The sequence below is a fragment of the Camellia sinensis genome, chromosome 12, assembly GCF_055761805.1.
Source record: "Camellia sinensis isolate YWXY chromosome 12, ASM5576180v1, whole genome shotgun sequence".
In the NCBI taxonomy this organism is placed as follows: domain Eukaryota; kingdom Viridiplantae; phylum Streptophyta; class Magnoliopsida; order Ericales; family Theaceae; genus Camellia; species Camellia sinensis.
In genome coordinates, this window is record NC_138972.1 from 56,675,718 (window position 1) to 56,736,665 (window position 60,948).

At 36.0% G+C, this 60,948-nt stretch overlaps 3 protein-coding genes across 3 annotated transcripts; all 3 read left to right on the forward strand.

The window, feature by feature from the left end:
• Nucleotides 1–15,800: 15,800 nt before the first annotated feature.
• On the forward strand, nucleotides 15,801–19,392 carry LOC145803584 (uncharacterized). Its single transcript, XM_082896892.1, has 5 exons — nucleotides 15,801–17,349; nucleotides 17,918–18,260; nucleotides 18,475–18,595; nucleotides 18,811–18,918; nucleotides 19,018–19,392. Exons 1-5 carry the CDS (start codon nucleotides 15,801–15,803, stop codon nucleotides 19,390–19,392), a joined length of 2,496 nt encoding a protein of 831 aa, XP_082753018.1.
• Nucleotides 19,393–31,614: 12,222 nt separating this feature from the next.
• On the forward strand, nucleotides 31,615–35,206 carry LOC145803585 (uncharacterized). Its single transcript, XM_082896893.1, has 5 exons — nucleotides 31,615–33,163; nucleotides 33,732–34,074; nucleotides 34,289–34,409; nucleotides 34,625–34,732; nucleotides 34,832–35,206. The coding sequence occupies exons 1-5, from the start codon at nucleotides 31,615–31,617 to the stop codon at nucleotides 35,204–35,206; spliced, it is 2,496 nt and encodes an 831-aa protein (XP_082753019.1).
• A 1,696-nt stretch (nucleotides 35,207–36,902) lies between these two features.
• On the forward strand, nucleotides 36,903–39,190 carry LOC114302897 (putative ribonuclease H protein At1g65750). The gene is made up of 2 exons (XM_082896895.1): nucleotides 36,903–37,465; nucleotides 39,079–39,190. Exons 1-2 carry the CDS (start codon nucleotides 36,903–36,905, stop codon nucleotides 39,188–39,190), a joined length of 675 nt encoding a protein of 224 aa, XP_082753021.1.
• The last annotated feature ends 21,758 nt before the right edge of the window (nucleotides 39,191–60,948 follow it).

The following is a 60,948-nucleotide window of genomic DNA, read 5'->3' on the forward strand; positions in this document are numbered from 1 at the left end:
CAAATCTGGTTGTTCAGTCTCCAAGTCTTGACCTACAACACAAACATTTACAGCACAATTTCTCAATACACATTTGAGTCATTCAGTTGATTCTTAACCTTATTCGGTTATCCATTACTTGTTCGTTCAGTTACTTCTATTCTTCTTTTAATTTCTTTCATACTTAGGAGATGCTTATGGATGTAAATTACTCATGAAAACCAAATGAGTGAAGGCCCGGAAGTCAGAAAAACGGAAAGGAAACAAAATCGAAAAAATTGCCTTGTTGGATAGCATGTGCGGTGGCCTTGGCCGCTTTTGCGGTGGCCTTGGCCGCATGAGCGGTGGTGAAACTGTCGGAACAATTTTCTGTGTAAATAAAAAAACTTGAAATAATTCAAACAAAATAAAATAAAACTTACAGAATTTATTTTGTTGAATCTAATAAATAATTCAAAGACCAAGTCGAGTGTGTGACACTCTGTCCTTAAGACAGATTCGCCCCGTTACGGTGCTTACGGTTATGTGGCGTCTATCTCCCAGGATACAATGATCTTCACAAATATGTAGTAGCACTTCAAACAAATTTGTCTAGCGAACTAGAACCTTGTGTTCTATAACTCTCTGAAATTTTTCCTAAAATAATATGACAAATAAAGGACGCAAGAGAGCAAAATGAAGGCAAGGAAAAATGAATTTTCGGAATCAATCAAAATTGGAATGGGGATACCTTTATATAGGCTTTGTTGGCACCTATTCAATTTGAATAGAAAAGGTATGAAGAAGGGACATAACCCTTCCTTTAAAATAAAGAGACACCATGAAAGGTTTGCACAATTTTATTCAAATTGAAGTCTATTTCAATTCACAACTACCTCTTTATAAATTTTCCAACAATCCCCCACATGAATGAAATTGACAGAGAGAAAATGCAACAACATGATGTAAATACAGAGAGTACAGAAATTGGTAATATTCTGCAAAGGATAGGTAGCTTTTGGCTTTGAACCTTCCCTTGTGAGACACTATCGGATTTATTAGCTCACCAGTGAACATGATGTCTTGAACTGTTTAGCCGTTTGTATAAACCAAGACAATAGAACTCACACAGTATATTCCCAGACACAGTTTATTTCTCACTATTGTGTTCATTTTGGCCCTGAACAACCTGGTCTTTCATGAGTGCTCTAGAGAATTGTAGCCCTTCACAAATCTCATAGAACCGGCCCAGTTCACACTCACATAGGTGATTCTTATGAAGAGTATCCTGCTATACTCCACTAGGTATACCTAGATATAAGAATTATTAAAAGTATTACTTGACCTAAAAACTCTGTAGTCATCACTATTTCATCATAGAAATGTGTAGGAGTTTAACTCCCCAGTGATCCTTCTAAGTCATTCACAACTCGGTTGTCCCTTTGAACCTAGATCTTGGGATCTCTAGTCAACTAGGTTGGGTTGCCATTGTGGTAACTCTTATTTAATAGGCTTAAGTCCCATTCCCCTCGATGAATTCTCAACTAACTCTCTTGCTAACCCTTTGATTAGTGGATCCGCTATGTTGTTTTTAGACTTAACATATTCTATGGAAATAATTCCATTAGAGAGTAGTTGTTTCACGGTGTTATGTCGACGACGAATGTGTCGTGACTTACCGTTATACATATAACTCTGTGCTCTACCTATAGCTGATTGACTATCACAATATATGCATATAGCAGGCACCGATTTAGGCCATATTGGAATATCTTCAAAGAAGTGGCGAAGCCATTCTGCCTCTTCCCCTGCTTTGTCTAAAGCTATGAATTCAGATTCCATAGTAGACCTAGCAATGCAAGTCTGTTTGGAAGATTTCCAAGATACAGCCGCCCCACCAAGAGTAAAGACATACCCACTGGTGGACTTCGAGTCTCTAGTATCTGATATCCAATTTGCATCACAGTATCCTTCAAATACTGCTGGATATCTAGTATAATTAAGACCAATGTTATGAGTAAATCGGAGATATCTTAGAACCCTTATAATTGCTTTCCAGTGTTCTACTCTCAGATTACTCGCATATCTACTTAATTTACTTAATGCATAAGCTATATCCGGGCGAGTGCAGTTCATCAAGTACATTAAGCTTCCAATAATTTGGGCATACTCTAATTGAGAAATACTTTCTTGTACATTCTTAGAAAGATACAAATTAACATCTACAGGTGTTCTAGCAAGATGATCATCATCTTTGCTGAATTTGTCAAGTATTTTCCCAATGTAATGAGATTGTGACAAAGCATAACCTTCTGATGTTTTGGTAATTTTCATACCAAGAATTACGTTCAGCAATGCACATGTCCTTCATGTCGAAATGTTTATTCAACATTTTCTTGGTAGTTTTAATCATATCATTATTACTACCTATGATGAGCATATCATCCACATAAAGACATACAATGACATAACATTTGTCTGTGTTTTTAATATAAACACATTTGTCACACTTATTAATTTTAAATCCATTTGACATCATTGCTTTGTCAAATTTCTCATGCCATTGCTTTGGCGCTTGTTTTAAACCATATAATGATTTAACCAATTTACACACTTTCTTTTCTTTCCCTGGAACAGAAAACCATTATGGTTGTTCCATGTAAATTTCTTCCTCTAACTCACCATTTAAGAAAGCGATTTTAATATCCATTTGATGAATTTCTAGATTGTATAGAGATGCAATGGCAATTAGCTTCTTTCCATAAAGGAGCTACAGGACTGGACATAGCCTCTTTAAAAGTTAAAGGCTCATTTTCTAACAAATATGTTAGAAAATCTAGACCAAAAGATTTTGAGGTTCTAGCACGTTTACTACGCCTAAGTTCCTCTTCCTCATTTTGATCTAACTGTTGTTCTTGATCATGTTCTTGATCCTGACTAGTAATAGCATCATGAGATCTCTTATTGTTACTAGTCTCTTGTCTAGCCTTATTTGGAAATATATGTTCAAAGAAAGATGTATTCCGAGATTCAATAACAGTATTTACATGCATTTCAGAATGTTCTGCTTTATGAATCAAAAACCGATATGCACTACTATTCTTGGCATAACCAATGAAAATGCAATCAATGGTCTTAGGACCTATCTTAGTCTTTTTGGGACTAGGAATAGCCACCTTAGCCAAACACCCCCACACTTTTAAGTATTTTTAGGATGGTACTCTTCCATGTCACAATTCATAAGGTGTTTGATTCACTTTCTTTCGGGGTACTTTATTTAAAATATAATTAGCAGAAAGTATTGCTTCCCCCCCACAAATTCTGAGGTAATCCAGAACTGATTAACATGGCATTCATCATTTCTTTTAAAGTCTTATTTTTCCTTTCAGCAATTCTATTTTGCTGAGGTGAGTAAGGAGCGGTGGTTTAATGAATAATTCCATGTTCTTTACAAAATTCACCAAAAGGTGATTCATATTCTCTGTCTCTATCACTTCTAAGTTTCTTGATTTTCTTACTAAGTTGATTTTCAACTTCATTCTTATATTGAATGAAAGTTTCCAAAGCTTCATCATTGGTTCGAATTAAGTAAACATAACTATATCTAGTATAGTCATCTATAAAAGTGATAAAATACTTTTTCCCACCTCTAGTTTGAATTGATTTAAAATCACAAATGTCACTATGAATTAATTCAAGTGGTTCCGTACTTCTTTCAATTGAATGAAAAGGAGTTTTAGATAATTTTGCCTCAACACAAATTTCACATTTATGATTTGAATCAATGTCAAATTTAGGTAAACATTCCATATTAATTAATCTACATAAAGATCCGAAATTAACATGTCCTAGTCTACCATGCCATAAATTTGAAGACTCAAGCAAGTAAGAAGAAGTTGTATTATTATTAATAACTGAGGGTACAACGGTCATTACATTTAACTTGAAAAGGCCATCAGACATGTAACCTTTTCCTACATACATCTCATTCTTAGTAAGTACAAATTTATCACTCTCAAATACTAGCCTAAACCCATTCTTACTCAACAAAGATCCGGAAACAAGATTCTTGCGAATGTTCGGTACATACAACACATTGTTGAGAGTGAGTTCCTTTCCTGATGTCATCTTGAGAACAATCTTCCCTTGTCCTTCAACTTTGGAAGTTGAGGAGTTGCTTATAAAAAGTTGTTTACCATTGTCCACTGTAGAATAAGATGTGAACATCTTTTTGTCGGCACAAATATGGCGAGTAGCACCAGTGTCCACCCACTATTCTTTAGGATTTCCGACAAGATTTGCCTCGGAAACAACTGCAGAAAGATTGATGTCATCGACACCATTGGAAATATTGTCCACTTCGGTCATATGGGCTTGAGCAGGCTTCTTGCTTGTTCTCCTTTTGCTATTGCCTTTGCTACGGCAATCTTTGGCCCAATGTCCCTCTTTGTCACAGATGTAACGTTTGCCATTAAACTTGTACTTTTTATTTCCCCCCCCCTTTAGAGCCTTGTGATGAACTTTCTCTAGAAGACTTTCGTTTCTTGGTTTTTGAAGCATGTTCCACCACATTTGCCTTAGACTCCATAGGATGCTTACCAGCCCGCTTTTCAGAATTGCGGTTGTCCTCCTCAATCTTTAAACGCACAATTAACTCATCCATAGAAATTTCTTTGCACTTGTGTTTGAGGTAGTTCTTGAATTCCTTCTAGCCTTTTGGTAATTTTTCAATTAAGGCTGCAACTTGAAAGGATTCACTGAGAGACATGCCTTCTGCGTGAATGTCCTGCAGAATAAGTTGAAAATCTTGAGCTTGGCTGATCACAGTTTTTGAATCAACCATTACAAAATCCAAGAATTTGTCAACCACAAATTTCTTTGAGCCGGCATCTTCCGTTTTGTACTTTTTCTCCAACGATTCCCAAAGTTCCTTTGCTGTCTTGATTGGACTGTAGACGTTATATAATGTGTTGTCAAGTCCGTTAAGATGTAATTTCGGCAAAGGAAATCGGCATGTTTCCAAGCATCAACCGCAGCAACCACTTGCCGGTCGGTTTCATCCTCTTTCAGGATAGGAGCATCTTCACGGAGGAAACGAGCCAGGTTCAGAGTTGTAAGATAGAATAACATTTTCTGTTGCCATCTTTTAAAGTCAGTTCCTGAGAACTTCTCTGGCTTCTCTCCATAATTTATTGGTACTGTCACCACAGGAGAGGGGGTTGGTGCAATTGCAGCCACCACAGTAGTACTTGTTTGGGCATTTGTTTCAGTAGCCATCAATTCTAATTTATAAAACAAAATTATAATTAGAATTTACACTACACAGAAAATTAAACCAAATGCATAGAATTAAATTCTGTAAAAAATAAAAGAAATAAGAATGTAACTTTTATTTTTCAATTAATTTGGAAATAAAACAAAATTTTAGTCAACCAAATTAATTTCACACAGGAAATTAAATTCTGTAAAATAAAAGAAATAAGAATATAACTTTTATTTTTCAATTAATTTGGAAATAAAATAAAATTTTATTCAACCAAATTAATTCCACACAGAAAATTTAAATTCTGTAAAATAAAAGAAATAAGAATATAACTTTTATTTTTCAATTAATTTGGAAATAAAATAAAATTTTATTCAACCAAAGTAATTCCACACAGAAAAATTAAATTCTGTAAAATAAAAGAAATAAGAAAATAACTTTTATTTTTCAATTAATTTGAAAATAAAATAAAATTTTATTCAACCAAATTAATTCCACACCGAAAATTAATTTCAGTAACACTTCAATAATTAAAATACTAAAACAGAATTTTAATTAATGAAAACTCAGAAAATAATTTCTCAAAACCAAATTAATTTTCTGACAAAATTCTACAAAAATATATTCTGAATTGTTAATGACACCAGTATCGTACTACTAGTTGTCAAAGAAAATAGACAGTATATTACTACTATCTGTCAAATAGCATATAATCACTATTTGTTTTTCCAACCAGAATATTATTTTGTAAATCCACAGAAAATAATTTTCTTAAAAGAAGAAAGAGAAAAGGAAATAAACGAAAAAATTCTGTAAACAAAATAAATTCTAATATGTCGTAAGATTGTTGGGACAATCTTCTGTGTAAATAAAAAAACTTGAAATAATTCAAACAAAATAAAATAAAACTTACAGAATTTATTTTGTTGAATCGAATAAATAATTCAAAGACCAAGTCGAGTGTGTGACACTCTGTCCTTAAGACAGATTCGCCCCACTACGGTGCTTACGGTTATGTGGCGTCTATCTCCCAGGATACAATGATCTTCACAAATTTGTAGTAGCACTTCAAACAAATTTGTCCGGCGAACTAGAACCTTGTGTTCTATAACTCTCTGAAATTTTTCCTAAAATAATATGATGAATAAAGGACGCAAGAGAGAAAAATGAAGGCAAGGAAAAATGAATTTTCAGAATCAATCAAAATTGGAATGGAGCTGCCTTTATATAGGCTTTGTTGGCACCTATTCAATTTGAATAAAAAAGGTATGAAGAAGGGATATAACCCTTCCTTTAAAATAAAGAGACACCATGAAAGATTTGCACCCTTTCATTCAAATTGAAGTCTATTTCAATTCACAACTATCTCTTTATAAATTTTCCAACAGAAACAGTGTGCAATTTGAGCCAAAACAGGTCCGGCTGCTCAAGCGATAGCCCAGGCCGCTTGAGCGGTATGGGTGTAAAACCAGTCTGAAAATCTGTTTTTTCCTTGGAACCCTCCTATTTCAAATCCAACTTCAATTTATACATATTAAGGCCCAAAACCCTTTAAAAACATGTCAAATTTAATATGTCTAACTTCATATACAAATCATATATCCAAAACAAAACTCAATTTGTACTTAAAAAAGAACAAAAACTTGACAATATGCATTTGAGGGTTCCAAGCTCAACTTTTATTGAAATTCTTGGCAAAACTCAAAAGCTATGCATGAAAAACAAGTTGCAACAAATTGCTTCATGAATTGATGCCATGTATGCAAAGATTAAACATTTTCTTAGAAATATACATACAAAGCTTCTATATAATCCATAAATCCACCTCTATATCACATGATCTTCAAGATTTAAGAATTAGATTCTTACCAATAACACTTGTTCTTGCTCAATCTAGACAAATCCAATCCAAATATTGAGTTTTCTCTTTCTCTTCTTCCTTTCTTCTCTTCTTCTCTCAAACTCTCTAGAGTTTTCTATCTCTCCCTCTCTCTCAGATTTTCTCTTTAAAGGATAAGTTTGAGCTAAAAAATGGGCTTTAAGTCCTCTATATATATTTAGCTCTACGCTTAATACAATAATGAGAGCCAAACATAACTTAACGAATTAGACAGAATCAATTTTTAATTAAACGTCCCAAATGACTCTAAAAATTCCCATTAGCATATTCATGTACTCAATTTCGATTTCTAAACTCATTAAGGTCATCGATTTCATTTCCGAAGTCGTAGCCCCAACAAATATTTTCCCAATTTAGACAGATATTTTGCAATTAAATCATATTAATTCATAATTACATAACGATCATCATGACACGCATTTTGGGGCCCTTACATGATTAGATGGTCGGTCCTACAGAATAATGGTCGGTCGGCCACTGTTTCTGAGGAAAACCCTACTGCAACAGAACTGGAACAGAGCAAGACAGAATGTTTCTAAAAGATGTTCATCCTTCCTGCTCTCTCTTGCCATGAAGATTTTCAAGGAGGGAATATGTTTGCTTCCCAAATCACCAACCAGCACAAGTTTGTTGCATGATGATCTTAAAAGCAATAGGAGAAGACTTAGCTAAACACACACGCACACATACAAAAAAAAAAAAAAAAAAAAAAAAAAAAAAGAAGAAAAAAGAAAAAAAAAAAAAAAAAGAAGCTATTTTCATTACCTCATTTCTATCATGAATTTATTCAAGGAAGAGATAGACATACTTCGCAAATCATCAAATCACATGATAGTATGTGATGATCATAGAGCAACTAAAATGAAAAAATACTAACTCAAAAATTGTTGTCAACTCCTCTCTTTACTCAAGGAATAAGGATGAAACATCCATTTTCATGCTTCAAAGTGGACCTAGGAGAGAGGTTTCAACACTTCTCATTAAAGAGCTCTCTAGAAGCAACAAAGCAAGTAAAGGGAAAAAAAAAATCAAGAAGCAAGCTATCTATCAAAGCTTAAACACATAACTCACCAAAGTTGTTGACAACTCCTCTTTTATTCATGGAACAAGGATGAGACATATGTTTCCATGTTTCGAAAATAATTGATAAGAGAGTTTTTCAAGACTTTGAACACGGAAGCTACTACTTAGCTTTAAGGTGGCCAACAATAATATGAAAGCAAGAAATTTATCGCTAGGTAATCAAACTTGTGATGGGGTGGCTAAGCCTAAGATCTAATCCTCCCATGACCACAAGGTTCTAAGATACATAAGGAAAGCTATAACAAAGTAAAACAATCAACTTAAGCGAATTGACTGCTATGTCCTGAACACGCCAAATCCGGGAGGACTTACAACAATACAAATATGATATTCAAAGCATAGAAAGTAAGAGCACTTGTAGTGGGGAGGACAAGAACCCTTTTATAAGCCCATATTGAATTCATATCATACAAAACCAATCTAAAACAATGCTAAAAATGCTGAAATTTAACCAAATAAAGTGAAAAGAAAGTGGAAAAAAATGAAAGAAAACAAAGGGTGCACAACTAGTGAGCTAGCCAATAAAAGGGTGGCTAGCTCTCTCACTTTTAATAAAGTTTTAATCACATTTTAAGCTTAAAATAACTCTGAAATCAATATGTAAAGACAAGAAAAAGAGAGAAAATGTGATAAAAAAAGGTTCAAAGCTCACCTCTTGAAAGAGAGGAAAATATTCTTAGTTGACAAACCTCACTCTAAACACTCTAAAGTATCTGAAATTGTGTTAAAAAACCTCAGCAAAAAGTTTTAAGTTTAAGCTTATATGGTGTATCTATTGTGTATCTATATTAAAAAGGGTAGAGAAGTATGTTGGACAAGCTTTAGGCTTTTGGCAATTTTTTCTAACCCCAAATCATGAGTGCGGTGCAATATTTATAGAATTTCAGCTTCTCACGTCGGAAATATCTCCAAAAAAGATAGCTGGTCCAATCCCGTGCATGGGAGTAGTTTGTTGCTGCAAAATATCTGCTACGCTAAATATGGCTGACTGGCCAAGATGATGTATAGTCGACCCAATAAAAATGGCCTGCTAGCCATCTGTTGGCCAGCTATTTTCTGAGTAGTCAGGTTGACAAAAATAAGGTTTTGGTCAAAATGAGATGCAAGGTTTATGTTTTAAAGTTTGACATCGAATTCTTTTACTGAAGATTCAAAAGATTGTACAATGTAACATTTCATCATTGAGTGTTCAGAGTGAAGTGCAAAGTCTTAAGGGTGGTCAAATGGGTGTCTACAGGTATTTAGTAGCACTTTTATTTTTTATTTTTTTTATCAATAATATAAAAGTGGAAGATTTATTAAGAAATCATTTTTTAAGAACTTGTATCCTAATTAATACATAACATATTCTTATATTCTAATAAGTTTTATTATTTAGATATTTAACCTATCAAATCTTAATTTTCATATTTAAGATATCTTATAGACAATTTTAACCTTAAAAATATTTTTTTAAATGTTTAGCAATTTAGTGATATGAACATTCATATTTTATAGTATGAATATTCACATTGATGTGAAAATATTTACATTACTGAACATTTATACTGTTAATGTGAATATTATTATTATGGGTTTTTTAGTAAGTATGTTACCCATAAGACCTATTGAATTATAAAAAATAATTTGAATAAAGTAAAATATAAGTAAATAAAAAAATTATAAATAAATGGTCAAAAAAAATATATAGTGCATATGAGTTTCAATGTATATTTTCAAACTCTAAAAGGAAGTAGTGTAATTTATTTATTTTTATTTTTATATTTTTTTCTCACTTGTATTAGTACATGTTTTAATTATGTGTATATCCTAAATTGCATGCCACGTAGTGCATATAGAATATTAGGGTGTCTTAAATAAGTGTACTTTTTATCTTTTTGAATTAAAAAGTTGAAGAAAAAAATATAGATGTTTGGGTTAATTTTTTATCTTTTTATGAAAAATATGTAATAAAAAATTGTATTAATAAAGTGTGTAGTGGAAGATTTAAGATTGATTGTACGGCTGCCCGGCTGCCTATACAGAAAAATAATCAATTCTTTCGGGGCAAATAACTTTTGAACAGTGATGGTGGGTCCGTGGAGGCCACCATGGGTCTCATTTTAATAATCTGAACCGTTTAATATGTACAACTCATCGATTATTATATGTTTATAAAAAATCACATTAATTGGATATCGATAGCTATATGATCGGATTAGTTTTTTCCAACAGTTAACTATCACACCATCGGTTTTGTTTATACAAAACTGATTTGATCATATAGTTAACGATATCCGATCAACGTGATTTTTTACAGGAATATATTACTTGACGAGTTTTACATATTGCACGGTTCGGATTATCAAAACGGAACCCTTAGTGAGCCACCAAGGGCCCAATATTACCATCAAACTAATCAACTTCATATGTGGAATTTTTTTTTTCCCCAAAAAAAGTGAAACTTTTCCCCGTCAATGGCTGTCACGTTGCTCAGTGCATTTGAAGTATAAATATATATAAAATATTTTTTAATATTTTTTATTTATGAATAATAATATCTTTTTTATTTTTTGTGTAATTTTTTAATTTTTTGAATATTTTTAAAGATGTCAAACTGACCTAAATTATTTGTCAGAGTGGAGTATGCGTGTTGTAGTACTATTTGGTGTAATTAAAATATTTTTTTATATAAAAAATATTTTAATAATATTATAAATATTAACTAGCACACTAATAAATATTTTAGTAATTATTCATGTCTGGTATCTTAATTGGTAATATTTGTCAGCAAGGTGGCTTCGTTTGGCTAAGTTGATTGGGATTAAAAAAACGATAAAAAATAAAATAAAATTAACTAAATAAATTAATAATAAGATAAAATATTATATTCAAATTATAATTATTTTAATTTTTTCTCACAAAAATAAAAATAATTAAAAAAAATTTGGCAAACAAATTTTTTAATTCCAAGATAAAAAAAATTTAAATCTAAAAAAGTAAATTTTTTTTTTGTCAAATAGAGAGTATATAAGTTAGCGTTTCTAACTTTAATTAAAAAATTACATTATGAAAAATAATTATTATACATGTATATATATATATATATATATATGTATATATGATGTGAACGTTGATTAATCTAATATATTATCATAATGATGATTCTAATCCTTCTAAAAAAAATAATTCTAATTAAAATTGTAAGTTTATTTTTAGGATAATTACAATCGCCTGTCTTGAATTTAAAAAAAATAAAATATAATTATTCTTATACTGTTGATATAATTATCATGATATGTTTTTTAATATGGTTGAAGTGATTGAAATTAATACAAATGGGAAGTAGACACTCAAATAAATAAAAATAAATATATATTTTAATTAAAAATATATAACAATATTATTTTTTTATTCATATAATTAACAAATTATTGATGAAAAAAATTCAGTTGTTATGTTAATTAAAATTTTAAAAAAATTTAATGTAATTATATCAAAATTAAATATATATTTTTCTAAATATTAAAAGAGGAGAGTGTACTTTATCCTTATTTATATTTTTAAATTAACTTTTAAACCAATGTCTTAATATTTAAATTTCACTCTTTTTATAAAAAAAAAGGGGGGATTTTTTTTAAGGTCCTCGGTATTAAGATTTTATAACATAAAGGACACATAATATTTTTATAATGTCTAAGGTCCTTCAACATCAATGCAGAGAAAATTCGACCCAGAGAATTTCTCTGGACTTTCCCAAGATTTTCTCTCCTACACTTCCCAGAGAATTTCTCTGGACTTCCTAGAGATTTTCTCTGCACTTCTTAGAGAATTTCTGTGGACCTCCTAGAGATTTTCTCTCTAGAGAAATTTGTGTTTTAACTCAACTAGAGAAAATTGATCAAAAAGGAACCTCAAGATCAATATATACCTAATCATTATTAAACCAGAGAAAATCTATTCAAAATCACATTTTTCATTTTTTCCCCCCTTCCAATATCTGAGCAAGTAAACAAATTAATAGAGAAACTAAAGTAACCAAATATAAAAAAAAAAACAACACATCCCGAGTTTTCATGAGAAAATTTGCACAGTGACTAAATCCAGAGAAAATTCACACAATAGCCAAATCTAGAGAAAATTCACACGTTGACTAAATCCATAAAAAATTCACATAGTCTGCATAAACCTCCAGAATCTTTGAGTAAACAATTACTACTCTCATCATCTCCAAACTTGAACAAAATTGTTAATTTTTGAAACTCTAACTTGAACAAAATTCACAGAGAAATTATGGACTTTCCAGAGAAATTCACATCAACCCAAAGAAAATTTTCAAAACCAGAGAAAATCTCACCTCCACCCTAGAGAAAATCACTCAAACCAGAGAAAATCTTCCTCTTCAACCCAGAGAAATTTCCATTCACAATCTTTTCTGGTTGAAAATCATAAACCTCAGGCAAAATGTGTTCCATGGTTTACACATTGGCTCTAGAGAGAATAATTTTGATTTTGTTGAAAAAAACTGCTAATGCAGAGAAAATTCAAAGTCAAAACCATAAATGCAATAAGAACAATCAATTTGGAGTTGAAAAGTAGATTTCAAACCCAGAGAAATTCTCTGTTTTTCTTTAGAGAAATTTCGATTTTGTTGAAAAAATCGCTAATGCAGAGAAAATCCAATACCAGAGAAATTTCAATAACGAAAGACCTACCAAAGAAATTTGAAAAGAGAATTTCTCTAGGTTCAAACTAGAGAAAATTGAAATTTCTTTGAGTTCAAACTAGAGAAATTCTCTCCAGCCAGAGAAAATTTACAAACAATTATCACAATCAGAGAAAATGCAGAGAAATTTGACATCTTTACCATATAAAATGCAGTACTAGTTTTGACATCTTTACACCCTTATTTTACTCCTATTCAATATAGTAACAACAAGAGAGATTTTCCATTGGCAGCAATGACTTGAATTACATATCCACCATCCATCAAATTTCTCTGGCCTTCTCCGCCATTTCTGCTCTGATGATCTCAACCGTTACTTTCCAATCTCTTCACAACTCTCTGCATTTTTATATATCAAAACACAGTGTTGTTACGTAATACGCATGTAGATATACATATATATATATATAAACGCAATACGTATGTATATATACATATATATATATATATATATATATATCAGGTATGTAGTCCAGAATAATAATATTGAGAAATGAGAGCTTACATTTTGATGCTTTATACGTACAAGTAATCAAGTAGATGTGTGGTTAAGAGCATTCGTTTGCAAATTACAATCGATGATGATCAAGGATGAGAGAGAGAGAGAGAAGAGAGAGAGAGAGAGAGAGAGAGAGAGAGAGAGAGATGAATTTAGTGAGTGCCATGGTTGGTGATATAAATTGATGAAATGACGTAAGGTGTGATGGGTCTGTGTAGGGTTAAGGGAATTTTCTCTGTGATATATGGATGTTGGGTTAAGAGATCTTAAACATCACAAAATAATATTGTGAATCTCTTCTACCACAAAAAATAAGAGAGGAACCTTAGATTAATTTTTCTAAAAAAAAATTATTTACGTTCGAGTTGAATATATGCCAAATAATTATTATATCCGACACGTCGATTTGGATAAGTTCAAAGGAGTCACACATCACAAAATCCAATTATCTCTTAAAACACATGTCGTATACAATATGTTCATGTTAAGACACGTGTCAGATTTCCTGATCAACCTGATTGTTGTAGGCAACATCATGGAAGCTAGACTGGTTTTAACAACAGCTCGGTATTAGGACATATATTAAAATAAGTTTTAATAATATTTGGTTTGCTTTTTTTGAATTTAGTTTTTTTTTTTCAAATTAAATTTTTTATTTTTCATTTTTTTTATTTTTAGTTAATATTTTTAAAATTTTAAGTAATTTTTTTTTTATAGAGGCACCTTATTTAGATATATTTAAATAGTAAGATGTTTGTGAAAAAATATTTTAAAAAATTAATAAATACACAAAAATATAAAAAATGTACTAAATTTTTATTTTTATTTTTTTTTGTATTTTTGGTATTTAGTGAATTCTTTTATAAAAAAATCAGAAATATTATACTTTTTAAGTGTATTTATGTTAGGTGTGTCTAAAAATTATAAAAATTACTCAAGATATTAAAAAAATAGTGAAAATTAAAAACAATTACAAAAAACAAAAAGTAAAATTTTCTAAAAAATAATTCTAAAAACTGAAATCAAACAGAGATTTTTAATTACACACAGTTCATGTAAAATGTGAGATAGATGTCTATTTGTAAAGTTTTTAGATCAATAAGTCAAAATTTTATTTGTTTATTTTATTTTATTTTTAGTCAAAAAGGTCATAATAATTTAAAAGATAATTTTATCTCTACCTATCCAACTATTTATCTATATTATTTATTTGTTTACGTGTTATCCTATTATTTGTCCATGTACAGCTACTTGTCCATATCATTATACCATCATCACTGTCGTTATTGGCCACCACTTATTGCGAATGAACTTTTCGGTGCCGGCAACTTTTCTAATAGTTCGATAATAGTGGTCTAGCTGTAGTCAGATAGTGGAGATTTAATTGAAAAAAATAATTTGTTGTTTTCACCAAACAATTTAATCAAATATGTCCACACTATCAAAAAATAAAAAAAAAATAAAAATTCAAACATTGGACCAAAAATGGCCATATTGGTGTAGACTTTTCACCAATTATCCTTAAATACATAATATTTTGTCTGTCTAAAAAATTAATTTTATTTTGTAGACGTTTTTTTAATTTTTTTAAACTTCAAGTTGAATTTTTATATTATTTTTTTCTGTCTTGATTAGAAAAATTTTAAAATTAAAGATATTTGAGTCAAATTTTAAAAATATATATATTCAGAACTTATTTGAAAATTGACTGTTTTAGTAATTTTTTGACTTTTTAATTACAAACAAACGTATAAAAAGTAAAGAGAGTGATTTGATAACTTATATTGACTTTTTGGCTAAAAATCTATGTTGCCAAACAGCCTCTAGAAACGAAACCAAAAAATAAAAAAATAAAAAAAATCAAATTTTATAATTAAAAAAGAGTAAATTACAAGAGGTTTAAAAAAAATACAATTAATCCCATACTTTTAACATAATTTCACTGACCTATGTTTTAGTAAGATTAAAGTGATTAAAACTAATTAAGATAATAGGCAAACACTAAAATAAGAAAGATAAATATATATTTTAGTATATAAGAGATGACAACACACACACACACACACACACACACATATATATATATATATATATATATATATATATATTTAACATACACTTAACGGATTATTGATAAAAAGCGTTTCAGTGTTACGTAAATTAAAATTTTAAAAAAAATCCATGTAATTGTGTTTAAAACGTAGAGTTAATTGTATTTTTTTTAAATCTCAAGGGGATTAAACCAATAACCCACATATCAAGACTACACGATCTAGTCTCCTTTGAAAGCTAGAGAGAAGCCTCTCTAAAATATGACCGTTGAAGCCATCAACCATGCGACCTCGTCGGAAGAACAGGACCACCTTGACCGGAGTAAGAAAAGGTAAAACAAATGGATACAACGGTTGAAGATCCACTGAAGAACCAACATAACTCGCTGAAAAAGTCAGACGAGTGCATGGAGGATGAACTAGCAGCTCAAAATGACCTCGATGCTCAGAAACAGGAACTGAATGCGGGAGCACATAAATCCTTCAAACAAGCTCTCTTGAAATCTCGATTTAATGAGAATGAGAGAGAACGAAATTTTGAATGTGAGGAGGCCTATCTCCCTTCTGATGAGGAAATAGACAAAGATGAGGAGGGAGAGGATCAATTGGAGTACAAAAGGACCAGTTCAAATCCGGTTATTAAAATACCTGCTGGGCTTCTTAAAAAAGTTAGAGAGCCATGGCAAAAGTGCCTCATTGTGAGAATCCTGGGTAAGAATATTGGATTTAAACTATTTGTGAATCGCATGCGAAAGCTCTGGAATCCTCAGGCCGATTTCGAAACTCTGGATATCGGGCATGGTTTTTTCATAGTGAAATTTGAAATGATGGAGGATTATTCCAAGGTGTATATGGGAGGACCATGGGTCATAATGGACCGCTATGTGACAGTTCGTAAATGGCAAGCCGATTTTAAATCGGATGAAGCAGAGGAGGACACAACCACAATCTGGGTTCGATTTCCTAATCTCCCTATTGAGTACTATGATGAAAAAGTTCTTTACCATATATCAAAGGCGCTTGGGAAACCACTAAAGATTGATATTAACATTGCCATGGCAGCACGTGGGAAGTATGCCCGAGTATGTATTGAAATAGACCTGAGGAAACTGCTCATATCCTATATTACTATTGGCAGATATCATTACATTGTAGAATATGAACATCTACACCTGCTGTGTTTCTCATGCGGCCGTGTTGGTCATCGGAAAGAAAAGTGTTTTGAATTTTCGATGATGCAACCGGAGAAGACAACACAAAATGTGACCGTAAATCCATCAGATGCGGATACTGGGCCAGGTCCATCAAAAACCACTGGGCCAAAGAAGAAGGAAGTATGTATTGAGGCAGAGAATGGAGGTTATGGGCCATGGACTCTAGTCACCACCAAACGAAAATTCCAACAAGGGAAATCAAAGCCGAAGGCCCACTCTTATAAGAGTAATCGTTTTACAGGACTGCCATTGGACCAAGACCAAGGAGAATCAAGTGGAGACCCAAACAAAAGTGAAGCCCAGGAGAAAAATGTAGACCTCGATCTGGAACCCCAACCCACATCAACGCAGCCTGCCCAAGTAATGGACATGGACTTACCCAAATTAATGGAGAATGTAAGCCCACAATTAGGAAATGACCTGCAATCTGGGCCTAGGGACACAAGAGGGAAACATCAGGCCAACCAACCGACTGATATGCATAAAAAATCACCTCCCAGCCCAGGAAAACAACACTACATAGAAAACCCTAAGCCTCTCCCAAATATTGTCCTCTCTAACGCCTCCAGTTCTATCATTACCAAGACTGCCATAGCAGAACATGACAACTGTCTAAAGAACAGAAAAGGTAAACCACCAAATTTGAGAGGGCGGCAAGAAGGGAGAACTAATGGAGGTAAGTGTAGAGAACATTCTGATGGAAGAACACCGAGTGGACCAGTTCAGAGCACTGATATTCTTAGCACTTGAGAAAGAAGCATATCACCTCGTCAGAATCGATTGGTGGCTCAAAGAAGTGAAGCTTCTGATACAACCATGGTGGGAGTTCAATTCGCATAATGTGAAACACATGGTGCATGTGAAACCGATGAGGCCTTTGAAGGACGACCAGAGGGGTGTCCGAAACATACTGGGACTGTCTGAGACAGAGGATTGGCCAAACCTTAAGATGTTAGTTATGGATATGATAATATGGAATTGTAGAGGTGCGGGTAATGCTCGATTCTGGAGAACACTGCGGGATTTGGTAAGTCTACACAAACCTGATATGTTAATTCTCATGGAGACAAAAGTGGAATTACACACAATAGGCATGTTTTTCAATAATCTGGGGTACACGGCTTCCACTCATGTTGATCCGATTGGCAGAAGTGGAGGAATCTAGCTACTGTGGAATCCCTGTCAAGCTAATGTTCGAGTTACTATATCAAGGCAAGAATATCCTAATTGGGTTCTATCTGCAGTTTATGCAAGCCCAAATATCAGAATGAGAGAGGAATTATGGAATGGATTGGAAGACATTGTTCAAAATATTCAGGAACCGTGGCTTATAGCTAGGGACTTTAATGATTACTCCAGCTTTGAGGAGAAAAGGAGCTTCCAAGTTAATATAAATCAAAGTACAAGTCAGAGCCAACACAGGAGCCAGAAATTCATGGATAGAATTAACAACTGTAATCTTATGGACTTAGGATGTGTTGGTCCTAGGCTCACTTGGACCAACAATAGAAAAGGCTGGGCAAATACCATTGCTAGATTGGATCATGCCCTATGTAACACTGAATGGACAACACTTTTCCCAGAAGGGTATGTTAGAAACCTGCCTCGCACATACTCGGATCACTCTCTTCTTCTTCTACATACTCAAGGTATTAACACTGTTACTCATGTATTTAAGTCCTTTAAATTTCAAGCTGCTTGGCTAACTCATGAGGGCTTTAGTGATATTGTTGAGAAGAATTGGCCCAAACCTCTTAATAACCTGCTGGGGAATTTGGATCACTTAACATCTGTCATGCAGGATTGGAATAAAAATGTTTTTGGCAATATTTTTAGACATAAACGGTGGCTGCTTGGCAGAATTAATGGGATCCAAATTTCTTAAGCTAACCATTATTCTCACAATCTTCATCAACTGGAAAGTGAGTTCACGACTAAGTATAATAGAATTTTGTACCAAGAAGAACTATATTGGTTTCAAAAATCCCGGGCTAATTGGATTACTCAGGGTGAGCGAAACACAAAATTTTTCCACATGTCTACCATTATCAAAAGACGGAAAACTAAAATTGTTGTTTTGAAATCCAAAGAGAGGGTGTGGATTGATAACTCTATTGAGCTAAAAAAATTAGTGCAGGATTATTTTCAAAATATTTTTGCTCATACTCCCACTAGTAATCTGCATCATTGGAATAACTTGACCAAGCACATTAATGTTGAAGATCAATTAGAAATGGTTAGGGAGGTCTCTGCCACTGAAATATGGAGGGCAGTCAAAAACATTAAAGCTTTTAAGGCCCCAGGTCGAGATGGGTATCCAGTTATCTTCTACCATACTTTTTAGGGAATTGTAGGCAAATTTGTGATTGAGTTTGTTCAAAACTATTTTTCCTCCTCTACTATTCCCCCTGAGATTAATAGAACTCTTGTTGCTCTTATCCCTAAAGTTACTAACCCTGAAACTGTGAAGCAATTTCGCCCAATTAGTCTTTGTAATGTGACTTATAAAATCATAGCCAAAATCCTTGTCAATCGAATTCGCCCTATCTTGAATGATATCATTAGCCCTAACCAAAGTAGCTTTATTCCGGGTCGGTCTACACATGATAATATCATCATAACTCAAGAAGCAATCCATACTTTGAATAAGAAAAAAGGGAAGATGGGATTCATGATTTTTAAAGTTGATCTCGAAAAGGCCTATGACAATATTTCTTGAAATTTCTTGAGGCAAACTTTGTTGGAATTCCACTTTGATGAGAATCTAGTGGCTATGATTATGAATTGTGTTACTAGTGTGAATACGGCTATCTTATGGAATGGAGAGCCCCTTGATGAGTTCAAACCTGCTAAAGTCCTTCGTCAAGTGGACCCTCTTTCCCCGTATCTCTTTGTGCTATGCATGGAGAGACTTTCTGCCATGATTACACAAAAAGTGCAAGGTAAAGATTGGACAGGGCTTTGTTTGGCTAAGAGTGGTCCTACTATACCACACTTATTCTTTGCGGATGATTTGATCTTATTTGCCAAGGCAAATGATTGTAATTGTCACACCATTTTACAAGTCCTGACTGAATTTAGTGCCATTTCTGGATTGAAGGTTAATTTACACAAATCCCATCTATTTGTGTCTCCTAATATTGATAGGAGGAGAGCTATGCAGCTGAGCAATTTGAGTACTATTCCTTTAACTCAAAATTTGGGGAAGTATCTTGGGGTTCCTTTACTCCATGATAGAGTCAGCAAAAGCCATTTTTTGAATATATTGGAAAAGCTTAAGAATAAACTAATAGGGTGGAAATCTGGAATGCTATCCCTGGCTGGGAGGGCAAACTTGATTCAATCTGTTACTAGTGCTATACCAGTATATACCATGCACACTATGGCAATCCCGAGGAAAGTTTGTGATGAGATTGATAAGATTAATAGAAACTTCCTTTACCCTCGCGAAAAGAAAAGTACATCTTGTGAATTGGGAACAAGTTTGTAAGATGAAAAAAGATTGGGGGCCTGGGCTCCGGAAGGCTAGAGATCAAAATCTAGCCCTTTTATCTAAACTGTGGTGGAAAATGGTAAAGGAGGATAATACCCTTTGGGTGGAAGTGCTTAAAAACAAATATTTGGGACAACAGTCTTTTCTATCCAAGAGGAAAGACAAAAAAATATCACATATCTGGAAAGGTATTTTGAGTACCAGGGATCTCCTAATCAAGGGGATTAGATGGAAGTTGGGGAACGGATCTAAAGTGAGAGTTTGGAAGGATTGGTGGTGTGGTGTTGGGGCACTTGAAAAGGTTTTGCAATTACCCACCAATCAAATTTCAAGTTTTGAGGCTATCGCTGTGGATTCGCTGTTAGATGATAATGGTGAATGGGATTTACATTCTATGCATACCTCCTTACCTTTGAATATGGTTGCTGACATTTTACAATTACAACCCCCCCAAACCAATGATGGAGAAGACACTCCCAGATGGATTAAATCCTCTGATGGAGAGTTCTCTACAGCAAGTGCGTATGATTTAATTGTTGATCAACAAAACCATATTGGGGATTGGGGTTGGATATGGAAACTCAAGGTTCCTTCGAAACTTAAGAGTTTTTTGTGGCTTGTTCTCCACGACAAGCTTCTCACTAATCATAAGAGAGCCATGAGGGGGATCCCAAATGATCCCAAATGCTCGTACTGTGTGAATATAGAAACCATTGAACACTTGCTTAGGCTTTGTCCTCAAGCTCTTCAGATATGGTATCAAATCTTTGGCAGGGAATGACATTCCAACATGCTATCTCTACCTTGGGAAGATTGGATCATTCAAAATATGAAAGGGAAACACAAAAATCCTAACTTATTCCTTATTTCATTATGGACTATTTGGAAAAATTGTAACAAAAGGGTTTTTGAACATAAAGTTATGAACATTTATGAGAGTGTGAAATCCATTTTAGATTATAGAAAAGAGATTTTTCATGCTTTTAAGCTTGATGTCATAGCGCATATTAAAACTAAGAGTCTAACTAAGTGGTCTTGTCCAAATGCAGGAAAAATCAAGCTGAACACAGATGGTAGCACTCGCAGGTCTGGAGGTGGTGGCGGATTTGGGGGAGTATTTCATGATGAAAAAGGGTCATGGATCAGTGGGTATTACGGCAAGCTTGAGATATGCACTAGCCTTGAAGCCGAACTTTGGGCTGTCTACAAAGGGCTTACCATCATTCTCCAAAGAGGATTCAATCAAGTGATTATAGAAACGGATGCGGAGCAAGTGGTTCAACTGTTGAGTGAAGACATAGGAGAGAGATGCCCTTTTCGGGGCATTGTGGAAGATGCTCGTATTATCATGCGCGGTTGTGATTGCACCATTCAGCATATTCGAAGGGACACCAACATTTGTGCGGATGCAATGGCGAAGCTAGGTGAATATCAGCCAGCGGAGTTGCTTCTTGTTCAAGACCCACTTGCGGAACTTCGACTGTTGTTAGTCGAGGACATTGTTCACCTCTCTATGGAGGGATCTAGGGTGTAGTCCCTGTGTGTTTCTTTTATCTTCCGATGTACCCCAAAAAAAAAAAAAAAAAAAAAATCTCAAGGGAAATGAGTGTAATTTATTCTTAATTTTTTTTTTTTTTTTTTTTGGGGTGGGGTCTTTTTCTTTGTCTTTGTTCTAGTTTTTAATATTTTATTAGTCTAAAAATTCAGCTTGTTTTTTAGACCTTTTATTATTATTATTATTATTATTATTATTATTATTATTATTATTATTATTTTCTTCTTTAAACTTTGAGTTATCTAAAAAGGGGAATTTTTTTATTCCAACTCCTTCGTTTGCACACTCGGTTGATAAACTTAAATTTGAATTTTACTTAATCAAAATATTTTATTAAGTTTAGATACAAATAACTAAAATACAAATATATATATATATATATATATAAAGGTATTTTGAAAAATTGATTAAAAGCTAACTTTTAACTTTTTTTTAGCTCTTTTTGAAAAAAACGTGCAAAAAATGTGAGAAATGATATAATCCAAAATGAGTTGAAGTTAGAAAGTGACTTGTAAATCAGTTTCCAAAAGAGGCCATATTCTGGGCCATTTGGCAAGTTGGTTAAAAGTCAAATTTTTAACTTTTTGATTTTTTTTTAGTCACATCATCTCTCAACTTTTTTACACGTGTTTTTCAAAAAATATCAAAAAAATATCAAAAAATCAACTTTGAACCAACTTCTCAAAACGAGTCTGGATCGTCTGCTACGGTTTCCTACTGCAGCTCCTGCAACTGTCCAAAATGACGTCATTTTGGACTTTTTTTTTTCCTTCCCCCTTTGTTTTCTCTTTCAAACGTTTAAGAACCAAACCCTAACAAAACAAAGAGGCAAGAGAAAGAGAGCAGAAAGGGAAATCTGTGAAGCTAATGACATTACACATTTCTTGGTGAAAAAGAGGGTGATGGCGGCGGCGAGGCAACAACGACTAACATATGAAGAGATGAACCTAGATTTCATGGAATTCTTGGGGAAGAACTAGATCTAATGTAGAGAAGAAGCACAGGTCTCTCCCTGGTAGTTAAAAAGTTTTGAAGAAAAAGAAAAAAGAAAATCAAATTTGAAGAGATGGGTTGTGTTGGCTTTATTGCTTAATGATGAAGATGAACAAGCCAAAGGAGAAATCAAAGAGGGACTGTAATATTGATTTAAGATGATGAATAGAGTGATGAAGATTGGGTTTAGGGCCAAACTTCCCTCCACCAAAAAAAAAAAAAACAAAACCAGAAGCAACTGAGAAGAAGGAACAAGGAACAAGGAACAAAGAATATTGCCCTCTGTCTTTTCATTTACCTTCCTTCTTGCTTTTCTCTCTCTTCTTTGATTGTTTCTACAAACGAAAAAAAACTAATAATTCTTTATATTTTCTATGATCCTCAAGAACCAAAAAATGCTGAAGCTAACCAAACCCAGGATCAATTTTTTTCCTTTCTTTTCGACAATTGAAAATTGAAGTTTCATGTTTTGTTGTTTACTTTCCATGGAAATTGATTCAATTTTTTTTCTTCATATTTTTATATTTGGATTTCAGGTGTGTCTCCGCCGTTATCGTCGTTGTCTCACCGTTGCTGTTGTTGTCATCGTCGCCTCCTAGCTGTATGATCGTTAGCGGTGACTTTGTCTCTTTGTTCATCTGTTCATGAAGTGCTTTGAATCCTACGATTCAAAGCTTAGACAGAGAAGAAAAGAGGAGAAAAGAAGAAAACAAAAATTAAAAAAAAAGAAGAAGATCCAAAACGACATCGTTTTGGGCGGCCACAAGAGTTGCCGCAAAAAATCATGGCAGATGATCCAGACTCTCTCAAAACATCCATATACTCAAACCAAACCTTAAACGTTAAACCGTCTCTCTCTCTCTCTCTCTCCCCTCGGCCTCTACCACTGCCTACTCTGATTCCCCATCAATTGCCACGTCATTTATGGAAACCTCTTTCACATCGCCTCAAACCCTAGCCCTACTCTCTGAAAACCTCTCCATCGCCATTGTTAGCGATCGTTCGCTTCCATCGCCGCCGTTAGCAGCGTCTCCATCCTTAGATCTGAGATGACGAACAAATATTCAGGATCGCTTTGCTTAATCTGGAGCTTGAACTCGATCTATATAACACGAACATTGTTTTTAACACAATGCCTCAATGGCTTTGCTTGGTCTCTGTCACTGACGTATAACATACCTCCGTCGGTATATCCAACTTTCCTGTCGCAAACGTTAAACACGTCGACACCTTCGTGAAATCATCGCCACCCTTCCTTCCCTTATCCTCCGACACAAATATGAAAATTGAGGTTTGGAAAAGATGATTCCAGAACCAGATAGAGTTTTGAGAGGTACTCTGGTAAGGTGTTTATGTAAATGTTTCAATGGCTTTCACTAAGAAATCACTAGGCTATATTGTGGTCTTTAATTCTATACTTCAAGCAATGGTACCTATGTTATTGCATTTCTCTTTGTTGCTCTAGTATTTTGGGCATTAAGGCCGAGTAATCAATAAAATGAGTGAGATCTCGAAAAGTAGATCAGTGCACATACGTAGAGATCGATTTCACAGTGTTCTTGATCTCGTTTATTCACATTTCTTTGATCTTTCTATATCTTTTTTTTGGTTGATTTTACTCGAGTTTCTATCTTAACTGTTAGTATATGTTAGATCTGCTTTACTATATGTTAGATCTGCTTGAACTTGTCTATTGTTGTTGTTGAGAGCGTTATGGGTCATCGAGATCTGGGTTGGATTGTTGGAGAATGAAGTGTTGGTCTCTAGTTTAAGGAAAGATTTCTTGTGATTTGTATGTAGGAAATTGGGTAAGAGATAAGGAACAATGTGTGTGTGTGTGAATTTTTTGTTTGAACAAATGGATCTATACAAGAGTCAAAATTCAATAGATAATGTTTGAATTTATGTTTTTCTACCAAGTTTGGACAGATAAAAAAGTTGAATAGATAAAAGAATTGTACAGATAAAAATTAGGACAATAATTTCATATAGATAAAATTTCAACAGATATGATCAAAATTTGAACAGATAAGGAAAATTTTTTGGACAAATAATAAAAAATTAACACATATTTGAACAGATAAAGGGAAAAAATTGAACAAATATAAATTTAAACAAACAAGAACAAAGAGAAACCCGCAGAATTTGAATAGGTGGGGAAAAAAATTGAACAGATAAGAAAAAAATTCAACATATATATATATATATATATATATATATATATATATTTGAATAGATAGTCAAAAAAATTTGAACAAATAGATATAAATTTGAACAAATAATAAAAAAAAAGGATATCAATTAAAAAAAAGTCAACATATAAATTAAGGGGTAAAATTATAAACCAAATGTCATTCAAAATAAATAAAATGACTTCTTACCAAACTATTTTATCCTTTTCATTAACAAAAAATATATACTAGACCTAATGTTTTATACCTTTCTTAGCTTGGAGTTTTCAACAATTTTCTCCCTTCGTTATAAGTTTGTAGAAGAATAAAAACAACAAAAAGTCTTAAGGGTGGTCAAATGGGTGTCTACAGGTATTTAGTAGCACTTTTATTTTTTATTTTTTTTATCAATAATATAAAAGTGGAAGATTTATTAAGAAATCATTTTTTAAGAACTTGTATCCTAATTAATACATAACATATTCTTATATTCTAATAAGTTTTATTATTTAGATATTTAACCTATCAAATCTTAATTTTCATATTTAAGATATCTTATAGACAATTTTAACCTTAAAAATATTTTTTTAAATGTTTAGCAATTTAGTGATATGAACATTCATATTTTATAGTATGAATATTCACATTGATGTGAAAATATTTACATTACTGAACATTTATACTGTTAATGTGAATATTATTATTATGGGTTTTTTAGTAAGTATGTTACCCATAAGACCTATTGAATTATAAAAAATAATTTGAATAAAGTAAAATATAAGTAAATAAAAAAATTATAAATAAATGGTCAAAAAAAATATATAGTGCATATGAGTTTCAATGTATATTTTCAAACTCTAAAAGGAAGTAGTGTAATTTATTTATTTTTATTTTTATATTTTTTTCTCACTTGTATTAGTACATGTTTTAATTATGTGTATATCCTAAATTGCATGCCACGTAGTGCATATAGAATATTAGGGTGTCTTAAATAAGTGTACTTTTTATCTTTTTGAATTAAAAAGTTGAAGAAAAAAATATAGATGTTTGGGTTAATTTTTTATCTTTTTATGAAAAATATGTAATAAAAAATTGTATTAATAAAGTGTGTAGTGGAAGATTTAAGATTGATTGTACGGCTGCCCGGCTGCCTATACAGAAAAATAATCAATTCTTTCGGGGCAAATAACTTTTGAACAGTGATGGTGGGTCCGTGGAGGCCACCATGGGTCTCATTTTAATAATCTGAACCGTTTAATATGTACAACTCATCGATTATTATATGTTTATAAAAAATCACATTAATTGGATATCGATAGCTATATGATCGGATTAGTTTTTTCCAACAGTTAACTATCACACCATCGGTTTTGTTTATACAAAACTGATTTGATCATATAGTTAACGATATCCGATCAACGTGATTTTTTACAGGAATATATTACTTGACGAGTTTTACATATTGCACGGTTCGGATTATCAAAACGGAACCCTTAGTGAGCCACCAAGGGCCCAATATTACCATCAAACTAATCAACTTCATATGTGGAATTTTTTTTTTCCCCAAAAAAAGTGAAACTTTTCCCCGTCAATGGCTGTCACGTTGCTCAGTGCATTTGAAGTATAAATATATATAAAATATTTTTTAATATTTTTTATTTATGAATAATAATATCTTTTTTATTTTTTGTGTAATTTTTTAATTTTTTGAATATTTTTAAAGATGTCAAACTGACCTAAATTATTTGTCAGAGTGGAGTATGCGTGTTGTAGTACTATTTGGTGTAATTAAAATATTTTTTTATATAAAAAATATTTTAATAATATTATAAATATTAACTAGCACACTAATAAATATTTTAGTAATTATTCATGTCTGGTATCTTAATTGGTAATATTTGTCAGCAAGGTGGCTTCGTTTGGCTAAGTTGATTGGGATTAAAAAAACGATAAAAAATAAAATAAAATTAACTAAATAAATTAATAATAAGATAAAATATTATATTCAAATTATAATTATTTTAATTTTTTCTCACAAAAATAAAAATAATTAAAAAAAATTTGGCAAACAAATTTTTTAATTCCAAGATAAAAAAAATTTAAATCTAAAAAAGTAAATTTTTTTTTTGTCAAATAGAGAGTATATAAGTTAGCGTTTCTAACTTTAATTAAAAAATTACATTATGAAAAATAATTATTATACATGTATATATATATATATATATATATGTATATATGATGTGAACGTTGATTAATCTAATATATTATCATAATGATGATTCTAATCCTTCTAAAAAAAATAATTCTAATTAAAATTGTAAGTTTATTTTTAGGATAATTACAATCGCCTGTCTTGAATTTAAAAAAAATAAAATATAATTATTCTTATACTGTTGATATAATTATCATGATATGTTTTTTAATATGGTTGAAGTGATTGAAATTAATACAAATGGGAAGTAGACACTCAAATAAATAAAAATAAATATATATTTTAATTAAAAATATATAACAATATTATTTTTTTATTCATATAATTAACAAATTATTGATGAAAAAAATTCAGTTGTTATGTTAATTAAAATTTTAAAAAAATTTAATGTAATTATATCAAAATTAAATATATATTTTTCTAAATATTAAAAGAGGAGAGTGTACTTTATCCTTATTTATATTTTTAAATTAACTTTTAAACCAATGTCTTAATATTTAAATTTCACTCTTTTTATAAAAAAAAAGGGGGGATTTTTTTTAAGGTCCTCGGTATTAAGATTTTATAACATAAAGGACACATAATATTTTTATAATGTCTAAGGTCCTTCAACATCAATGCAGAGAAAATTCGACCCAGAGAATTTCTCTGGACTTTCCCAAGATTTTCTCTCCTACACTTCCCAGAGAATTTCTCTGGACTTCCTAGAGATTTTCTCTGCACTTCTTAGAGAATTTCTGTGGACCTCCTAGAGATTTTCTCTCTAGAGAAATTTGTGTTTTAACTCAACTAGAGAAAATTGATCAAAAAGGAACCTCAAGATCAATATATACCTAATCATTATTAAACCAGAGAAAATCTATTCAAAATCACATTTTTCATTTTTTCCCCCCTTCCAATATCTGAGCAAGTAAACAAATTAATAGAGAAACTAAAGTAACCAAATATAAAAAAAAAAACAACACATCCCGAGTTTTCATGAGAAAATTTGCACAGTGACTAAATCCAGAGAAAATTCACACAATAGCCAAATCTAGAGAAAATTCACACGTTGACTAAATCCATAAAAAATTCACATAGTCTGCATAAACCTCCAGAATCTTTGAGTAAACAATTACTACTCTCATCATCTCCAAACTTGAACAAAATTGTTAATTTTTGAAACTCTAACTTGAACAAAATTCACAGAGAAATTATGGACTTTCCAGAGAAATTCACATCAACCCAAAGAAAATTTTCAAAACCAGAGAAAATCTCACCTCCACCCTAGAGAAAATCACTCAAACCAGAGAAAATCTTCCTCTTCAACCCAGAGAAATTTCCATTCACAATCTTTTCTGGTTGAAAATCATAAACCTCAGGCAAAATGTGTTCCATGGTTTACACATTGGCTCTAGAGAGAATAATTTTGATTTTGTTGAAAAAAACTGCTAATGCAGAGAAAATTCAAAGTCAAAACCATAAATGCAATAAGAACAATCAATTTGGAGTTGAAAAGTAGATTTCAAACCCAGAGAAATTCTCTGTTTTTCTTTAGAGAAATTTCGATTTTGTTGAAAAAATCGCTAATGCAGAGAAAATCCAATACCAGAGAAATTTCAATAACGAAAGACCTACCAAAGAAATTTGAAAAGAGAATTTCTCTAGGTTCAAACTAGAGAAAATTGAAATTTCTTTGAGTTCAAACTAGAGAAATTCTCTCCAGCCAGAGAAAATTTACAAACAATTATCACAATCAGAGAAAATGCAGAGAAATTTGACATCTTTACCATATAAAATGCAGTACTAGTTTTGACATCTTTACACCCTTATTTTACTCCTATTCAATATAGTAACAACAAGAGAGATTTTCCATTGGCAGCAATGACTTGAATTACATATCCACCATCCATCAAATTTCTCTGGCCTTCTCCGCCATTTCTGCTCTGATGATCTCAACCGTTACTTTCCAATCTCTTCACAACTCTCTGCATTTTTATATATCAAAACACAGTGTTGTTACGTAATACGCATGTAGATATACATATATATATATATAAACGCAATACGTATGTATATATACATATATATATATATATATATATATATATATATATATATATCAGGTATGTAGTCCAGAATAATAATATTGAGAAATGAGAGCTTACATTTTGATGCTTTATACGTACAAGTAATCAAGTAGATGTGTGGTTAAGAGCATTCGTTTGCAAATTACAATCGATGATGATCAAGGATGAGAGAGAGAGAGAGAAGAGAGAGAGAGAGAGAGAGAGAGAGAGATGAATTTAGTGAGTGCCATGGTTGGTGATATAAATTGATGAAATGACGTAAGGTGTGATGGGTCTGTGTAGGGTTAAGGGAATTTTCTCTGTGATATATGGATGTTGGGTTAAGAGATCTTAAACATCACAAAATAATATTGTGAATCTCTTCTACCACAAAAAATAAGAGAGGAACCTTAGATTAATTTTTCTAAAAAAAAACTATTTACGTTCGAGTTGAATATATGCCAAATAATTATTATATCCGACACGTCGATTTGGATAAGTTCAAAGGAGTCACACATCACAAAATCCAATTATCTCTTAAAACACATGTCGTATACAATATGTTCATGTTAAGACACGTGTCAGATTTCCTGATCAACCTGATTGTTGTAGGCAACATCATGGAAGCTAGACTGGTTTTAACAACAGCTCGGTATTAGGACATATATTAAAATAAGTTTTAATAATATTTGGTTTGCTTTTTTTGAATTTAGTTTTTTTTTTTCAAATTAAATTTTTTATTTTTCATTTTTTTTATTTTTAGTTAATATTTTTAAAATTTTAAGTAATTTTTTTTTTATAGAGGCACCTTATTTAGATATATTTAAATAGTAAGATGTTTGTGAAAAAATATTTTAAAAAATTAATAAATACACAAAAATATAAAAAATGTACTAAATTTTTATTTTTATTTTTTTTTGTATTTTTGGTATTTAGTGAATTCTTTTATAAAAAAATCAGAAATATTATACTTTTTAAGTGTATTTATGTTAGGTGTGTCTAAAAATTATAAAAATTACTCAAGATATTAAAAAAATAGTGAAAATTAAAAACAATTACAAAAAACAAAAAGTAAAATTTTCTAAAAAATAATTCTAAAAACTGAAATCAAACAGAGATTTTTAATTACACACAGTTCATGTAAAATGTGAGATAGATGTCTATTTGTAAAGTTTTTAGATCAATAAGTCAAAATTTTATTTGTTTATTTTATTTTATTTTTAGTCAAAAAGGTCATAATAATTTAAAAGATAATTTTATCTCTACCTATCCAACTATTTATCTATATTATTTATTTGTTTACGTGTTATCCTATTATTTGTCCATGTACAGCTACTTGTCCATATCATTATACCATCATCACTGTCGTTATTGGCCACCACTTATTGCGAATGAACTTTTCGGTGCCGGCAACTTTTCTAATAGTTCGATAATAGTGGTCTAGCTGTAGTCAGATAGTGGAGATTTAATTGAAAAAAATAATTTGTTGTTTTCACCAAACAATTTAATCAAATATGTCCACACTATCAAAAAATAAAAAAAAAATAAAAATTCAAACATTGGACCAAAAATGGCCATATTGGTGTAGACTTTTCACCAATTATCCTTAAATACATAATATTTTGTCTGTCTAAAAAATTAATTTTATTTTGTAGACGTTTTTTTAATTTTTTTAAACTTCAAGTTGAATTTTTATATTATTTTTTTCTGTCTTGATTAGAAAAATTTTAAAATTAAAGATATTTGAGTCAAATTTTAAAAATATATATATTCAGAACTTATTTGAAAATTGACTGTTTTAGTAATTTTTTGACTTTTTAATTACAAACAAACGTATAAAAAGTAAAGAGAGTGATTTGATAACTTATATTGACTTTTTGGCTAAAAATCTATGTTGCCAAACAGCCTCTAGAAACGAAACCAAAAAATAAAAAAATAAAAAAAATCAAATTTTATAATTAAAAAAGAGTAAATTACAAGAGGTTTAAAAAAAATACAATTAATCCCATACTTTTAACATAATTTCACTGACCTATGTTTTAGTAAGATTAAAGTGATTAAAACTAATTAAGATAATAGGCAAACACTAAAATAAGAAAGATAAATATATATTTTAGTATATAAGAGATGACAACACACACACACACACACACACACACATATATATATATATATATATATATATTTAACATACACTTAACGGATTATTGATAAAAAGCGTTTCAGTGTTACGTAAATTAAAATTTTAAAAAAAATCCATGTAATTGTGTTTAAAACGTAGAGTTAATTGTATTTTTTTTAAATCTCAAGGGGATTAAACCAATAACCCACATATCAAGACTACACGATCTAGTCTCCTTTGAAAGCTAGAGAGAAGCCTCTCTAAAATATGACCGTTGAAGCCATCAACCATGCGACCTCGTCGGAAGAACAGGACCACCTTGACCGGAGTAAGAAAAGGTAAAACAAATGGATACAACGGTTGAAGATCCACTGAAGAACCAACATAACTCGCTGAAAAAGTCAGACGAGTGCATGGAGGATGAACTAGCAGCTCAAAATGACCTCGATGCTCAGAAACAGGAACTGAATGCGGGAGCACATAAATCCTTCAAACAAGCTCTCTTGAAATCTCGATTTAATGAGAATGAGAGAGAACGAAATTTTGAATGTGAGGAGGCCTATCTCCCTTCTGATGAGGAAATAGACAAAGATGAGGAGGGAGAGGATCAATTGGAGTACAAAAGGACCAGTTCAAATCCGGTTATTAAAATACCTGCTGGGCTTCTTAAAAAAGTTAGAGAGCCATGGCAAAAGTGCCTCATTGTGAGAATCCTGGGTAAGAATATTGGATTTAAACTATTTGTGAATCGCATGCGAAAGCTCTGGAATCCTCAGGCCGATTTCGAAACTCTGGATATCGGGCATGGTTTTTTCATAGTGAAATTTGAAATGATGGAGGATTATTCCAAGGTGTATATGGGAGGACCATGGGTCATAATGGACCGCTATGTGACAGTTCGTAAATGGCAAGCCGATTTTAAATCGGATGAAGCAGAGGAGGACACAACCACAATCTGGGTTCGATTTCCTAATCTCCCTATTGAGTACTATGATGAAAAAGTTCTTTACCATATATCAAAGGCGCTTGGGAAACCACTAAAGATTGATATTAACATTGCCATGGCAGCACGTGGGAAGTATGCCCGAGTATGTATTGAAATAGACCTGAGGAAACTGCTCATATCCTATATTACTATTGGCAGATATCATTACATTGTAGAATATGAACATCTACACCTGCTGTGTTTCTCATGCGGCCGTGTTGGTCATCGGAAAGAAAAGTGTTTTGAATTTTCGATGATGCAACCGGAGAAGACAACACAAAATGTGACCGTAAATCCATCAGATGCGGATACTGGGCCAGGTCCATCAAAAACCACTGGGCCAAAGAAGAAGGAAGTATGTATTGAGGCAGAGAATGGAGGTTATGGGCCATGGACTCTAGTCACCACCAAACGAAAATTCCAACAAGGGAAATCAAAGCCGAAGGCCCACTCTTATAAGAGTAATCGTTTTACAGGACTACCATTGGACCAAGACCAAGGAGAATCAAGTGGAGACCCAAACAAAAGTGAAGCCCAGGAGAAAAATGTAGACCTCGATCTGGAACCCCAACCCACATCAACGCAGCCTGCCCAAGTAATGGACATGGACTTACCCAAATTAATGGAGAATGTAAGCCCACAATTAGGAAATGACCTGCAATCTGGGCCTAGGGACACAAGAGGGAAACATCAGGCCAACCAACCGACTGATATGCATAAAAAATCACCTCCCAGCCCAGGAAAACAACACTACATAGAAAACCCTAAGCCTCTCCCAAATATTGTCCTCTCTAACGCCTCCAGTTCTATCATTACCAAGACTGCCATAGCAGAACATGACAACCGTCTAAAGAACAGAAAAGGTAAACCACCAAATTTGAGAGGGCGGCAAGAAGGGAGAACTAATGGAGGTAAGTGTAGAGAACATTCTGATGGAAGAACACCGAGTGGACCAGTTCAGAGCACTGATATTCTTAGCACTTGAGAAAGAAGCATATCACCTCGTCAGAATCGATTGGTGGCTCAAAGAAGTGAAGCTTCTGATACAACCATGGTGGGAGTTCAATTCGCATAATGTGAAACACATGGTGCATGTGAAACCGATGAGGCCTTTGAAGGACGACCAGAGGGGTGTCCGAAACATACTGGGACTGTCTGAGACAGAGGATTGGCCAAACCTTAAGATGTTAGTTATGGATATGATAATATGGAATTGTAGAGGTGCGGGTAATGCTCGATTCTGGAGAACACTGCGGGATTTGGTAAGTCTACACAAACCTGATATGTTAATTCTCATGGAGACAAAAGTGGAATTACACACAATAGGCATGTTTTTCAATAATCTGGGGTACACGGCTTCCACTCATGTTGATCCGATTGGCAGAAGTGGAGGAATCTAGCTACTGTGGAATCCCTGTCAAGCTAATGTTCGAGTTACTATATCAAGGCAAGAATATCCTAATTGGGTTCTATCTGCAGTTTATGCAAGCCCAAATATCAGAATGAGAGAGGAATTATGGAATGGATTGGAAGACATTGTTCAAAATATTCAGGAACCGTGGCTTATAGCTAGGGACTTTAATGATTACTCCAGCTTTGAGGAGAAAAGGAGCTTCCAAGTTAATATAAATCAAAGTACAAGTCAGAGCCAACACAGGAGCCAGAAATTCATGGATAGAATTAACAACTGTAATCTTATGGACTTAGGATGTGTTGGTCCTAGGCTCACTTGGACCAACAATAGAAAAGGCTGGGCAAATACCATTGCTAGATTGGATCATGCCCTATGTAACACTGAATGGACAACACTTTTCCCAGAAGGGTATGTTAGAAACCTGCCTCGCACATACTCGGATCACTCTCTTCTTCTTCTACATACTCAAGGTATTAACACTGTTACTCATGTATTTAAGTCCTTTAAATTTCAAGCTGCTTGGCTAACTCATGAGGGCTTTAGTGATATTGTTGAGAAGAATTGGCCCAAACCTCTTAATAACCTGCTGGGGAATTTGGATCACTTAACATCTGTCATGCAGGATTGGAATAAAAATGTTTTTGGCAATATTTTTAGACATAAACGGTGGCTGCTTGGCAGAATTAATGGGATCCAAATTTCTTAAGCTAACCATTATTCTCACAATCTTCATCAACTGGAAAGTGAGTTCACGACTAAGTATAATAGAATTTTGTACCAAGAAGAACTATATTGGTTTCAAAAATCCCGGGCTAATTGGATTACTCAGGGTGAGCGAAACACAAAATTTTTCCACATGTCTACCATTATCAAAAGACGGAAAACTAAAATTGTTGTTTTGAAATCCAAAGAGAGGGTGTGGATTGATAACTCTATTGAGCTAAAAAAATTAGTGCAGGATTATTTTCAAAATATTTTTGCTCATACTCCCACTAGTAATCTGCATCATTGGAATAACTTGACCAAGCACATTAATGTTGAAGATCAATTAGAAATGGTTAGGGAGGTCTCTGCCACTGAAATATGGAGGGCAGTCAAAAACATTAAAGCTTTTAAGGCCCCAGGTCGAGATGGGTATCCAGTTATCTTCTACCATACTTTTTAGGGAATTGTAGGCAAATTTGTGATTGAGTTTGTTCAAAACTATTTTTCCTCCTCTACTATTCCCCCTGAGATTAATAGAACTCTTGTTGCTCTTATCCCTAAAGTTACTAACCCTGAAACTGTGAAGCAATTTCGCCCAATTAGTCTTTGTAATGTGACTTATAAAATCATAGCCAAAATCCTTGTCAATCGAATTCGCCCTATCTTGAATGATATCATTAGCCCTAACCAAAGTAGCTTTATTCCGGGTCGGTCTACACATGATAATATCATCATAACTCAAGAAGCAATCCATACTTTGAATAAGAAAAAAGGGAAGATGGGATTCATGATTTTTAAAGTTGATCTCGAAAAGGCCTATGACAATATTTCTTGAAATTTCTTGAGGCAAACTTTGTTGGAATTCCACTTTGATGAGAATCTAGTGGCTATGATTATGAATTGTGTTACTAGTGTGAATACGGCTATCTTATGGAATGGAGAGCCCCTTGATGAGTTCAAACCTGCTAAAGTCCTTCGTCAAGTGGACCCTCTTTCCCCGTATCTCTTTGTGCTATGCATGGAGAGACTTTCTGCCATGATTACACAAAAAGTGCAAGGTAAAGATTGGACAGGGCTTTGTTTGGCTAAGAGTGGTCCTACTATACCACACTTATTCTTTGCGGATGATTTGATCTTATTTGCCAAGGCAAATGATTGTAATTGTCACACCATTTTACAAGTCCTGACTGAATTTAGTGCCATTTCTGGATTGAAGGTTAATTTACACAAATCCCATCTATTTGTGTCTCCTAATATTGATAGGAGGAGAGCTATGCAGCTGAGCAATTTGAGTACTATTCCTTTAACTCAAAATTTGGGGAAGTATCTTGGGGTTCCTTTACTCCATGATAGAGTCAGCAAAAGCCATTTTTTGAATATATTGGAAAAGCTTAAGAATAAACTAATAGGGTGGAAATCTGGAATGCTATCCCTGGCTGGGAGGGCAAACTTGATTCAATCTGTTACTAGTGCTATACCAGTATATACCATGCACACTATGGCAATCCCGAGGAAAGTTTGTGATGAGATTGATAAGATTAATAGAAACTTCCTTTACCCTCGCGAAAAGAAAAGTACATCTTGTGAATTGGGAACAAGTTTGTAAGATGAAAAAAGATTGGGGGCCTGGGCTCCGGAAGGCTAGAGATCAAAATCTAGCCCTTTTATCTAAACTGTGGTGGAAAATGGTAAAGGAGGATAATACCCTTTGGGTGGAAGTGCTTAAAAACAAATATTTGGGACAACAGTCTTTTCTATCCAAGAGGAAAGACAAAAAAATATCACATATCTGGAAAGGTATTTTGAGTACCAGGGATCTCCTAATCAAGGGGATTAGATGGAAGTTGGGGAACGGATCTAAAGTGAGAGTTTGGAAGGATTGGTGGTGTGGTGTTGGGGCACTTGAAAAGGTTTTGCAATTACCCACCAATCAAATTTCAAGTTTTGAGGCTATCGCTGTGGATTCGCTGTTAGATGATAATGGTGAATGGGATTTACATTCTATGCATACCTCCTTACCTTTGAATATGGTTGCTGACATTTTACAATTACAACCCCCCCAAACCAATGATGGAGAAGACACTCCCAGATGGATTAAATCCTCTGATGGAGAGTTCTCTACAGCAAGTGCGTATGATTTAATTGTTGATCAACAAAACCATATTGGGGATTGGGGTTGGATATGGAAACTCAAGGTTCCTTCGAAACTTAAGAGTTTTTTGTGGCTTGTTCTCCACGACAAGCTTCTCACTAATCATAAGAGAGCCATGAGGGGGATCCCAAATGATCCCAAATGCTCGTACTGTGTGAATATAGAAACCATTGAACACTTGCTTAGGCTTTGTCCTCAAGCTCTTCAGATATGGTATCAAATCTTTGGCAGGGAATGACATTCCAACATGCTATCTCTACCTTGGGAAGATTGGATCATTCAAAATATGAAAGGGAAACACAAAAATCCTAACTTATTCCTTATTTCATTATGGACTATTTGGAAAAATTGTAACAAAAGGGTTTTTGAACATAAAGTTATGAACATTTATGAGAGTGTGAAATCCATTTTAGATTATAGAAAAGAGATTTTTCATGCTTTTAAGCTTGATGTCATAGCGCATATTAAAACTAAGAGTCTAACTAAGTGGTCTTGTCCAAATGCAGGAAAAATCAAGCTGAACACAGATGGTAGCACTCGCAGGTCTGGAGGTGGTGGCGGATTTGGGGGAGTATTTCATGATGAAAAAGGGTCATGGATCAGTGGGTATTACGGCAAGCTTGAGATATGCACTAGCCTTGAAGCCGAACTTTGGGCTGTCTACAAAGGGCTTACCATCATTCTCCAAAGAGGATTCAATCAAGTGATTATAGAAACGGATGCGGAGCAAGTGGTTCAACTGTTGAGTGAAGACATAGGAGAGAGATGCCCTTTTCGGGGCATTGTGGAAGATGCTCGTATTATCATGCGCGGTTGTGATTGCACCATTCAGCATATTCGAAGGGACACCAACATTTGTGCGGATGCAATGGCGAAGCTAGGTGAATATCAGCCAGCGGAGTTGCTTCTTGTTCAAGACCCACTTGCGGAACTTCGACTGTTGTTAGTCGAGGACATTGTTCACCTCTCTATGGAGGGATCTAGGGTGTAGTCCCTGTGTGTTTCTTTTATCTTCCGATGTACCCCAAAAAAAAAAAAAAAAAAAAATCTCAAGGGAAATGAGTGTAATTTATTCTTAATTTTTTTTTTTTTTTTTTTTTGGGGTGGGGTCTTTTTCTTTGTCTTTGTTCTAGTTTTTAATATTTTATTAGTCTAAAAATTCAGCTTGTTTTTTAGACCTTTTATTATTATTATTATTATTATTATTATTATTATTATTATTATTATTATTATTATTATTATTTTCTTCTTTAAACTTTGAGTTATCTAAAAAGGGGAATTTTTTTATTCCAACTCCTTCGTTTGCACACTCGGTTGATAAACTTAAATTTGAATTTTACTTAATCAAAATATTTTATTAAGTTTAGATACAAATAACTAAAATACAAATATATATATATATATATATATATAAAGGTATTTTGAAAAATTGATTAAAAGCTAACTTTTAACTTTTTTTTAGCTCTTTTTGAAAAAAACGTGCAAAAAATGTGAGAAATGATATAATCCAAAATGAGTTGAAGTTAGAAAGTGACTTGTAAATCAGTTTCCAAAAGAGGCCATATTCTGGGCCATTTGGCAAGTTGGTTAAAAGTCAAATTTTTAACTTTTTGATTTTTTTTTAGTCACATCATCTCTCAACTTTTTTACACGTGTTTTTCAAAAAATATCAAAAAAATATCAAAAAATCAACTTTGAACCAACTTCTCAAAACGAGTCTGGATCGTCTGCTACGGTTTCCTACTGCAGCTCCTGCAACTGTCCAAAATGACGTCATTTTGGACTTTTTTTTTTCCTTCCCCCTTTGTTTTCTCTTTCAAACGTTTAAGAACCAAACCCTAACAAAACAAAGAGGCAAGAGAAAGAGAGCAGAAAGGGAAATCTGTGAAGCTAATGACATTACACATTTCTTGGTGAAAAAGAGGGTGATGGCGGCGGCGAGGCAACAACGACTAACATATGAAGAGATGAACCTAGATTTCATGGAATTCTTGGGGAAGAACTAGATCTAATGTAGAGAAGAAGCACAGGTCTCTCCCTGGTAGTTAAAAAGTTTTGAAGAAAAAGAAAAAAGAAAATCAAATTTGAAGAGATGGGTTGTGTTGGCTTTATTGCTTAATGATGAAGATGAACAAGCCAAAGGAGAAATCAAAGAGGGACTGTAATATTGATTTAAGATGATGAATAGAGTGATGAAGATTGGGTTTAGGGCCAAACTTCCCTCCACCAAAAAAAAAAAAAACAAAACCAGAAGCAACTGAGAAGAAGGAACAAGGAACAAGGAACAAAGAATATTGCCCTCTGTCTTTTCATTTACCTTCCTTCTTGCTTTTCTCTCTCTTCTTTGATTGTTTCTACAAACGAAAAAAAACTAATAATTCTTTATATTTTCTATGATCCTCAAGAACCAAAAAATGCTGAAGCTAACCAAACCCAGGATCAATTTTTTTCCTTTCTTTTCGACAATTGAAAATTGAAGTTTCATGTTTTGTTGTTTACTTTCCATGGAAATTGATTCAATTTTTTTTCTTCATATTTTTATATTTGGATTTCAGGTGTGTCTCCGCCGTTATCGTCGTTGTCTCACCGTTGCTGTTGTTGTCATCGTCGCCTCCTAGCTGTATGATCGTTAGCGGTGACTTTGTCTCTTTGTTCATCTGTTCATGAAGTGCTTTGAATCCTACGATTCAAAGCTTAGACAGAGAAGAAAAGAGGAGAAAAGAAGAAAACAAAAATTAAAAAAAAAGAAGAAGATCCAAAACGACATCGTTTTGGGCGGCCACAAGAGTTGCCGCAAAAAATCATGGCAGATGATCCAGACTCTCTCAAAACATCCATATACTCAAACCAAACCTTAAACGTTAAACCGTCTCTCTCTCTCTCTCTCTCCCCTCGGCCTCTACCACTGCCTACTCTGATTCCCCATCAATTGCCACGTCATTTATGGAAACCTCTTTCACATCGCCTCAAACCCTAGCCCTACTCTCTGAAAACCTCTCCATCGCCATTGTTAGCGATCGTTCGCTTCCATCGCCGCCGTTAGCAGCGTCTCCATCCTTAGATCTGAGATGACGAACAAATATTCAGGATCGCTTTGCTTAATCTGGAGCTTGAACTCGATCTATATAACACGAACATTGTTTTTAACACAATGCCTCAATGGCTTTGCTTGGTCTCTGTCACTGACGTATAACATACCTCCGTCGGTATATCCAACTTTCCTGTCGCAAACGTTAAACACGTCGACACCTTCGTGAAATCATCGCCACCCTTCCTTCCCTTATCCTCCGACACAAATATGAAAATTGAGGTTTGGAAAAGATGATTCCAGAACCAGATAGAGTTTTGAGAGGTACTCTGGTAAGGTGTTTATGTAAATGTTTCAATGGCTTTCACTAAGAAATCACTAGGCTATATTGTGGTCTTTAATTCTATACTTCAAGCAATGGTACCTATGTTATTGCATTTCTCTTTGTTGCTCTAGTATTTTGGGCATTAAGGCCGAGTAATCAATAAAATGAGTGAGATCTCGAAAAGTAGATCAGTGCACATACGTAGAGATCGATTTCACAGTGTTCTTGATCTCGTTTATTCACATTTCTTTGATCTTTCTATATCTTTTTTTTGGTTGATTTTACTCGAGTTTCTATCTTAACTGTTAGTATATGTTAGATCTGCTTTACTATATGTTAGATCTGCTTGAACTTGTCTATTGTTGTTGTTGAGAGCGTTATGGGTCATCGAGATCTGGGTTGGATTGTTGGAGAATGAAGTGTTGGTCTCTAGTTTAAGGAAAGATTTCTTGTGATTTGTATGTAGGAAATTGGGTAAGAGATAAGGAACAATGTGTGTGTGTGTGAATTTTTTGTTTGAACAAATGGATCTATACAAGAGTCAAAATTCAATAGATAATGTTTGAATTTATGTTTTTCTACCAAGTTTGGACAGATAAAAAAGTTGAATAGATAAAAGAATTGTACAGATAAAAATTAGGACAATAATTTCATATAGATAAAATTTCAACAGATATGATCAAAATTTGAACAGATAAGGAAAATTTTTTGGACAAATAATAAAAAATTAACACATATTTGAACAGATAAAGGGAAAAAATTGAACAAATATAAATTTAAACAAACAAGAACAAAGAGAAACCCGCAGAATTTGAATAGGTGGGGAAAAAAATTGAACAGATAAGAAAAAAATTCAACATATATATATATATATATATATATTTGAATAGATAGTCAAAAAAATTTGAACAAATAGATATAAATTTGAACAAATAATAAAAAAAAAGGATATCAATTAAAAAAAAGTCAACATATAAATTAAGGGGTAAAATTATAAACCAAATGTCATTCAAAATAAATAAAATGACTTCTTACCAAACTATTTTATCCTTTTCATTAACAAAAAATATATACTAGACCTAATGTTTTATACCTTTCTTAGCTTGGAGTTTTCAACAATTTTCTCCCTTCGTTATAAGTTTGTAGAAGAATAAAAACAACAAACTTTTCAATACTAGTATGGGTTCTCCAAAAGTGTGCTCTGAATTGATTTGAAAACTTTCAAATTTAATACTTCTTTATTTATATTTCTTTTTTTTTTTTTTGCTAAATTTATATTTTTATAATTATCTCATTAAGATTTATCAAAAAAAATTCATGAACAATGTAAAATCTTAAAAAAAAAAATCATAAAATTTTCATTAGGAAAGTCAGTGAAAGCACAATAAAATTTTATTGATTTGCACCGTGAAATTTTACTGATTTGCACTGTGAAAATTTTACTAACCAAACTCAAACAAATTTCTATTAAAAATTTAAAAATAAAAAATTTGAAGACAATTACAAAAAATTAAGTCCCTAATTTCAAATTTATATATAAAGAATTCAAATTGAGTGTTCTAAAATAATAAATTTTAAGTACAATTTCATTTACTCTCTTTGTGAAATTTCACTGAGGTGAACTTTTATTGTGCGATAGAGAGAGAATAGAGAAAAATAGAAGAGAGACAACAGAAAGAAAGAGAAGAACGAAGGAAAAAAAGAACAGATAAACATATACATGAAAAGAGATTGTGCAAGTCATTTCGTTGTCACAAATAAACTTGATGAATATATGAATAGAATAATAGTTAAGGGATGGTAATAGTGGCGATGACAGAGGCAGGCGGTGGCTATTCGATGATGGTAATAGATTTGGTAGTATTGGTAGACGATGACAATAATAGTAGTAGATGATGCTATGATTGGTCATAGTAATGATGGTAGTAGTAGTGGTGATGACAGAGATGGTAAATCTGAAGCATGATAAGGAAAAAGAAAATAACGTAACATAATGTCGTGGGAAGATGAATAGTTCTAGAAAAGGAGGTTTAGGGCTACGAGGTTATTATTGTCTTTTAAAGTAAAATATTTTCTTATAATTCTAGAGTTTGAAATTGTAGAGACTTTAACTACCAAATAAATTGTTGTTATACTTGAACTCTTATACAAATGATCCCTCCTAATTTTTCCTAAAATCTTTAAGTTGATTTTGAAAAAATATATGTTAAAAACAAAAATAAATCGAATATAAAAATTCGGTTTTTTTTTTTTTAGGGGGGGAGGGGAGGGAACTCCCTTATAATAAAACTTTAATACATTAAGGGCAAACACAAAAAAAATTTCTTTGAAAAGTTCTACACATACCACTATTACCAAAATATAAAACTTTAAAATAATATAACTTTTGATCTATATGTCAGTTTTTAATAAAATTAGTATTTTTAGAATTCTCTAATCAAGATTGATGATGCTGCACGTTCCAGATGGATCGGGTCAGACTAATCCACGTTTCCCAAACCAATGTTCGAATGACCAAGCCCACAGAGGAACTTGCACAAGAGTTCAACGGGGAACGAAGAGTTCCTCAGTAAACCCTCCGATGAGCAAGTTAGAAAGAGAGATGGAATGTAGAGATAGTTTGGAGATAGAAAGCTTAACTATGAAGCCCCTGAAAAATGTTTTCTCTTTAAAAATCCTAATGTTTAAATTATTTTCTTAATGCCCTTAGTTACTTGAATTATTTCGAATCTTGTCGGTTAACATTTTTTTTTTTTATCAAAACCAGAATATCCTAGCTGGATTAGGTTCCTTAGCCTAATTTAATTAAATTCTACATCCAATACATGAATTTAACTTCAAACCCTCATTTCTTTATTTAAATTCAAAATTTTCCCAAAACTAGTACATGTACCTTATACTATATGTACCATCAATTAATTGAGATCTATATAAATATAATTCATTGAACTTCCCAAGGTTAAGCTCCCTAATCACTCCTAATTCATTGAACTTCCAAGGTTAAGCTCCCTAAGCACTCCTAATTCATTGAACTCCAAGTAAATCCTAGCTTGTCCATTCAATTCCAACTAGTGGGCTTCTATGTTATTTTACACCAAATTTGCCTATAAATATCACCACTCCCTAGCTTGGTAAACACAAGCATCACACTCACACACACACTTTCGGCTAGAGGAGGGGAAAGAGAACAAGAGAGAAGTCTTGAGAGGAAGAGGAAGGGAGAAGAGAGCCTTTTTGAAGCTTAGCAAGTAAGCCACAACACAACCTTCTCTTTCATTTTCCTTTTTCAAATACATGTTCTTAAGGGTTCTAAATATTGTTTTCCAATGTGTCATTGATATATGTTAGTTAGCATGTTTTCATCATAAAAGAGACGAAATTTTTTTTTCTCACAAATCTTCTTGTTTTGGGTATTGTGCCTTAAAATCTATTTTCACAAACAACTTTCAAAATTTCTAGAAACATGTATAAAATTATTCTGGACCTCTATTTTATGTCAAAATCTTCCTTAAGGAGTTAACTTTCAACTAAAATTGGTTTCATTGAAAAACAGTAAGCGATTTGCAAGAAAATCAAAATTTCGTAACGGTCGACGAATCTGGACAGTGCTGGAGTGTTTTCTAAATAACTTAAAATCTAGAAAAGCTATCCCATTTTCGAAATATGTTCTGGAAACTAGATTAAATTCTCCACAAACCATAGGGAGGCTGATTCCGGTAAAAATTCTAGAATAGCCCTTTTCATTCTAATCCTTATGTGATATTGAATTTGGAAATTCTGTTGTGCATGGATGTTTTATGCTCTAATATTCATGATGATGCTTATTAGCTTATGATCATATCTTGGCATGATATTATATGTGTTATGGTTATGTTCTTTATCTTCTTCATCTCAATGATGCATGCTTTTGTGGATATTATTATCTTGTTAAGTTGGTCTAACCTTGTTTTAAAACATTTAACTCAACGGGAAAATTAATTAGGATGGTATTGGGTTTTCGGTCAATTGAGTAATGATGATAATGTGTGATGTGTGGATTGTTGGGATGCGTTCCTTACTTGGAAGTTATAGTCTTGCGCAAGTAGTTTTCGAAACCCTTGAACAGAGCGGTTGTATTCGGACCCTACGTATTTGGTGTAAGGAGAGATTTGGGCAAGGCCCATTATTACCGTCTCTTTTGAGGCCCTGCGGTTGGCGCTACGTGGTATATAACCGTTGGTAGGCATCCAAGGTTAGTTCTGCAACAAAGCAGCAAAAGAGGGGGCATACCGAATAATCCGCGTCCGATTCTTGTGGTTGGGAGGACGAAATCTCTTTAGGAGATTTCTAATTTACTAACATCTATCTTGTAACCCTTTTGTTTATCTATTTTGAGTATCATGCTTTACTACTTGTTGTTATTTGAGATTGTGTATTGGACTGGAAAAAAAAGACGGGGTGTGTGTGTGTTTACTGGGCATTCAAAGCTCACGGCGTATCATGCTAGGTGACGAAGAGGAATATAAAGCTGGAGACAAAGAGCCTGAAACCTTCGAAGACTTTTGGCTATCTTAGTAAAGTTAGAAATTTCCTTTTGTTGTGTTTGTAAGACTCATGTGAAGATTTAAATTTTCTTGGAATGTAATGTAACGGAACAAGTTTTTGAATTAAGGATGTTTGTGGTTGTTATGTATTTATATTCTACGTATATGTATGATCCTTATCGTTGCTTATGAGACCTTGTGTCAATGCCTTTTAAGATCTGTCAAAAGGGTAGTGCACTGCCTAAGAAAGCCGGACTTAGAAGGGAGGCTGATTTGACTCTTCCGGCGAACTAGGATCTTACTTGGTTATTGACCACATGACTCATTCGTGATTCTTCCTTGACTACAACCAATAGTGTAGAATTGGAGCGTCACAATTTGGTATCAAAGCCTAGGTTCAACCCTTACCCACGTGTTTCAACCTGCGGTTAAAGGCTACCTTGCCCCAACTATGTTATATTATTACACTACCTATTCTATCAACTAAAAGACATCAACAATAGAATCTTTCTTGACCTATCTTGGGGAATTTTTTCGAATTTCGGGCACACCAACATCAACTCATGAGGACCTATTTCAAGATCGTGAAATGGTTTTAACTTTGAGTGCAGCCTCATATCGCGCAGTAGGGGTACTATTAGTTCTACGCGTCTTTTATTGATCGTCGTACCCTCATCTTGTATTCGTAACCTTTATTCGATGTCATCCTTTTCCAAGATTAAGTCCTATCCACCTAGTCCTATTTTATATACTACTATTTGTAAATTTGACCTCCTTTGACCCTTGATTATTTTATTTAGCCCAAGGCTTCTTGTAAATAATTTCATTTCTTTACTCGGTGATGAATCTTCGATATTCAGTTTAAAATGTGGATGGCCAACGCAATTTCAAGTGAAATATCTAGTTTAGTCACTACATCTATAGCCTTGATCACATTGAAGTTCGAAACCATAACATCATACCATTCATCCATATTTCAGTTAATCCTGATGTTGTCACCATAACTGCTTCGTATTCTTCGTCTCCACTTCAAACCAATTTTAAGAATCTTGTAATTATTATTATGTATACATGAAGTTGTGTTGTGTGAACCCCATGGGATAATTAAACTCTAACTTAAGATTAGTTGATCACCCATAAGGAATTGTCTATGTAGTTAGAACTCGACTTACGCCTTACCCCATTCAAAGAACGACAAATGGTGGACCACACTCCGAGACAAGTAATAACTCGAGCTCGCAAGCAACGATAGGAATGTGGTACCAGGAAATTGAAACCTTAAGAATGGACTAGTAACCGTGACCAAAAATCCCAAACTTTATTAAGAATCAAATTCTAGGGGAGTCTTGCCATCTTTGTGGAAATAGTTGGCACAACATTGACTTAAGAATGAGAGGAGGTAGAATCCAAGAGGATTTGGAGCTTGCGGGAAGTAAACAAACTTCATAGGGGACCAAAAGGAGCAACCGGAAGGATACAACACAATACTCCAAGATAGAAAGGGGAAGGAATTATACGGAAAGAAGTCAAGGAAGACTATTTAAGAGGAAAATGACCAAAGGACACTAGAAACCAGACCACATTAGTACCCTATGTCAGGCATAAACAATAATGGATGGATATGATTAATATCTAACTTAGGGAAGATGTTATTAGGAAATGTTCGTACGACTAATTTTCAAGTCCTGAGTCATGAAGATACCCTACTCTGATCTCTTCTTAGAAATAGAATTGTTACTTGTACCTTAGCTATTATCAATAGTTATCCATAGAAGGAGATGACTTACCCATCCAACGGAATGATTTTACTATTTAAGGGGGATAGACAAGACTCCATGACTTCAACGAAATGTAGGACGCAGTGGCGCGATCAACTTGCGGGTAGGATAACAAGTCTGACTTTAATTAAGGAAAGCCAAGAAAAATTAGAGCTTCCATGCGTAGTATGCGAATATACAGATGTATTTCCTACGGAATTACCGGGATTGCCACTAACCCGGGAGGTAGACTTTAGTATTGAGCGACAACCTAGAACTACCCCAATATCCGTGGCCCCATATCGTATGGTACCCGCAGAACTATGAGAACTAAAGACACAACTATAGGAGTTGCTCAAGAGAGGATTCATTAGGCCACGTACTTCGCCATGGGGAGCACCCGTGTTGTTTGCTAAAAAGAATGATGGGTCGTTAAGACTATGTATTGATTATCGTCAACTCAATCGAGTCACGATTAAAAATCGATACCCACTCCCAAGGATTGATGACCTTTTTGACCAACTTAGAGGCTCAAGGTGCTATTCAAAGATCGATCTCAGGTCAGGTTACCATCAACTACGAGTCAAGGAAGAGGTTTTACCAAAAACTGTTTTTCGTACTAGATATGGCCACTATGAGTTCGTAGTAGTGCCCTTCGGACTAACCAATGCACCGGCTGTAACGCCCTCATAATAATACGTAAAACCCATCATTTTAGACATGCAACAATATAAGAAAATAACCATCTTTCCATTTATCAGAGTAGTTCTTACAAAACTATTACATGTTAACAACAAAAGCAAATGCCCTACGGGCTTACAGCTTTCCAAGTTAACACTTGGTTACAAAAAAAAGAGTGCTAACTCAATACACATTAAGCCCTTGGCTTGAATTTACATGTAATATATCAAAAGAAAGCAAACAACAAAAGCAATGTGTCTGCCTCTGGCCTCCCAAGCTATGTCCTTGGAGGTGGCATGCTACTTGTACCTGAAAATGATGTCCCATATAGGGTAAGTCATAGCCCAGTAGAAATATACTAAACCCACTATGAACAATGACAAAAATAACAGCACTCGATAGATGGCCCACACTGATATTTCCACTTATGACACATCACAGTTTCATGACATTCAAGTCTATGTTACATTTCACTTCTCACTTTCTTTCAACTTTGAGTTTGAAAACAAGGCTCAGAACCTAGCTAAATAACTTAATGAAATTATGATCCATCTTTAAAACACTTTTGAAACTCATAACGGATACACATTTTGATGCTGTATCAATATAACATAGAAATACTTCTATACTTCACAATTGATAACGATATACATTTTAGTGCTATATCAAATCAATTCAAACACGTCCATAATCCACACTTGATACACATTATAGTGTTGTATCAATGTCACACGAAGTCCGGTTTAGAGGTCCATCCCCCATCTTCCAATAAACCGTGGAGTACATCCCCCATCTCCTCCCACACAATACAATGTATAGAAACAATTATCATATATAAATTCAATCAATCAATACACATTTTAGTGTTGTATTGTACCAACCACCATATTCAATGGCTTACTCAATTGATTAGTTTTAGTTTGCCTAATCATCATGCATTGTCTACAACAATCAAGACTATCCTCCACCGATAGCCCAAAACAGTTATTTCTAAATAGAAAATAAATGCACCAAATGGATACAATATCAACATTTCAACTAGGTGAGTGATAAATGATCCAACTATACCCTTTAATCCCACACATTCCTAGTCTCAACATTTTCAATTCAATTTCTCATTTTTCAAAATTAATTTCACAAATTAATTTATCCACAATTAGGGTTTTTTCCCATAATTACAACACCAACCCTAAGGTTTCATTTTCCAATGTATTACATACTTAAAGGTTTTAAACTTTGAAAACCCCTCTTTTGAAAATTACCCAATGACCCCAAACTTTCTCGAAATCACCCAACAAACCCTAACATATCGAAATACCAAAATTTAAAGACAAAGCTCATAAGATGGAGTAGGATGTCCCTACCTCGAAGTTAGAGCTCAATCAGAGAAGGAGAAGAAAACGAAAATGCTCCAAACACCAAGATTCTCGGATCAAAACGAAGCCCTCGATGATCAACACACTTTTTACAAAGGCCGAAGGATAGGGGAACCCTCTAACTAGATCAAACCCTAGAGAGAAGGGAGATCCTAGATAGAGAAGCTCTCAAAAAGTGTTTTTAGAAAGTAAGAGAGAGAGAGAATGTAAAAAGTGATTTTAAAATGCCCAGCTGCCAACTGATATACGACATACCCGCTCGAGCGGAGAGTAGAACGCTTGAGCGTCAAGAACAAAAATCTCGATACGTTCGAGCGCAAGAAGGCCTGCTCGAGCGTCAAGACACAAGAATAAAGTACATCCGCTCGAGCGCGAAAACCAGTCTGCTCGAGCGTAGATTTCCCCCTTCCAGAACTTTCACAGACAAAGCACTACCCCTTCGAGCGCCAACACACCCGCTTGAGCGTAAATAAACCCGCTCGAGTGTGAAAAACACACCTGCAGAAGTTTTCAAAGGCACGAAATATTGGGAGTGTGTAAACCCCGCTCGAGCGCAATAAGGTCCACTCGAGCATACAACCAAAAACCAAACTCCGCTCGAGCACAGAATGATCCGCTCGAGCGTAACACCAAAAACCTGGGCAACTATACTTGAGACCAAAACTCAACCTACCCGTTCAGAACACGCCCAACACATCCTATAACTCAAATAGAAAGTACGAAAGGATGTAAACAAGATATACACAACTGCTAACATCCACGGAACCATATCCGGATCACTGTACAACAAGGGGTAAAACCCGGAATCGCTATAACCTCCCCTCCTTAAAGAATTTCGTCCCCGAAATTAAGTACAAGTTTTCAAAAGAACAAATTTTTCTCCATTTTAAACAATGTTACATTAAACATTCAATAACTCGACCCTTCTCGGTCATTCCATCTCTTGTCAAGAGGCATTTCACAACTTATACATTGCAACATGCATTTCCTTTTTCATTTCTACAGTTTACAATATTCATGATTCTCATTTCCATATCATATTCATTTTTCATGATATTATTCCATTTCTATAACACATTCAACATAAGCAATGTTATACCAAACTTCCATTTCAAGGCAAGTTCCAAAATACTACGATTAAACCAAAACATACATAATGTTTTACAACCTTAGATATATTCAATACTCTTAAGGTCCAACAATACAACAAAACATATAACATATACTCAAACATCCACAAATAGATCCGCATATTTCTCTCGGACCTCCAACCCACGTTTCCAGGTGGCTTCCTTCACTCCGTGATGTTTCCACAAGACTTTTACCAAGGACATGGTCTTACCTCGCAAGACTTGATCCCTCCTATCCAAGACCCGAACCGGTCTCTCCTCATATGAGGCATCATCATCAACCTCTAAGTCGGTCTAATCCAATACATGCGATGGATCCGGCTCATACTTTCGAAGCATACTCACATGAAACACGTCATGAACTCCGGATAACTGCGGCGGCAAAGCCAAACGATAGGCAACCTCGCCAATCCTCTTAAGGATCTCAAAAAGGCTAATAAACTGAGGGGACAAATTCCCATTCTTACCAGACCTCATCAATCCTCGCCTTGGTGATATCTTTAGAGAGACATGATCACCCACCTCAAATACCAAAGGTTGCCTCCTACGGTCGGCATAAGATTTCTGACGACTCTAGGCTGTAACAAGCCTACTATGGATAAGCTCAACTTTCTCCGTCGTTTCCCTCACCAACTCTGGACCCAGCAAAGGTGCATCACCCACCTCGGCCCAACAAACTGGAGACCTACACGGTCGGCCATACAAGGCCTCAAATGGTGCCATACCGATACTCGACTGAAAACTGTTGTTGTAGGCAAACTCCACCAGGGGCAAGTGCCTCTCCCACGTCCCACTAAAGTCAAGGACACAACCTCGAAGCATATCCTCAAGGATCTGAATAGTACGCTTGGACTGCCCGTCAGTCTGAGGATGATAAGCCGTACTAAAGGTCAACTTAGTGCCAATGGCATTTTGCAAACTCTGCCACAACCTAGCAGTAAAACGAGGATCTCTATCTGAGACGATCGTCACTGGGACCCCGCGCAACCTCACTATGTCCCGAATATACAAGTCGGCAAGATGATCTACCGAATCTCTCACGCGCATAGGAATGAAGTGTGTCGACTTAGTCAACCGGTCTACCACCACCCAAATAGCATCACTACCCCGCTGAGTCCTCGGAAGACCTACAACGAAGTCCATAGTGACGTGCTCCCACTTCCACTCGGCAATAGGCAAGGGCTGCAACAAACCTGCTGGCCTCTGATGCTCGGCCTTCACTTGCTGACAAGTAAGGCACTTAGACACGAAAACCGCCACATCCTTCTTCATATCCCGCCACCAAAACAGGTGACCCAAATCCCGATACATCTTAGTGCCTCCCGGATGCACCGCAAGGCGTGAATGGTGGAACTCTCGGAGTACCTCCTCTCGGCAAGACTCCGGCACAAGCAAACGGTCTCGATATCTCACACTCTGGTCGGGATACACCGTCAAACCCTTCTCAACCTTCCCACTGGAGATCTTCTCTCGGAGGGATTCTACCTCAAGATTACCTCCCTGTGCCTCTAACACTCGACTCACCAGTGTAGGCTGCGCAACAACAGAAAATAAGGCCGCAGCCTCAATAGATTTGCCCAGAAGCAAATCAAACTCGCCAAGTGCACCCAACATCTTCCACTCCTGGATGGCTATACAAGCTACATCACTAACGGATTTCCTACTAAGGGCATCAGCCACTACATTGGCCTTTCCCGGGTGATAGTGCAACTCAAAATCATAATCCTCAATAAACTCCATCCACCTCCTCTGCCTCAAGTTCAAGTCTTTCTGTGTAAACAGATATTTCAGACTCTTATGATCCGAGAACACCTCGAATCTCTCACCATAAAGGTAGTGCCTCTAGATTTTCAAGGCAAAGATCATTGCTGCTAGCTCTAGGTCATGTGTAGGATAATTCTTCTCGTGTATTTTCAACTGACGTGAGCCATAGGCAACTACTTTCCCATCTTGCATCAACACACAACCCAAACCCTCTCGTGAGGCATCACAATAGACTGCATAACCCAACCCTTTCTTCGGAATAATCAAGACTAGAGCGGTGGTCAATCTAACTTTTAACTCTTGGAACGACTTTTCACAAGTCTCACTCCATACAAATTTGACTCCCTTCCGAGTTAGTCTAGTTAACGGTGAAGCTAACCTGGAGAAATCCTTCACAAACCGGCGGTAATACCCAGCTAATCCCAGAAAACCGCGGATCTCAAAAATGCTCTTAGGCTATGCCCAATCCTGCATTGCCTCAATCTTGGATGTATCAACAGACACCCCTTCCCCGGATGCCACATGGCCTAAGAACTTGACTTTCCCTAGCCAGAACTCACATTTCCCAAACTTGGCATACAACCTATGGGCTCTAAGCAATTCAAGCACCACTCTCAAGTGTTCCTCGTGCTCCTCCTCTGAAGGCGAATAGATCAGAATGTCGTCCACGAAAACGACTACAAAACGGTCTAAGAATTCTCGGAAGATCTGGTTCATCAAATCCATAAAGACTGCCGGTGCATTGGTGAGCCCAAACGGCATCACCAGCAACTCATAGTGGCCATACCGCGTACGGAATGCCGTCTTAGAATATCCTCCTCCCTAGCCCTCAACTGGTGGTAACCCGACCTCAAGTCTATCTTAGAGAAACAACGGGAACCCTTCAACTGGTCAAACAGATCATCTATACGGGGCATAGGGTACTTATTCTTGACCGTAGCCCGATTCAACTTCCGGTAGTTGATACACAGTCTCAAGGCACCATCTTTCTTTTTAGCAAAGAGGGCTGGTGCTCCCTACGGTGAAACACTTGGGCGAATAAAGCCCTTATCCAACAACTCTTGGAGCTGAACCTTCAACTCAACTAACTCGACTGGGGCAAAACGATAAGGTGCCATAGAAATCGGTGCCGTGCCAGGCATTAGATCAATAAAGAACTCAATCTCTCGATGAGGTGGCAAGCTAACGAGATCCTTAGGAAAGACGTCCAAGTACTCACAAACCACTCTCGGCAATACAATCTGGGTCTTCTCACAGTCACCACTCGTAAAGCTAGCAAGAAGACCACTAAGCTCACTCTGCCCTCGCAGATCATACACCGGTGGCAACACACTACCAACCCGATCCCCCAAGAAATGGAAACGCTCCCCGCTCAAGGTACAAACTGTGACCCTCTGGTGTAGCAATCAATAGCAGCCCGGTATGATGATAGCCAGTCCATACCCAAAATAACATCAAATCCCGACATGGGCATCACTACAAAAGGAAACGGAAGTCGACGATCGGCAACCTCTATATCACAACCCCTACATCCCTGTTTCAAAATCAACTCACCCCCAATAGGTGGCACTACACAAATCGGAGATGCTAACTGTGCCAACTCCAATCCCAAAACAGATGCAAATGCAGTAGATACAAAAGAATGAGATGCACCCGTATCAATCAATACACTAGCAACTGAGTTGCAAAACAAAAAGATACCTTTCACGACTGATGGAGCAGATACAAGATCCTACGCGGTAACAGCATACACGCGCCCTGTAGGTCCCTGATCCACCTGCTCACCCCTCGGAGCATACGACCGCTACACAGACTGGGACGATGAAGCTCCCGGATTGGCCCTTGAGGCCTGCATAGACTGAGATGGCTGAAAACCCTACGTCTGTCTAGAACCAGGCGCGCCCGAAGTGGCAGTCAACTGTGGGCAAAACCTCTTCAGGTGCCCAGGCTGACCACACTGATAGCAAGACAAGGGCTGGCCCCTACCCTGACTCTGGCTCTGCGGTCTAGCTGCAGATGAAGCAGCTCTCTGACCTCCTTCCCTCTGTGGGCAAACCGAAGCCTTGTGGCCCAGCTGACCACACTTGTAACAGGTGAAATCTCCCTGATTGCCTCTCCCCGAGCCTGCACTTGGTACTGAAAAGGTCAATCTAGTAACACCCCCCTGAGACTGCTGAGGGTTAGCACCCCTCTGTCTCCTGCCATCACCCTGACCATCCTGGCTCCTTTTGGAGCCTCTTTGTCCCTCCTCTTCCTGCATCATGATCTCCATATGGGCTGCAGCATCAACCAAGCGCCCATAGTCTCGGATCATCGAACCTCCAACTCTTATCTTGAGGCCGCGCCTCAACCGCTTCTCGAACTCGATACAGCGGCGTTCCTCGAACGCCAGAAGTTCAGGTGCGAACCTGGACAAGCTAGTAAAAGCACCCTCATACTCAGCTACCGAAGAACTCAACTGCAAAAGCTGACAGAACTAGTCCCTCAGCTTCTCCCTTACTGCTGGAGATAAATACTTCTCCTGAAAAGCCTCCACAAAAGCCTTCCACGTGCCAGCAATATGGCCCCTCATGTATTTCCACCACTGACCCGCACCCCCTTTTAGCTGGAAGGATGCTAAGGTCACTTTCAGCGCTCCGTCCTCGATGCCAAGCATCTCGAATGTCTTACTCATTTGCTCTAACCACCCGTCAGCCTTCAGTGGCACCTTCGGATCCCCAATAAACTCGTTCAGGTTAGACTGGAAGAACTCCATTTTCAAGAAGGAAGGCCCTGCCTCAACAACCTGGGCCTGCACTGGAGCCTGAACTAGATTCTCGGCTCTGAAAATACCCATAGACTCCCTCAAAGCATCGACTATCCCTCAGGCTAAAGCGCCCATAGCCTCTTGACCTGCTGGCTCGGCCACATTGGCCTGGCCAACCCCCTCTTGCTGTGCTGGAACATCATCCGGTAAGGGCATCTCTTGCCTACCACGTCTGCCACGTCTACCACATCTTCCTCGTCCTGACATCCTAATAATGATAACGAAGAACGTTAGCACATTCATAAATGTGCCAAAACTAAACACTCGTGTCCTAATACATGGACAACTATAATTCACTCCACGTAAGCACATAAACACATAAGCACTTACGAATTTCATTTCCGGATAATGATAGTCCCGAGGCGTTACTAGAGTTCCGGTTAGAAACAGCATTGATCAAGTGCTTTTCCAACAAGACTCACAGAAACCCAAGGATCCAATCAACATCCTAGAAACTAAATCCCATACCCAAGCAGTCACATAAACACGTTATCCAACAAACACATAATGTCACACATAAGTCTCTAACAAGCGAGACAAACCCATTGTGATACTAATCATTTCCCACGTACCCAAAGTATTCAAACCCGGTACGCTCTGATACCGAGATGTAACGCCCTTATAATAATACGTAAAACCCATCATTTTAGACATGCAACAATATAAGAAAATAACCATCTTTCCATTTATCAGAGTAGTTCTTACAAAAGTATTACATATTAACAACAAAAGCAAATGCCCTATGAGCTTACAGCTTTCCAAGTTAACACTTGGTTACAAAAAAAGAGTGCTAACTCAATACACATTAAGCCCTTGGCTTGAATTTACATGTAATACATCAAAAGAAAGCAAACAACAAAAGCAGTGTGTCTGCCTCTGGCCTCCCAAGCTATGTCCTTGGAGGTGGCATGCTACCTGTACCTGAAAATGATGTCCCATATAGGGTGAGCCACAGCCCAGTAGAAATATACTAAACCCACTATGAACAATGACAAAAATAACAGCATTCGATAGATGGCCCACACTGATATTTGCACTTATGACACATCACAGTTTCATGACATTCAAGTCTATGTTGCATTTCATTTCTCACTTCCTTTCAACTTTGAGTTTGAAAACAAGGCTTAGAACCTAGCCAAATAACTTAATGAAATTATGATCCATCTTTAAAACACTTTTGGAACTTATAACGGATACACATTTTGATGCTGTATCAATATAACATAGAAATACTTCTATACTTCACAATTGATATACATTTTAGTGCTATATCAAATCAATTCAAACACATCCATAATCCACACTTGATACACATTGTAGTGCTGTATCAATGTCACACGAAGTCCGGTTTAGAGGTCCATCCCCCATCTTCCAATAAACCGTGGAGTACATCCCCCATCTCCTCCCACACAATACAATGTATAGAAACAATTATCATATACAAATTCAATCAATCAATACACATTTTAGGGTTGTATTGTACCAACCACCATATTCAATGGCTTACTCAATTGATTAGTTTTAGTTTGCCTAATCATCATGCATTGTCTACAACAATCAAGACTATCCTCCACTGATAGCCCAAAACAGTTATTTCTAAACAGAAAATAAATGCACCAAATGGATACAATATCAACATTTCAACTAGGTGAGTGATAAATCATCCAACTACACCCTTTAATCCCACACATTCCCAATCTCAACATTTTCAATTCAATTTCTCATTTCTCAAAATTAATTTCACAAATTAATTTATCCACAATTAGGGCTTTTTCCCATAATTACAACACCAACCCTAAGGTTTCATTTTCCAATGTATTACATACTTAAAGGTTTTAAACTTTGAAAACCCCTCTTTTAAAAATTACCCAATGACCCCAAACTTTCTCGAAATCACCCAACAAACCCCAACATATTGAAATACCAAAATTCAAAGACAAAGCTCATAAGATGGAGTAGGATGTCCCTACCTCGAAGTTAGAGCTCAATCGGAGAAGGAGAAGAAAACAAAAATGCTCCAAACACCAAGATTCTCGGATCAAAACGAAGCCCTCGACGATCAACACACTTTTTACAAAGGCCGAAGGATAGGGGAACCCTCTAACTACATCAAACCCTAGAGAGAAGGGAGATCCTAGAGAGAGAAGCTCTCAAAAAGTGTTTTTAGAAAGTAAGAGAGAGAGAGAATGTAAAAAGTGATTTTAAAAAGCCCAGCTGCCAACTGATATACGACATACCCGCTCGAGCGGAGAGTAGAACGCTCGAGCGTCAAGAACAAAAATCTGGATACGCTCGAGCGCAAAAAAGCCCGCTCGAGCGTTAAGACACAAGAATAAAGTACATCCGCTCGAGCGTGAAAACCAGTCCGCTCAAGCGTAGATTTCCCCATTCCAGAACTTTCACAGACAAAGCACTACTCTCTCGAGCGCCAACACACCCGCTCGAGCGCAACCCGCTCGAGCGTAAATTAACCCGTTTGAGCGTGAAAAACACACCTGCAGAAGTTTTGCAGAGGCACGAAATACTGGGAGTGTGTAAACCCCGCTCGAGCGCAATAAGGTCCGCTCGAGCATACAACCAAAAACCAAACTCCGCTCGAGCGCAGAATGATCCGCTCGAGCGTAACACCAAAAACCTGGGCAACTATACTTGAGACTAAAACTCAACCTACCTGTTCAGAACACGCCCAACACATCCTATAACTCAAATACAAAGTATGAAAGGAAGTAAACAAGATATACACAACTGCTAACATCCACGGAACCATATTCGGATCACTGTACAACAATGGGTAAAATCCGGAATCGTTATACCGGCAGTATTCATGAGCCTAATGAATAAGATTTTTAGACCATATCCTGACCAATTTGTAGTAGTGTTTATTGATGACATCTTGGTGTATTCAAGGTCTGAAGAAGAGCATGAGCAACATTTAAGGATTGTCCTTCAAGTTCTTAGGGATAATCGGTTATATGCCAAGGCAAGTAAATGTGAGTTCTGGTTGAATGAAGTGAAATTTTTAGGGCATGTAGTATCGGAGAATGGGATTGCGGTAGATCCAACCAAGGTGGAGGCAGTACTCGATTGGAGACAACCGAAAAATCGTGTCAGAAACTCGCAGTTTCTTAGGATTGGCTGGTTATTACAGAAGGTTCATCCAAGATTTTTCCAAGCTAGCTAAACCAATGACTTGGCGAAACAATATCGTACGGAGCGTAGAGAGGGAGAAGGAGCGAGTCAGGCTGTGCGGGCTCGCCCCAGGACAATAATTTCGGCCACGAGACCTATTAGTCAGGTGGAGCCAGACCATTGGCACACCAAACCGGATAGATCCGTACTGACAGCAGAGAAGTTGGAGGGAATAAGGAAAAAGTATCAAATTCCCTCGGAGATAGGGTTAAGATTGCCCACATCCAAGGAAAGGACGTCGGATGTGCGGCCGGGCGAATTCAGCTTGTACAAGGAAGCGTTATAAGGGGGTTTGAGGCTACCTCTCCCCCAAGTAGTGGTGGATGTGTTAAACAAGTTAGAAGCGGCGCCAGGGTAACTGATGCCGAATGCTTGGAAGATAGTAATAGCCTGCGCGAGTGCCTGACCATAGGCGACCGGGGAGATGACAATGACCGTAGATGAGTTCTTTTCCTGCTACAAGGCCTCCGGTCAGCAGGAGACCTAGGTGACTCTACAAGCAGTGGCAGGGCAAGGGCAAGTGGCAGGTCTTCTATCTTCGGTAAAGGGGTGGAGGCCGAGATGGTTCTTCGTGATGGTGAACGGTGGAGTTTGGGTTTGCACAACGTGGAAGGTCCCCACCAAATCAATCGAGCCTAAGTTGGGCGGGGAGGCCGAAGACCGAGTGAAGAAGGTGAGGGAATGGAGGGAAGACAAATGGGGTGAGGTAGGACGAGCTGGTCCTGCCTTCAACGTTGTTCGCCCTGAAATTGGGACCGCAACTGTTGAGGGAGGATCCAGCAAGGGAGGAGTTTGAGGTGCAGAGGAGGGTAGAGGAGGAGGAGGAAAAAAGATTGTTCTCTAGAATGGATAAATACAAAGAGGCAAAGTTGGGGCCTGCTCTGAAACCAATCGCGAGGGAGCGAATCTGACCGCGCCCCAAGCCGCTGGGGGAAAAGGATTTGAGCAGTTTTGAGCCACGACCACCCCCAGTGGATCCTTTGAAGGAGAAGAATAAAAAGGAGATAGAGGTGTTGAAGAAGAAGAAAAGAGTAAGGGAGAATGACGAGGGACCAGCCCTGAAGAGAGCGAAGGAGGTGATGGCAGATGAGACCCCCAAAGTGGGGCTGGAGGAGGTAGCGAAGGGGGTAGAGAATAGGGCGACTGCCCCTGAAGAGCGAGTGGAGGGTGGGGCGGCTGACCCTTTGGAGGGGGCAGAGCAGCAGCCAAAGAGGGGGCCTGCCCCCCAAGGAGAGGGAGAAGGGGTCAAGTTGAAGACTGCTATCTACCACGCTCCAGCAGTGTCTAGGCAACTGGAGGGAGAAGGAGGCCCAGCTAGGACTGCTGCCGACCGGCTCTTGGGCATGGTGAAGGACGCAACAGTGCACTCGATGGCCAGTTTGACTGAGGCCGAACTACTAAGGAGGTTGTGCTCTGCTCAAATGAAGGCAATTGCCTTAGCAGGAGCCCTACTGAACAAAGTTGCGGTTGCCAAAGGTGAAGTGAGGCCATTGAAGGTAAAGTTGGAGGAAGCGGAGGCCCAACTTTAAAGTTTGAGGAGGGAGACTACAGGGTGGAGGAAGACCGCACGGAGTGTGTACGCTACGGGACTGGAAGAGGCCCAGAAGGCGAAGAAAATGGAGGTGTTGGCGATGGTGCAGAGCAATGTTGCCGACCGTGCCCATGCTGAGCTGCTCGCAACCAAGTTGGAGCTAGAGACGGAACGCCACAAGGTGGTGTCGCTTGAGTTCCAGCTGGCTGGCAAGCAGAAGAAGCTGGAAGAGACCCAAAAAGCCTGCACCGTCGCCAACGAATGGTGGGATGAGGCCATGACCTGCAACGATGATCTTCGTGCTCAGTCGATCAAAGAAAAAGAAGAAGCGGATCTGAAGATCGTTGAGCTAGAGAGGACGTTGGTAGACTAGCAGGCCAAGTCAATGTAGGAGAAGGCGGGGTTGGAGAAGGCTTTGGAGGAAGAAAAGACCAAATTAGCCTCTGAGAGGGCAGCATACCCCGACTTATGTGTCGCAGCAGTAGAGCAGTTCAACGGGTCTGCTGACTTCCAAATGGCTATCGATGCCACGATCGCCAACAACTTGGCAAGAGAGAGGTCTGGGTGGGTTGGCCCGTCGGGAGCGGCCGCTGGGAGCAAGAGTGAAGAAGAAGTGATCCAGAGCTTTAAGCGGTCGGGCTTCTACAAACATGAGATGGTTGAGTTCTAGGACAGCGGCTGGAAGATGTTTAAACGCAAAGTAGAAGAGCTGTTCCCAGACTTGGACTTCAACACTGTTAGAATAGATGAAGAGGATGTGGCCCAGACCCCCTTAGACGAAGGTGTTAACGAAGAAGACCTTGCTTCGAGCGAGGAAGAATGATAAAAGTAAAATTTTTTCACTTTGTTTGCAAATGAAATTTTCCTTGTTGTTTTGTTTGTTGTTTTTTGTTGGGCGTGTAACTTCTATAGTAAACTTATGTATAAGTTTGTGAATAAATAAAATTCTAAGTTGTGTTTGTCACACTGTGGCCTTTATTTTTGTAAATTTGAAAAGAATGAGAATGGTTATTCAAATAAGGCTTGTGTATAAATCGCAGTGAAAATTGAGAAGTAGGGAGCCAAGCTAGCTTGTGAGAAAATTATGATGCAAAGAATGTTAACAATAAGAACGTTGAAATGTAAAGGTCTTAAAATGTGAAGTTTTAATGCATGTTGTAAGAGTGTTGAGAAATGAAAGACTGGGTCGGGAAATAAAAATTAAAAAATGTAAAGAATGTTAAAAAGGCGTAAAAACATGGACCTGGAATTTGACTAAGTATGGCAACTATGCCTCAATCATGAAGTTGCAAGAATGGCCTTGGCCGAGCTCTTCATTCGTGCTCAGTTCGGGTTGAGCCATGATTAACTCGGTCTGGCTGACTCTTCAAGTAACTCAGTCTGGCTGAGGCTTTAAGTAACTTAGCCTGGCTGAGCTCTTCGTGCTCAGTCTGGCTGGGGCTTTGAGAAACTCAGTCTGGCTGAGCTCTTCGTGCTCGGTCTGGCTGAGGCTTTTCATGCTCAGTCTGGCTGAGGCTTTAAGTAACTCAGTCTGGCTAAGGCTGCAATCAGGGCGTTATTGAAATACCACACAAATAACTGAGATATAAGATTGTTGTCATGTAAAGCGTAGCCCATTTGATCATAAATTTACACCATATGAGAAGAGAATAAGAACATTCAAGTGCGTAAATTGTCAAAAAGAAAATACAACAACTGATCAATACAAAAATAGTGCTTCATTAAAAATAACGCTTCAAATGCTCGGCGTTCCACGGATGGGGGAGATCTCTCGACCTTCCATGTCCTGAAGTCAGTAGGTGCTCGGATGAGGTTTGGCCTTAATGACGTAAGGTTCCTCCCACTTGGTTGCCAACTTGCCCTCAGCCGGATTTTTGGTGGCAAGAGTTGCTTCGCGCAAAACAAGGTCCCCCACAGCGAACTTCCTCGGTCAGGCTTTGCGATTGTAGTGAGTTCTCATTTTCTGTTGATATGAGGCCTGTTTGACAGCAGTGTTCTTGCAGAGCTCTTCAATCAGGTCTAGGTTGGCTCAACGCAGTTCTTTAGTGAGTTCTAGATTTGAGTGCAGAACCCCTGGGGTAGGCAGACCGATTTCCATTGGGATGACCGCCTCAACGTCGTATGTTAAGCAAAAGAGGGTCTCCCCAGTGGGGGTTCAGGCTGTAGTATGGTACGCCCGGAGTACATTTGGTAATTCCTCAGCCCACAGTCCCTTAGTAGCTTCCAGCTTAGTTTTGATGATCTTCAGAAGAGAACGGTTGGTAACCTCAACTTGGCCACTGGCTTGGGGATGACCTGGGGAAGAGAAACATGGT

Coding starts and splice junctions, on each gene's coding strand:
- LOC145803584 (XM_082896892.1), top strand. CDS start 15,801: ATGGATACAACGGTTGAAGATCCACTGAAGAACCAACATAACTCGCTG. Junction 18,596..18,810: donor CAATCTTCATCAACTGGAAA/GTGAGTTCACGA, acceptor AAATTAGTGCAG/GATTATTTTCAAAATATTTT. Junction 18,919..19,017: donor AATTAGAAATGGTTAGGGAG/GTCTCTGCCACT, acceptor CATACTTTTTAG/GGAATTGTAGGCAAATTTGT.
- LOC145803585 (XM_082896893.1), top strand. CDS start 31,615: ATGGATACAACGGTTGAAGATCCACTGAAGAACCAACATAACTCGCTG. Junction 33,164..33,731: donor AGAAGGGAGAACTAATGGAG/GTAAGTGTAGAG, acceptor TTCTATCTGCAG/TTTATGCAAGCCCAAATATC. Junction 34,410..34,624: donor CAATCTTCATCAACTGGAAA/GTGAGTTCACGA, acceptor AAATTAGTGCAG/GATTATTTTCAAAATATTTT.
- LOC114302897 (XM_082896895.1), top strand. CDS start 36,903: ATGAACATTTATGAGAGTGTGAAATCCATTTTAGATTATAGAAAAGAG. Junction 37,466..39,078: donor CTTGCGGAACTTCGACTGTT/GTTAGTCGAGGA, acceptor TTTGGATTTCAG/GTGTGTCTCCGCCGTTATCG.